The following is a 72,089-nucleotide window of genomic DNA, read 5'->3' on the forward strand; positions in this document are numbered from 1 at the left end:
GTATGTTGTTATATGTGAATTTTTAAAGGTTAAATTCATCTTTAATTACTGAAATTCAAGTTATGACCAACCTAGACAGCATATTGAAAAGCAGAGACATTACTTTGCCAACAGAGGTCTGTCTAGTCAAAGCTATGGTTTTTCCAGTAGTCATATATGGATATGAGAGTTGGACTGCAAAGAAAGCTGAGCACTGAAGAACTGATGCTTTTGAACTGTGGTGTTGGAGAAGACTCTTGAGAATCCCTTGGATGGCAAGGAGATCCAACCAGTCCATCTTTAAGGAAATCAGTCCTGACTATTCATTGGAAGGACTGATGCTGAAGCTGAAACTCCATTACTTTGGCCACCTGATGTGATGAACTGACTCATTTGAAAAGACCCTGACCCTGGGAACGATTGAAGGTGGGAAGAGAAGGGGACGACAGAGGATGAGATGGTTGGATGGCATCACTGACTCGATGGACATGAGTTTGAATAAGCTCCAGGAGTTGGTGATGGACAGGGAGGCCTGGTGTGCTGCAGTCGATGGGGTCGCAAAGAGTTGGACACAACTGAGCAATTGAACTAAACTGAACCAAAATTCAAATGGCTGAATTTTGATTGATCAGGAGGTAAACCCATGAAGTGATAGAAGCATAGAAGACATGTGACTGACTGGTCTAGGAAGGTCAGGGGGAAGGTGACAGAAAAATCTTGGATGAATGGTGGAGGCTAAGCACGAAAAGCAGGAAAGCATTTTAGGCGGAGTAAGACTGGCTCAGGAGAGTGAGCATGTAGTCTTGGTGGCCAGATGCCAGGTTTCTGTGTGAGGCTGTGAAGAATGGGCTGGTGAGGCAGGTCTCAGAGGCCAGGAGTAGTCCTGTTCATGTCTAGATTTACTGGAGGGTTTTTGTTTGTTTGTTTTTCCTCCAAACTTTAAACTTTGTATTTTGTATTGGGGTATAGCCAATTAACAATGTTGTGGTAGTTTCAGATGAACAGTGAAGGACCTCAGCCATACATTTACATGTATCTATTCTCCCCCAAACTCCCCTCCCATCCAGGCTGCCACACAACATTGAGCAGAGTTCCTTGTGCTGTGCAACGGGTCTTTGTTGGTTATCCATTTAAAATACAGCAGTGTGTACATGTCCTTCCCAAACTCCCTAACTATTCCTTCTCCCCAGGGCAACCATAAGTTCGTTTTAGAAGTCTGAATTTCTTTCTGTTTTGTAAGTAAGTTCATTTGTATCATTTCTTTCTAGATTCCACATATAAGGGGTGTCAAAGGATGTTTCTCCTTCTCTGCCTGACTTACTTCACTCAGCATGCCATTCTCTAGGTCCATCCACATCGCTGCAAATGGCATTATTTCATTCTTTCTAATGGCTGAGTAACATTCCACTGTATATAGGTACCACATCTTGCTCATCCATTCCTCTGTCTGTAGACATCTAGGTGGCCTCCATATCTTGGCCACTGCAAACAGGGTTGCAATGGACACCCGGGTGCATGCATCTTTTCGGAACATGTTTTTCTCTGGACATACGCCTAGGTGCAGGACTGCAGGGAAAGCTCCACTTCTAGTCTTTTAAAGAACCTCAATACTGTTCTCCACGGTGGCCGCACCAATCTACATTTTCACCAACAGTACAGGAGGGCCCCCCACTCTCCCTTCACACCTTCTCCAGCATTTGTTGTTTGTGGATTTTTTGATGATACTTGTTCTGACCAGTATGAGGCAACATCTCACCTGTATTTCCCCAATAACCAATGATGCTGAACATCTTCTCATGTGTCTACTGGCCGTCTGTGTGTCCTCGTTGGAGAAATGTCTATTCAAGCCTTCTGCCCATTTTTTGAGTGGGTTGTTTGTTTTGATGCTAGTGAGGACATTTTTGCTAGGAAGCAAAAATAGGAAGTCCCTTAAGAAAAGAAGAAGAAACTAAGGAAAACTTAGAAAACCGAAGCATAGACAGAAAGGAGAAGCGAGTAGAGGGGATGAGTTAGGAGGGAGTTAGAGAGGAAAGATAGTAAAGACATAAGATCTAAAAACATGGGCATGAGCGAGAGTGGAAAAAGGGAAGAAGGAGACAGAGCAGATCCAAGACACTGAGTTATGAAGACCATTTCCCTCTCAGGTGAAGGAAGGGAAAAATAAATGAGAGAAATTAGGAAAAAAAATTTTAATTTTCGTTTATTAAAGTTTTAATTTTATATTGGCATATAGCTGATTAACAATGTTGGGATAGTTTCAGAAGCACAGCAGAGAGACTCAACTATACGTGGACATGTATCCATTCTCCCCCAAACTCCACTACCCAGGAAGCCACATAACCTTGAGTTGAGTTCCCTGTGCTATACAGTAAGTCCTTGTTGGTTGTGCTGTGTACATGTCCATCCTCAACTCCCTCAAACAGAGTTTTAACAGAAAAAAAAGAGAGAAATTGATCAGAAATGTCTGATGGGAATGTGAAAGGTAACAGTTTGTAAGGCAAAAATAAAATGAGGCTTATTTTTAGAAGAACAAACATTTATAGAGAACGAAGGAGGCTCAAATTTCAAAGATCAACAAAACCAAGTAGTGGAAAAACCTTTACAAAAGAAACCAGAATGGCATAAGAGAAAAATCCTAATACTTTAGTCATTTAAATGATAAGGGAAATAATAAGGCGAAAGGAGCAAAAAAAAAAAAAATCATTTGTGTTATGCGGCAGGTGAAGTTATAGACGAAGAAAAAGGGCAAAAACTGTACAATTGTCTAAATTTCAGGACTCTTTGCATCTTACTCTACTAAAAGTAAAAGAATAATGGAGGGAAAAGATGAAAAACACCACAAAGCCATCCATTTTGAGTCACTCCAAGTCATTAAAACAGGGGAAAACCAACCATTGCAGGAAGGAATGGGAACCTGGTAAAAGTTGGGAGGAGGATGGGAAAATAAAAGTAGAGAGATGTCAAAATCATGAGTTTACTTTTCCTTGGGGGTGTGACACTCCCTCAACTGGAAAGTCAAGTTTCACTCAAGCTAAGGGAGCAGCTAGGAACTGACTTCATGAAAGCCTTCCTCTCCTCTGGGGCAATTTGTGCCTTTCATGATTTAACTCAGACTACCACATCATGACCTAGTTGAAAACTGGGTCAGACCATTTTTTCCTTCAACGGAAGCCTAAAAACCACCCTTCTTTAAACAAATTCATATTCTGAACTGTATTCTATGTTCAGTTTCTTTTCATCTTTTTGGAGATGTTAACAAAAGTTGTTTGAGCCAGCTGAAGACCTGGTCTCTAAATGTATAAAGAACTGAAAAGAAATATGGGATTTTACAAGATAGTAGGATACTTACTCACAGCCCCTCCTTGGATAGCCCTGGGTATTAATTTATGTTACACTTAGCTCATCTTTTGGTCCCCAATTTTCTGAGCAATTACAGAGGTCTATTAATTCCATTTTGGCTCAGAGATTTATATGAGGTGCTGAAGGAAGACAGTGTGGAAGAAGTTGAAAAGTGCAAAGTGAGTCATAAATGAAGCTGCAGAAATAAGTTAGGGGCAGGGATTCCTAGGCAACATAAATATGTTTGAGAGGATTATAAAAAGAGAGGTACTATGTACAGATTAGCATTTGGATGCAGATCAGAAAGGAGCTAGAGTGGCTGCAAAGTGATGTGGAAGAAATTTTCCTGAAGGTCGAGCTAGTAATACGCTGTTCATCAGTGAGCAGACTTTCATCCTGGCCTGGGCCATAAATGCCCCTTTGAGAATGCTTGTCTATGCTCTTTTCCCTCTCTGGCTGGTTGGAATGGATATGATCTGATCCGCAAGGAAGTTTTCCAGATAAAATAGGGGATACCCAGTTAATTTTGAATTTCAGATAAGCAACATACTTCTTTAGCATTATCATGTCTTCTGCAAAATTTGAAGCATATTGATACTAAAAGTATTACATGCCATTTATCTGATATTCAAAATTACCTAGAGAATTCCACTGACTGTAAAGTCTATGGGGTTGCAAAGTCAGACACGACTGAGCAACTTTCACTTTCTTTCATAGGCTAAATCTGACAACTGTATCATCAAGGAAGTCTAGGAAGCTGAAAGCAGTAGAAGATATAGTCAAAAGATGAATTTCCATTTGCATGGAATACTTTTTCCATCCCTTGACTTTCAGTCTGTATGTGTCTCTAGGTCTGAAGTAGGTCTTCTGTAGACAGTATATAAATGGGTCTTGGTTTTGTATCCATTCAGAGAGTCTGTGTGTTTGGGATGGAGTATTTAATCCATTTACATTTAAGGTAATTATCAATATATACATATTCCTACTACCATTTTCTTAACTGTTCTGGGTTTGTTTTGGTAGGTCTTTTTCTTCTCATTTGTTTTCCTTCTAGAGAAGTTCCTTGATTAAAATAGTATGTTTTATTTATATTATGTGACTTTTACCATAACAAAAAATGCTTTTAAACATTTAAAAAATAAACATAGAGTTCCGGGGGGGAAAAGCTGGAAAGAGTATGGGTCTCTGAATCAAAGGCTGCATGATGAATACACAGGAGGACAGCCTAGATTTTAGGACTTCCAACCTCCAGAACTATAAGAGAAAAAAACCATGTTTGAAGCCAGGAAGGTCGTGGTAATTTGTTACAATGACCGTAGTGAGAAAACACATGATCTAATACTCTGGAATTACCGAACCTCTTTTCATCTCTTTTATTTCTTTTTCTCTTTCTTTGTGTATTCCAGATACACAAAGAATGCCAGAGCTGAAAAGGACATTGGAGATCATAAAAAAACAATTTGCTTGTTTTCAGAGGAAGAAACTGAGGACAAAATCACCATTTAATTCACTTGCAGAGTAACTCTCAGCAATTTTTCCCCTCCCTGCTACCTATGCAGTCTCTTCTATTTCACTTCCTTTTTCTCCCCCTCATCTAATTATCTCCTCTTCCCAATTTCTTCTAGTCTTTCTATTTTCATCCTCTTTCCTTTTCTCCTTCAGTTATCCAAGCTCCATCCATCTATCCAACATTCTTTTCCCTGCTTTGTTCATTATTTCAGAGAAGCATTTTTTCAAACTCATGAATCCCTGCTTCCTCTCAGTAGTCATTTTGATGTGTTACTAGTTATAGATCCATTTGAGCAAAGAAACTTCCTTTTTAAAAATGCAGTATCTTAAGGAGTGGATGGGATGAATTGTGAGATTGGGGTTGGCATATATACACTATTGATACTGTATATAAAAATAGGTAACTAATGAGAGTCTACTGTAAAGCGCAGGGAACTCTGCTCAATACTCTGTGGTGATCTAAATAGGAAGGAAATCCAAAAAAGAGAGAATATATGTAAACATGTAGCTTATCCCCTTTGCTATACAGCAGAAAGTAATACACTGTAAAGCAATTATACTCAAATAAAAATTTATTAAGAATGTATATCTTTACCCAGTTTGCATATGCAAGAACCATCTGTGGCACTTCTTAAGATGCAATTATTTTGGAGAAACTCATGCATGTATGCATGTATTCATATATTGCTTAATATACGTGTAATATACATTGTCTATTTGCATACTGTTTAAATATAGAGAGTCCATGACTTAACAAAGGCTTGACTTGAGATTTTTTTGACTTTACGATGGTGTGATATACACTTATTAGAGACTGTACTTCAAAGTGAATTTTGTTTTTTTCCTGGGCTAGTGAAGTGTGTGGTACAACCCTCTCTTATGATGTTTGGCAGAAGCAGTGACCTCAGCTCCCCATCAACCACACAGTCATGAGGGGAAACAACCAACAGACTTACAGCCTCTCTGGATCCAGACTGCCGATCTGCTTTTCCCTTTCAGTGTGGGTTCCATAAACTACACGAGACATTCAATATTTTTTTCATAAAACGGGCTTTGTGTTGGACAATTTCACCCAGTTGTAGGCTATTGTCAGTGTTTTGAGCTTGTTTAAGATAGGCAAGTCTAAGCTATGATGTTCAATAGGTTAGATGTGTTAATAAAAGCATTTGGACTTCTGTTATTTTAACTTACCATGGGTTTATCGGGACATAACTCCCTCATAAGTTGAGGACAATTTGTACTTTGAAAGGCATTTTCCATAGGCTGCCTTTTTTCCAGACTCTGGAGTTTCGAGATCAGTTTTTAAAAATTTTTATTGGAGTATAACTGATTTGTTATGTGTTAGTTTCAGATGGACAGCAAAGTGAATCAGTTATATATATATAGATATGCTCGGTTGCTCATTCATGTCCGACTTTTTGCGGCCCCACGGACTGTAGCCTGTCAGGCTCCTCTGTCCATGGGATTTCCCAGGGAAGAATACTGGAGTGGGTTGCCATTTCCTTCTCCAAATAACAACAATGCTGCTGCTGCTGCTGCTAAGTCGCTTCAGTCGTGTCCGACTCTGTGTGACCCCATAGACGGCAGCCCACCATGCTCCCCCTTCCCTGGGATTCTCCAGGCAAGAACACTGGAGTGGGTAGCCATTTCCTTCTCCAATGCATGAAAGTGAAAAGTGAAAGTGAAGTCGCTCAGTCGTATCCTGCTCTTAGAGACCCCATGGACTGCAGCCTACCAGGCTCCTCCATCCATGGGATTTTCCAGGCAAGAGTACTGGAGTGGGGTGCCATTGCCTTCTCCCATACTTATACAAATACTGACTTTTTTTTTTTTTAAGATTCTTTCCCAGAGAGGTCTTTACAGAGTACTGAGATAGTTCCCTGTATTACATAGTAGTTGCTTATTAGCTATCTATTTACATGTAGCCACATATATATGTCAACCCTAATCTTCTGATTTATCCCTTACCTAGATCAGTTTTAAAAAAGAAATGAGGCGTTCACAATGAAGGGAGGTTGATGAACAGAGTTACCAATCCTTTATTTTTCAAGGCAAAGTCATCAAAAACAAACAGATGAACAAATACACTGTAATTTTATTAAAGGAAGGATGTTTCCACACCATAAGTATGGGAAGAACAATTTCAGAATACTGGGAAATCCATCTTAAGAAGCATAGGAAGTAAAGTTATACTGATATCTAAAATTTTTTAAAAAGAATATATTAAATAATTTGTATAGATAAAAATAAATAGCAACACGACAGTTTTTCTTACTTTATTTGAGTGCACTTTGTTTTATTCAAGCTTGTCAATTTGCACATCTATTTTTGGTATGGTGTGACATGAAGTGACAATATCCTACTTCTTCCTGGATTTAATCTTTATCAGTTATTGTTGAAAATCTGTTCTCACATGCATATATTGACAGAAATAGATGCAACTTTCTTAAGGCTATTTTACTCAATCTAAAGTATTCAGGAAAATTATAAAGAAGGGACTTCATGGCTCCAGTCATTTCTCCTGGCTTTCTCATTCTCAGTGACAGAAGCTGCTCTAGTTGGTGATTTTTCTGATTGAGAAGGAAAGAGCCAGAGGTTGCAGAGCTCCTTGCCTTCCTGGTAGCACTTCCCCCAGAGCTGGTTCCCCTTGAGGGGAGCTGAGCTTGAGCACCTGGGACCAGATGAGAGGAGTCTGGACTGGGGAAAACATCATCCCTGACAGATACTGTATCTCAGACTACTTTTGGGGGAACAAACTTTTCATCATCACCTTTGGAACAGTGATGAAAATTTGCTGGCCAGTGGTTTCCCAAAGCACATTGGAATCACCCACATAGCTTTAGAAATGTAGAGGTACTTGGTCTCACTTCAGAACTGTGGGATCAGAGTCCCTTGGACATCAAGGAGATCCAACCAGTACATCCTAAAGGAAGTCATCCCTGAATATTCACTGGAAGGACTGATGCTGAAGCTGAAGTGCCAATACTTTGGCCACCTGATGCCACCTTACTGGAAAAGACCCTGATGGTGGGAAAGATTGAGGGCAGGAAGAGAAGGGGACGACAGAGGATGAGATGGTTGGATGGCATCGCTGACTCAATGGGCATGAATTTGAGCAAACTCCAGGAGATAATGGCAACCCACTTCAGTACTCTTGCCTGGAAAATCCCATGGATGGAGGAGCCTGGTAGGCTGCAGTCCATGGGGTCGCTAAGAGTCAGGCATGATTGAGCGACTTCACTTTCACTTTTCACTTTCATGCATTGGCAAAGGAAACAGCAACCCACTCAGTGTTCTTGCCTGGCGAATCCCAGGGATGCGGGAGCCTGGTGGGCTGCCATCCATGGGGTCGCACAGAGTTGGACACGACTGAAGCGACTTAGCAGCAGCAACCAGGAGATAGTGAAGGACAAGGAGCCTGGTGTGCTGCAATCCATGGATAGCAAAGAATCAGACACTACTTAGTGACTGAACATCAATAACAATATGCATGTATCCACACAAGTGATCTTAAGGCAGAGTTATCAGGAAGAAAGGCCTGGACAGTGGGATTTCAAGGTGGTCTTAAAGGACACTTACAGCCAGCTTTCACTGGGCTCTCTTGTAGAAGATGGATTTGATATGCTGGGTCCAGTCTCAAGGGCTGAACTGGTAGGGGATGTCAGCTGAGAATTTATCCTATTAGAAGAAAGTTCTCCCTAACTGCCCTGAGAAATGCATCTGTCTACAATGCAGGAGACCCAGGTTCGATCCCTGGGTCGGGAAGATCCCCTGGAGAAGGAAATGGCAATCCACTCCAGTACTATTGCCTGGAAAATCCCATAAACAGAGGAGCTTGGTAGGCTACAGTCCATGGGGTTGCAAAGAGTCAGACATGACTGAGAGACTTCACTCACTCACTCAAGATAAGCTGAACAATGGTTGAGGGCTGGGGTGGGGAGCGGTGGTTAGTACCTGTCAATATCTTTGGAATTGACCTGTGATTCTGTGATGATTCCCATCCTCATTCAGTGGTTGAACAGGGCTTATTGTCCTTGTACTAGGCACAAGGAATACAGTGGTAAACACAGACTTGGCAAGCAGAGAGGAAAGAAAAATAAACAGCTTCATTCCTACACTTATGATCACTTGCCCTAAAAACCTGAATTGGAATTCAGATTATTTAGCAGTGTGTTTATATCTTATTTTAGACTCACCGTTTATTATATTTTATCTTTTAGACATTATCTCTCTTGGTTTGTTCATATGCCCTATATTTTCCTCTTCTTTGTCTATTTTTAATGTCTCTTTTCCTGCCCCATAACCATCTGTCTTTTTCTCTCTTTTATTCCTTATTTTCCCCTTTACTTCTTCTTATCCTCATTAATAAATAGGTGGAATTAATACATTTATTAAACAATATCTAAGTACTATACATATAGAGGTATATACCTAAATGTCAGTTCATCATTTTACCATTCCTGGTTATGTTAGGAGCATCAAATGAATATAATCTAGGGGGAAAAAAAAAAGTTGACACGCAACTCTCTTTAGGCTCCTGAAATACTTAAATAAAAGAGAAAATAAATTTCTTCGCTCCTCCAAAGCCATTCTCAAAGGTGAACTTCCGCACCTCACCTTGGGTCTGGAAAGTACTGAACAGTTTAGAACAGAAAATGCATCATATATTGCATATCTTGTTACTGAAGAGTGAATAGCTTTCTTGTTCTGCTCTGGATTATCAGAGACCAGATATTGACAGAACAATAGCCTCAGCAAGACAGGCAGCCCTGAGAGGTAACTTCACTTTGTTGTTTCAAAAGTGGTGGTTTCCACTGTGAAGAAACACAGGCAGAATTTTTATTCTTTTCACCTCTGCAGGTTCAAGCCATGGGTGAATTCTGAGAACAAGCAATTCAAACAGTTCTGCTTTAGCATGAAAGTCAAGAGCATGTAACAACATATTTTAGGAACTTTAACTTGGAAAGTACTAAAATAAAAAAAAAAAAAAACAAACACTCTAGGCAATTGCTAAGTATTAAATGACACTTCCTGTTCCATGAGAGAACTAAGACGTTAGAGGAATCAGGGCACTGGGGTTGGGGGCTGCACAAAAGTACAGTTCGACCGTCTGAAAACTATGTAACTACGAGTGATGTGGTCCAACGTTTTAATGCGATATTGGCCCTACATCCTAATGGGGGCTTTTGTCCAGATAAGCTTCTACTTCTAAAAAGAAATCAGATCCTAGCGGGAGAGATATTTCCCCTGGTGTTATGCCCAGTTGGATAATATCATAATTGCTTTTCCTTCCTGCGATATCGCACATTTTTCACTTCTTGTATCTGGGGGAAAGATATGACCAGTTGCCAAACTGGCAAACAGATCTGTCAATTGTTAGCAGATGAGGAACCAGCCTTTGGTGATGTGTGCCAGGTACTATACTAGGTGGTTTACACACACGATCTCTCTTATTTCTCACGGTAATTTTCCCAGGGAGGGGTTATCATTATACCCATTGGATGTTGAGAAGGTCAGGAGATTGCCGACATTCTCATAGCGTTTTGTAGCAGAGAAGGGATTCAAACTCCCATCTTTCTGACTTTCATCTCTCTGAACTTTCCATTGTAGCTGAGAACATAGCCCAGACCTGGGTTAAAGCACTTCTTCCTATCCCCCCACCCCCCGCCTTTTTTTTTTAAACAGAGGGCTCAAGTGGCAAGGTCACGTGGGAAACCTAAGCTAGAAGGATGTCTGGGAAGTGTAGTCGTGGGTGTCTCAGCCCTCAGCTTGCAACAAAGCCTGATACAATCAACACAAGGGGCTTAGAAAGCCCTTGCTGGAATCAATATCCGGTTCTTGCCAGCAACAACAGCTTTGATTACTGGACACCCAAGAATTTCCTTCTTCACTCAGAAACTCTCAAATCTTAGCAACAGCAACAAAAAAAGCATCCATTATTGCAATGAAACCTTCGCTCATGCCAATAAGAATACAATTTCCCGCCTGAAACAGAGACCCCAAATGTCTTCAGTTGCAGCACTCCCCTCTGGGCATTGACATTTCCCCCTTTAGTTTAATTATAGTCTTGATTGTTATACTATAACATGTGGAGAAAATTAAGCCCCATGTAAAGTAGGAGAGAAACAGGAGAGAAAAAGTAAAAATACAACTTAAAATGGAGAGAAGGAATATGTTAAGCACAACAGTGTTCATTTCTGCACCACTTTTTGGTTGTTTGTTTCTTGTATCTTTGTTACTCCACCACCCATTCTGTGTTGGCTTTGTCTTCAGCCAGCCCATCATCAGGTTCAGTTCAGTTCAGTTCAGTCGCTCAGTCATGTCCGACTCTTTGCAACCCCATGAATCGCAGCACGCCAGGCCTCCCTGTCCATCACCAACTCCTGGAGTTCACTCAGACTCACGTCCATTGAGTCAGTGATGCTATCCAGCCATCTCATCCTCTGTCGTTCCCTTCTCCTCCTGCCCCCAATCCCTCCCAGCATCAAAGTCTTTTCCAATGAGTCAACTCTTCGCATGAGATGGCCAAAGTACCATCATCAGGTTAGGATTCTTTGTTCAGAGTGTAACCCAAACCTTTACTCCTAAAGGGTTTGAATCTTAGGAAGGTCCTTGTTACATTGGTTCTCACAGTCTTCCATTGATTTTTATCACTTGACAGGGCATGAAATGGGGTCCCTGCAGAATTTCTTGGTTTGAGGAATATTTTTCCATTGTTTTCATAATTTAATAGGAATTTCGTTTCCCCTTGATAACCAATCTACTCTCCCCAGTGAATGTGGCCACCCTCTTTTCTTACTAGTTTATCCAGGGACACAGGGGCCTGAAATGGCCGAAGGGCAGCTCTTAGCTCTGGGAATATGGTTGTGTCTAATTTAGTAATTTTGTTCCCAGAACTCAGACTTCTAAGCTAGCAAAACCACACACTTGAAAAGTGTAATAATCTGACTTTTGCAGGTGAATTATTAGGTGGAATATTGAGAGATGCTGCTCTAATTTCCCATCCTTTGTATGCCAGAACAATGGATTCAGTGGGAAAGTCAGCTCCCTTTATGGTTGCTGGTTCAGGACAGACAACCAAATCAGGAACAAATCCCTCAAGCTAACCAAGTATTGCTTTCCCCTGGTCCTGGAACTAAGTCCTCTGTCGGCCAGTTGCTTCCAGGTGGTGAGGCTGGTATAAGAGCAGGGAGTCCTCTGGCTACTTTACTTCTTGAGCAGGTACATGGTGCTGTGCTCAGTAGCAACATTGTTTGGATATCACTAAGATACATAGTTTATTCTGTTCATGCTGCTATAACAAAGTAGCACTGACTGGGCAGCTTATAATCAACAGAAATTTATGTCTTATAGAGCTAGAGCCGGGAAGTCTGAGACTAGGCACCAGCATGGTTGAATGAGGGCCCTCTTCCAGCTTATAGCTATGTCCTCATGCTGGAGAAAGTTTGAAGGCAGGAGAAGGGATAACAGAGGATAAGATGGTTGAATGGCCTCACCAACTCAATAGACATGAGTTTGGGCAAACTTCAAGAGACAGTGAAGGGCAAGGAAGTCTGGCATGCTGCAGTCCATGGGGTCACAAAGAGTTGGACACAACTGAGCATCTGAACAACAACGACGCATGGAAGAAGGGGCTTGGGAGCTCTCTATTTTTTATTTTTATTTAGTTTTTAAATTTTAATTGAAGGATAATTGCTTTACAATGCTGTGTTAGTTTCTGCTGTACAATAATGTGAAACAGCTATACATATATCTCCTCCCTCTTGAGCCTTCCTCCCACCCCCATCCCACCCCTTTCTGACTTCTTCGTAAAGAGGATTAATCTCATTCATAAGGGCTTACTATCATGACCTAATCACCTCCCAAAGTTCCCACTGTCTAATATCACACCTGGCATTAAGATTTCAACACATGCATTTTGAAACCACATAATCAAACTACAGAAATGCATGAGGCAGGTTGTCCAGCAGGAGGGAGCATGGTTGGGCAGCGAGGGAAAATTCTTATCCAGCATCAGCGTTTATTCCACTCAGGGCAACTTTCTGTCCTGTCCATCCTACCAGTAAGGAAAAACAGAACTGAGTGGGCCGAGCTGTCAGCTCTGCCAGAGTGGCCAGGTAAGAGTTTTAGGAACAAAAGTACTTATCAGCTGATTAAGTATGAGAAAAAAAGAGAGCGGAAAGTCTGGGAAGTCTTTGAAGAGGAGCTGGTTTGGGAAAATGATGCTATTACGTAAACTGAGTTGGAAACGATGGCAACGTGGAAGTGAAACACCAGAAAGAGAGAAATAGATCAGAAAGGCAGAGGAAGTCAAAGAAGTTTTGAGAAGGAAGTGCCAGGGAGGTCAGATAAAAGAGAAGGGGGAAAAGATGTGGAAACTCACCTATGCCAGATCAGCTGAGAGTCAGCTACATTTTCCCAGAATTACCCACCTATTAGTGCTGTTCTGAGATGCTGGGGAGGAGATGTAAGGCCTGAGAAAAAAGAACAACAGTGAAACAGAGCAGCACCTTATGTTCCTTGCCCACCATGTCTTCTGTCTGCCTTTCGTCTGTGGAATTTAGCCAAAGAGTAAGTTTAACCAGAGTACTGAGAAAATGCAGGAAGAAAGGAAAACAGTCCAGGGAGACCAAATTATGTGGTCACTAAGCAAAGTCAAGTGCTTCTAGTTCTTCACCAAGGCCTATAGACAATCAATTCAGTTCAGTTCAGTCGCTCAGTCCTGTCCGACTCTTTGTGACCCCGTGGACTGCAGCACACCAGGCTTCCCTGTCCATCACCAACTCCTGGAGCTTGCTCAAACTCACATCTATCTAGTTGGTGCTGCCTTCCAACCATCTCATCCTCTGTCGTCCCCTTCTCTTTCTGCCTTCAATCTTTCCCAGCATCAGAGCCTTTTCCAGTGAGTCAGTTCTTCGCATCAGGTGGCCAAAGTATTGGAGTTTCAGCTTCAGCATCAGCTTCATCCGTCCTTCTAATGAACACCCAGGACTGATCTCCTTTAGGATGGACTGGTTGGATCTCCTTGCAGTCCAAGGGACTCTCAAGAATCTTCTCTAACATCACAGTTCAAAAGCATCAATTCTTTGGTGCCCAGCTTTCTTTATAGTTCAACTCTCACATCCATATATGACTACTGGAAAAACCAAAGCTTTGACTAGACAAACCTTGGTTGGCAAAGTAATGTCTCTGCTTTTTAACATGCTGTCTAGGTTGGTCATAGCTTTTTTTCTGAGGAGCAAGCATCTTTTAATTTCATGGCTGCAGTCACCATCTGCAGTGACTTTGAAGCCCAAGCAAATAGAGTCATCCATTGAGACTGAATTCCATGATCTTAGGTTTTTGAATATTGAGTTTTAAGCCAGCTTTTTCGCTCTCCTCTTTCACTTTCATCAAGAGGCTCTTTAGTTCCTCTTCACTTTCTGCCATAAGAGATATGGCTCAGAATATGGATATAGACAATATTCTGAGCCATATCCTGTGAGCCATTTTATAGATACTGAAACTCCCCACCAGGTGGAAGAAGTTAACTACATGATGACCGGACTGTAACTATGGCATAAGCTGCCACAATTCTGAGAACTGGCCTCAAGAAATGGGAATGAACTAACCCTGGGATTGAAAATTGAAGTGAAGTGAAGTCGCTCAGTTGTGTCCGACTCTTTGTGACCCCATGGACTGTAGCCTACTACGCTCTTCCGTCCATGGGATTTTCCAGGCAAGAGTACTGGAGTGGGTTGCCATTGCCTTCTCCAGAGGATCTTCCAGACCCAGGAATCGAACCCAGGTCTCCCGCACTGTAGGCAGATGCTTTACCATCCGAGCCAAAGATTAACTGTACCTAAAAAAATCAAGATGACTCTGGGCAGAATACTGACAGCCAGTTTTAAGATGATAGTCAGAACTGACTGCGCTGTGTCTGCATGTAGCCTCCTCCCTCAGCCTATAAAAACTCTTGCCCACTGATTGTCAGCCTTCAGACAGACATCTGCCCTCCACCCTGGTTGCTAGCATCCAAAATGAAGCAAACTTTCCTTTCCATCAAACTGGCCTCTTGGGTGGCTTTTGAGCCATGAACAGCCGAACCCCACTTTAGGTTATAATAGAAATGAGAGCAATAATAATAGCACCATAGAGTTCCAAAGTTTTTGTTTTGAAAAGTATTTTTGTATATACTCCGATGGAAAACGAAACAACATAAGAGAAGATGGATTCTCTTCCTGTTTTAAAACATTACTTTTTATCAACTATGCATTCACTTCAGTAGGCACAGGTAAAGTCAGAAATCCTGGCTGAGAGGTAGGCAAGCCCTCATGGTCTTGCAGTTTTTTTAGATATGATACAGTGAGCCCTGCAGGGACCATAGCTCTTGCGTTGGCACAGACTCAGCTCAGGAAAGTAGTATTATGAGCAGGTCTTCATTTGTGGTGAATGTGTTACTACATTCTTAAAAAAAAGAGAGAGAGAGAGACAGGAGAAAATAGAAATTTAGGATTTTTTTAAAATTAAAATTTTAGACTAAAAGGCAAGCAAAAAAAGTTGGTTAAGTAAAAGGACTATTTTAAAAGGCCATAAACAGAGAGAAAGAAGCTCAAACTATCTTACCATCTCAGAACCTCAGTTTCTTATCTGTAAAATGGGGATCGTTTCCATCATGGAGGTTTTGTGAAGATTAAATCAAGTAATAATTTGTGCAATGCACTTAACCCAGTGCGGCACAAAGCAGGCACTCAGTAAATGTTAACTGTTATTGTTCCATTGCTAGCATATTTGCTTATCATTAACACTGCATAGCATTATCTCACATGTTTTGATTTCTTATAGTTATGCATCTATGGGGTTTCCTAGGTGGCACAGTGATAAAGAATTCACCTGCCAATGCAGGATCGATTGCTGGGTTGGGAGTGGGAAGATCCCATGGAGAATGAAATGGCAACCCACCCCAGTATTCTTGCCTGGAATGTTCCATGGTTAGAGGAGCCTGGCATACTACAGTCTACCGGATTGCAAAGAGTCAGACACAGCTGAGCACATACACACGCCACCTATATTTATCATTATTATTTTATTATACATTCAAAAATTGATCTTTTTGTCACTCTCAAATATATTAAGTGACAATTAAGAATACAGCAGTAACTTATTAGGAAAGTTAAGTGCAATAGAAAACAACGAACGTCTATTGCACCAATTTTGAATATTCTTTCAAGACAAGAACACTTTCAGATTATAAAGCCTCAACAAATAAATACAAAATTATAAAAAGATAAGAGAAATAATAATCTGTCTTCTGAACTGTGCTGGTAAATCCAGAGAATGACTTTTAAAGATAGTTTTCGAGAAGGCAGAAGAAACGTGTGTTCTTGGCACACAGCTTACACTTTTTTGTTGAACCCTGGCTCTGGACTTGGAAAGGAAACAAGTGTTACTGCTCATCTATACCATATGTACACTGCTGCCCTCTGCCGCCAATGGCTTGCTTAACAGCTAAGTAACAAGATCACTAAAAAAAAATCCCTCAAAGAGATATTTTATTCTGAACAGATGGTTGAATATATTGTGTATGTATGTATTCCAGACTGAGGTAATTCAGTTATAGAGACAGATAACTGTATCATGGTAAGGTTTAAAGAGAAAAGAATTAGGTGCCTACAACTTGAAAGGGGTACACACTGCAGTGCATATATTTACATCATTTAGGCAGAAGAAGAGGGTGAGAGAGGATGAGATGTTTGTATGGCATCACCGATTCAATGGGCACAAACCTGGGCAAACTCCAGGAGATGGTGAGGGACAGGGAGGCCTGGCGTGCTGCAGTCCACGGGGTCACAGTGTCGGACACAACTTGGCGACTGAAGAGCAACAACAATTTCTACACGAATCCCACGGGTGGGTACTATTAATATTATTATCCCTTCTGTAAGTAGAGGAAACTGAAGTTTGAAAACGTACTCAGATAGTAAGTGGTGGAACTGCCATTCAGCCTTCAATTCCTCTGACTCCTCTTTGAAACTTTTCTGAATCAAATCTCCCTGAAGAGAATATAAGACCAACTATGTTCATCGAAAGTGTGACCCTTGGCAAGTCTAACCAAATGGCATGGTGTGCTATTTCCCCCCACTTTCTTTTGCATTGAAAAGGAGCTTGCAGGCAAATGCACTCAGCAGACTACACACCAAGTAGGGGGGTTTAGAGGAGTCAAGGCTATGAGCCTTGGGCAGGTTGTAAGAATCAGCCATCCTCTCCGCACAGGTGGAGGGTTGCCCTGGCTGATGGGTTCTGCAGGCAGCCTGGGCAGCCTATGAAGACCTGGCAGGGAGGATGAGTTGGGGGTAAATTCGTCCATGCTTCTCTTGGGTCAGCCAGCTGTGGGAGTGTTTCCTTGAAGCCTGGCCCTGGAAGTCCAGGAGGAGTGAAGAGATACCTTGGTAATCCTCTAACCCATAGGTGACATCTATTTTTTTTTAAAAAAATATTTATTTATTTTATTTTTGACCATGGTGAGTCTTCATTGTTGTACATGGGGATTTTCTAGTTGTGGTGAGCAGGGGCTACTCTCTAGTTGCAATGCGAGGGCTTCTCATTCCGGTGGCTTCTCTCGTTGCAGAGTACAGACTCTAGGTTCACAGGCTTCTCTAGTTGCAGTGTGTGGGCTCAGTAATTGTGGTGCCTGGGTTTAGCTGCCCCATGGCATATGGGATATTCCCATACCAGGGATCGAACCCATGTTCCCTGAATTGTCAGGTGGATTCTGAACCACTGGACCATCAGAGAAGCCACGACATATTTTTATAATTTGCCCAAAGGCATGACTTTGGCTGATGGTGGCACTAAAAAACAGCCCTGATGGATGTGTTTACTTGCTTGCTCATTATTCACAAGACAAAGAGGGACCTTTTTCTCAGGCAGGCAGAGAGCATTGGCAAAGTGATCTTAAACCAATCCCATCCCCAGGCCCAGCACCACAATCAAAAGCCTATTTATGAAACAATCCTTTCATCTGGGTAAAGAAAGAAGGATGGAGAGTTTATTATGGTGAGTGGTGGGAGGGTAGGGGAGAGCATCTTTGGAGTTTGGGGATCCAAGCAGAATGAAGAAAGATACCGGCTTCCTGAGATGATATTGGAATTCAACAAACCTCCCAAAGGAGCTTTCATGAATCAATGGAATGGATGGAAATTGGGTAGAAATGGCCTCTCAGTGTAAACTGCAGAAAGCCCCCTAGATTTTCCTGGTCAATCTGGTGAGTCCAGCATTTGCTGGACTCCCTAGTAAGGCATGGAAATTAACAAAGAGCTAAGGGCTTCCTAGGTGGCACTATGGTAAAGAACCTGCCTGCCAATGCAGGAGACATAAGAGATATGGGTTTGATCCCTGGGTTGGGAAGATTCCCTGGAGGAGGGCATGGCAGCCCACTCCAGTGTTCTTGCCTGGAGAATCCCAGGGAGAGGGGAGCTTGGTGGGCTACAGTCCATAGCGTCTCAAAGGGTCAGATACTATTGAAGAGACTTAGCACGTGCGCGCGTGCGCGCGCACACACACACACACACACACACACACACACACACAGGGCCTCCTAGGTCTCTCTCCTGCTGCTGCTACTGCTGCTAAGTCGCTTCAGTTGTGTCTGACTCTGTGTGACTCCATAGACGGAAGCCCACCAGGCTCCCCTGTCTCTGGGATTCTCCAGGCAAGAAAACTGGAGTTGGTTGCCATTTCCTTCTCCAAGGCATGAAAGTGAAAAGTGAAAGGGAAGTCGCTTAGTCGTGCCCGACTCTTAACGACCCCATGGACTACAGCCTACCAGGGAAAATCCATGGGATTTTCCAGGCAAGAGTACTGGAGTGAGGTGTCATTGCCTTCTCCTGGTCTCTCTCCTAGAGGAAGCAATTAAGAGGTGATGTTTAGTGGAGTCCAGCTGGGACCGAAAGCAGGACATAGTTACATCTCAGTAACTGACTGCAACAAGGTGGGAGGGAGTACTCTGACAAGCAAGGGGAGGGTTATACATGTGAGTAGGAGCTGGAAGCCAAGGATAATCAAGACTGAGAATTTTAGACCTTTTCTCCATCAATTTGTAAGAAGTGGCTATGTTGTAAGACTCCTTAGGAATTTAGAATACACTCCACTGGAGACTTTTCTGGAGGTCCAATGGCTAAGACTTTGCCTTCTAATCCAGGGGGTACAGGTTAGAATTCCTGTTCAGGGAGCTAGGATCCCACAGGTCTCAGGGCCAAAAACCCCAAACATGAAAACCAGAAACAATATTGCAACAAATTCAATAGAAAGGCTTTAAAAATGGCCCACATTTATATATATATATATTTAAAAAAAAACTCTGTTGGAGGAAGGAAAAAACAACAATTCTGAGGGTAATGTGGTTTTAAACATGAAATGACTGAGGAATCAGTGGTTTCTCATGAGTTTACTTGAGAGTGGCAGATGCACCTTTCCAAATGGGGGCTTGAGGCAGGAATTGCCTGGAGGTAGTAATTCAGAAACTGTGATGTGAAACCCATGCCTACCACTTACTGTTGAAATGAAATAAGTCTGTGCAGAAGGTGATATAGCCTGGTAAGACTTTAGAACATGTGAAGTGGGAGGCTTATCAGGTGGAAGGAATGACAAGAATAAAGTCCCAGAGCATGAATAAGTAAGTCGTGGCATGCTGAAGTTGCATGGAATGAAAGAGAGTGATTTACAGATGAGTAACCAAGGGTTGGAATGTGACAAATGACTTTCTTAAAGGTCGCTAATGAGAAGGCCAAGGTTGGAACTTCTGTCTTCCAACTAGTGACCCACCGTGGTTCACCTTTCCACATGCATTCTCTTATAAAAACACATGAGCAGCACAAAATCATGGAATCATGGCATCAAAGGGGAAACTAGACCTCTCTTTCCTAGCCCTGTTCTCAGCCAATTTAGCACTGCATTCTGCAGTAATCTTGGCATCTGGGCAAACTGCCTCAGCTAGAACACTTCCTGTGATGGGAAATTCTCAGGACTTTTTCAGGCATTACTGGACACACTGGCACAAAATTCTTTACTTTGAGCTGAACTCTGCCTCCAGGTATCTGGCTTTCTTTACCCTGCCCTGTCTCTGCACATAATCAGCTCCTTCGTCTTGCCAATGCATCCTCCACACTCTTGAGCATCAAGAATCAATGGAAGACCTACTATGTACCAGACATGGAAGGTAGCATCAGGCCCACCCCAGATATCCTTGTTCATGTTCCAAACATTTTCAGGTCCTCTTATAATACCTTCTTGTTCTTTCCTGGACTATCACTGGACTTAATCAGGGATAGAACACTCTCCATACTTCTAAATTCTCACCAGCCATTTCTTTAAAAAGAAAAATCTATTTGGATCTACAGAGAAAGTAGTTATTTCTTAAGAAATGTAAGCTAGTTTTAATATTTACACTAATTGCTCAGCCACTCAGTTGTGTCCGACTGTTTGCAGTCCTATGGACTGTAACCTGCCAGGCTCCTCTGTCCATGGGATTTTCCAGGCAAGAATTCTGCAGCAGGTTGCCATTTCCTTCTTCTGGGGATCTTCCAGACCCAGGGATTGAACTCCCGTCTCCCGTGTCTCCTGCATTGGCAGGTGGATACTTTACCACTGAGCCACCTGTTATAATAATGCAAAATATCATAAATAGTAAAGCATATCTATTGTTAAATATCATACAAAACACTCCAAATTGAATGTAAGTGATTGCCAGAGTAATTTTTGATCTAGATGATCAGTTTCAACAGGAACAATATGGACACATTCTTTCCCCAATTTGAAACACACAATCATAGGATAATAAATGCTTATTGTTATCATTACCATCCTTGATAGTTACAGAATGTTTCTGATTGAGCCAGACTCAGCGAGAACAACTCTGTTATTCAGAACCTATGATCATTCCTGTCATTCCAATGAGGAAACTGAAGCCATAGGGATTATGGGCCATGTCCAAGAGCACAGAGCTGGTAGATGGCAGAACGAGGCTTCCAGTCAAGCAGTCCATGCTAAGGAATTACAACTAGCTGCAAAACGTTGTTAATCGGCCCTGCTGGTATGCCTGCACTTCTCAGTAGTAGCCCATCTGTGAATGTTAGTGTGGTCTCACCTAGAGATGTGCCCCTCTCCATAAATGCAATAATTTCAAACCCATTTGAGGTCTGAGTCTTTCTATGAAGGAGTCCCCGGAAGTATTTTTTTCAGAATTAGATCCCTTTGTAATTGGAACATGCCTGGAACTCACAGGTCCTCAAGACACACTGATTGAATGATAAACTTAGCAGACCTCGGCCCCAGCAGTTTTCTGGTCTTAGGAAAGATCAGGTGCTTTGATAGTCCTTCAGTGGGGTGGAGGCTGGATGGGAAAAAAGTAAAAAGGGATGTGTTATCAGTGTGTCTGTACCCTAATGCAGTTCCTTGCTTGGGGGTCTGCTGGGGCAGACCGCTGTTAACAGGCTGCAGAGCTGACCTATACTGTCAGGCTCTGATCTTCTGAAGGGATTGTCTTTCTCTCCAGAAGGGAACTGCACTTCTCTTTTTAACCTACCACTCTCAATGAGGACTAGTGATGTAGTTTTTCACTGATGCCATGACTCTCCAAGATAAATGCAGTCAAATGGAAACCACCAAGCACCATTGTAGCGGGAACACTTCCTGCCCCATCTGTCCCTCATCAGTGCTGAATCTGGATCCCCTAGACCGTCTTCTGACTCCCTCCCTTCATCCTTCTCCCCCTCTCCCATCTGTAGGGATTGCCCTGCTCCCCACCTTCCTTCCCAGGGGACTTCTTCTCCAGCCCTCTGTATGATGTCCATCGGTCCCTCTCAGGGTCTTGGAGCATCTGAAACCCAAGTATGCAAAGCATTCCCTCTCTTCCCATGTTGTTTCTGGGTCTTATTCACATCTTCGGAGCAACCAGTTTACTGTCCCTGACAACCAGGGAAGATGGTTTAGAATACAAAACAGGCCAGATGGCAGGGGGAGGATGTCCAATTTCACTCAGACCTGCCCGAGCCAATGTCACCTGCTACACTAGTGCAGTGGCTTTCAGACTTCATCATTCATCAGCATCACCAGGAAAGCTGATCTAAACACAAACTGCTGGGCCTCACCACTGGGACTTCTGACTCTGTAGGTGGTGTCAGGTAGGGCAGAAATGTGCATTTCTAACAGGTTCCCAGGTAATGCTGATGCTGCCACTAGTCCAGGAACATACTGTGAGAACTGAATTTCAGGGTGGCTTCAATGTGTTGGACTGAAGTGGTTTGTGGAAATAAAATTATTATCATTAACTTTTCAGTTTCTGATAGTTCAAGGCAGCTGTCAGTGGGAAGAAACCCAGAGTTGAATATTACATTTATATGTACAAATCCATATGTGTGGCGATTACTGATCTAGAGGGTCAGTGGTCAGATCAGCACAGAATGCCATGAATTGATGAAAAGTGTTCTACAACTTTTCATGGTTATTTTTCAGTTGCCAAGTCCTTTGCAACCCCAGGGACAACAACCCTCTAGGTTCTTTTGTCCATGGGGTTCTCCAGGCAAGAATACTGGAGTGGGTTGCCATTTCTGTCTCCAAGGGCTCTTCCTGGATCAGGGATCAAACCTGCATCTCCTGCATTGGCAGGCAGATTCTTTACCATCAAGCATCAGAGAAGCCCACAACTTTTAGGGAGGCCTCTAAAGCATTCGAGAAGGAAATGCCAACCCACTCCAGCGCTCTTGCTTGGAAACTCCCAGGGACGGTGGAGCCTGGTGGGCTGCCCTATATGGGGTCGGACAGAGTGAGACACGACTGAACGACTTAGCAGCAGCAGCAGCTAAAGCCCTGTTAGAGCCTTATGAGGTTCTCTGCATAGTGAGATGAGCACTCATCACCATCACCAGGACAATGTAGGGGTTTTATTAATGTAAATTTCTGTACATCACTCACAACCAATAAGTCTGATCTAGAGGTGACCTTTAGGATTGACTGGTTTGATGTCCTTGAAGTCCAAGGGACTCTCAAGAGTCTTCTCCAGCACCACAGTTCAAAAGCATCAATTCTTCCGTGCTCAACTTTCTCTATGGTCCAGCTCTCACATCCATACATGACTACTGGAAAAACCATAGCTTTGGCTACACGGATGTCTGTCGGCAAAGTGATGTGTCTGCTTTTTAATACCTTCTCTAGGACTCAGACTTTATTTTGGGGGGCTCCAAAATCACTGCAGATGGTGATTGCAGCCATGAAATTAAAAGACGCTTATTCATTGGAAGGAAAGTTATGACCAACCTAGATAGCGTATTCAAAAGCAGAGACATTACTTTGCCAACAAAGGTCCGTCTAGTCAAGGATATGCTTTTTCCAGTAGTCATGTACGGATGTGAGAGTTGGACTGTGAAGAAAGGTGAGCGCCAAAGAATTGATGCTTTTGAACTGTGGTGTTGGAGAAGACTCTTGAGAGTCCCTTGGACTGCAAGGAGATCCAACAAGTCCAACCTGAAGGAGATCAGCCCTGGGATTTCTTTGGAAGGAATGATGCTAAAGCTGAAACTCCAGTACTTTGGCCACCTCATGCGAAGAGTTGACTCATTAGAAAAGACTCTGATGCTGGGAGGGATTGGGGCAGGAAGAAAAGGGGACGACCCAGGATGAGATGGCTGGATGGCATCACCGACTCCATGGACGTGAGTCTGAGTGCACTCCAGGAGTTGGTGATGGATAGGGAGGCCTGGCGTGCTGCAATTCATGGGGCCGCAAAGAGTCGGACAAAACTGAGCGACTGAACTGAACTGAGGACTGTGAGTTAGCACAGTTTGTGGCACAGCGACCCGATATGTAGACGATCACGCTGAGGCCATCTTTCTTTTGTGGGGGCAGGGACATGAGGGGCCAGGAATGGTAACCGCGAGCGGGAGTTTACTCCCATCCTCCGGATTAGAAAGCCAGTGGGTTAAAGTGCGTGTGGCCCAGGCTGCAACTGAGGCCCGTGGTCCCCGGCCGCGCCTCGCTCCTTGTGAGATCACCCTGACTGAAGACACCAGGGGAGCTCGTCCACCCACCCTGTACACCTGCACCGAAAGGTGCAGATTCAGGCGAAGGCGGCGCGGGCGGGAGCGTTCTTCCTACGCGGCACCCTGAACCTCCTGTCCCGCCCCGGGAACCCCCAGGCAGATGCGGGCGGCGGAGGGGGCTGGGTGCGCTCTGCACCCGCGCATGTCCGGGACCTCCCAGCCCAACCCCGGACGCCTGAGCGGCAGGATGACCCCCCAACAGCTAGAGCTCCAAGCCCCAATTCCCAGGAGCTTGCAGTGGCCCCCGCGCATGCGCCCGGGAGCTGTCCACTGTTTGGACGTTTCCATGGTGACCAAGTCGGTTGGCTGGTGGTCCCCTAGCGAGAAAATGAAGCTCAAGAGCCTCCTGCTCCGGTATTACCCGCCAGGTACGGGCCGGGCCCCCTCTGCTTTCACGTGGAAGTCTGCACCGGGAGGGTCTGGGGCAGAGGAAAAGCGCTGGGGCCCGAACGGTGGTGTCCAGAGCGGGTGATCCCTAGGGAAGCCTGGTGCTTCCTAACTTGCGCTCCTCACTGTTTCAGATGCTGTACTCGGGTTCGCAACACTTAAAAAGTCCTTAAACTTTTAAATGGCTGACTTGTAACGCTTTCTGGTTACTTAGGAACGAAGTGGAAGGGGAGGGAGAGGGGGCGATTAGTGATGTTGTGGAATATTGTTTCTGAAAGGGAAGACACTGACAAGGGTCACATTGTTTTTTATTTTAAAGGTACCAGAATGATCAAGTAAAGGTTTGTTGAGTATGGGAAGAAAAATGCATACTTAAAAAGCATATTAGTGACCAAATTCCAGACTGTACATAGCAATCCATCGACATGTTTACTGAAGCCCTGCCTGTTGGCTCAGATAGTAAAGAATCTGCGTGCAATGTAGGAGACCTGGGTTTGATCCCTGGGTGGGGAATATTCCCTGGAGAAGGGAATGGCAACCTACTCCAGGATTCTTGCCTGGGGAATTCCATGGCAGGCTCTTGTAGGTGGGGTGGCAAGGGGTCGGACAGGACTGAATGACTAAGGCTTTCCCTTTACTGTGTATGATTTGTGCTCTTGCAACACGGGGCTTTAAAAAGTTACAGTGAGCTCAGGAACTATGGAATAAACCCAGAGAATGCTAGAATGCTCTAGTTTTAGAGTAGGGCATTGCTTCTTGGTCTTTTGGCTAAAATCAAGTGTAGAGTAGGACACTCTCGCCTAGTCCTCTTGACCTTTAGAGGACAGGTGAAGTCCACTCATCATACAAATTGACAAGGATAGAAATAGGAACAGAATTCTTGGCTTCTAATTAGGAACTCACATTGAAACTAAAAATATAAAGTAAAAAGTCCTCAAAACTTGCCACAAGGCAGTAGAAGACAAAATACACATACTTAATGAAAAGTCTGAACAAAAACTATCTTTAAAATGTCAAATGGCCGGTGATATCACTTTGGACTGGTTTGATTTAGTATAACTTTGGGAGGGGCGGGACTTGAAGAATTTCGCACTGAATATCTCACTGTTCACAGTAATGCATCCAACTGCTTACTCACAGTCTCCATGAAAATGTCTGATAGGCACAGACCTCATGGGTCATTTTCTCCAGTCCCCTCCTAGTCGTGTGGCTCTTTCAGGCTGGGCCCAGTCCATGGATGGCATCACCACCCCGTCCACTTTTTCTGGCAGAACCTCAGCCATCCTTTATTTCTCTCTTGTGATTCACTGACCCTCTCTGCACTCCCTTGTCCAGTTCATTAACAAATGCTGTCACTCTACTTTCAAAGTGTTTTGTGAGTTCGTCACATTCTTCTCGTCCCCTTGGCACAAGTTCCTTGACCCCACACACCTCCCTGCTTTCACCTCTATCCCTATCTCCATCTCACCCACCACCGCTTCTACTTCCGCCATCCCTGGGCTTGTCAACTGGATTCCTGGCTTAACTCCATCCTCTACAGTCTGTATGTCACTAACAGCCAGTGGAATCTGGACTCAGCCTCTCCAGTAGTTTTTCATCATGTTCAGAGTAAGATCCATACTCTGTAGGATTTAGCTTACACTCACTACACTTCAGATTTCTTTAAATGCTCTTCCAAGACGTCATGGAGGGCATTTCACTCATCTGTCTCTCTTTCTGGACTCAGACGTCCCCAGACTTTGGCCACTTTTCTTCATTTCGTCTTGGTCAGCATCACCTCCTCAGAGACCTTCCATTATCACTATTCAAAGAAGCACTTCCCCTCATTGATCTTACTCTCAACCATTTTGTTTTATCATCTTTTATTATATTTATCAAAGTATATTTATTGTCTGTGCTTTGAATGACTCCCTCTTTCCCATAAAATGTAAGCTCCATGAGAACTGAGATCTCATCTCTTCTTCAGCTGTAAAAGAGACTCTGGCATACAGGAGGCCTTCAGTGTTTACTGAGTGAGTTTATTAGTAAATGAATGTGTGTGATAAATGAGGTTGATCCAGACATAGAACCTGTAATTTTAAAATAAATGTTTAAGAACTCAGGAGATCCTCCTTCTGCCTCCCTGCATGAGTGCAACTTCGACATGAAGCTAGTAGCAAGTTTGTAGTAAGGACACTCAGTTTTTTTTCCCTCTTGAGTTTCTGATCAAAATTAGTTAAAAGAATAACTGGATATCAGCATGTGAAAATGTGGAGCTTAAGGATTTCTTTGGTTTTGATTTGTTAAGGCATCATCAGGTGGTGGTAATAACACTTATCCCATATGTCTACTGACTCCCTTTAGCTGGTCTCTCAAATCTCTCTTGGGACCAAGTGAACCTCCTTGAAAAGAATGTTGTCCCCAGTTTCTCTTCTCCCTTTAGTCTTGAACTCACTCCTGTCATGGTTTCACCCTCACTGATCCACTGAAACTGTTCAAGATCTTCAATGACTGCCTCCAATAACACTGAATCCACTGGCCACATCTCATCTCAGCCTTTGTCTATTTTGACCGGGCAGCAGCGCTTGATCCACTGACTCACTCTGCCCTCCTGTGACTTTCAGGACACACATTCCGTGTTTTCTTCTGCCTTGTTGTCACTCTTTGGTCCATCTTGTTAACTTGTCCTCTTCTTTCTGGTCTTAATGTTGGAGTGCCCCTGAGTTCTGTCTTTGGACTTCTCTCCATCCGTCCACAGTCATGCTCAGTCATGTCAGACTCTTTGTGACTGTTCGGACTGTAGCCCACCAGGCTCTCCTGTGCATGGAATTTCCCAGGCAGGAATACTGGAGTGGGCGGCATTTCCTCCTCCAGGGAAACCTTCTCAGCCTAGAGACTGAACCCACATCTCCTGTGTCTCCCGCACTTCAGGTAGATTCTTTATCTGCTGAGCCATCGGGGACTTCTCTAACTCTGCTCATTTGCTGGATGGTCTCATCTATTCTCAAGGCTTAAAAATCATCCTGAGTAGTCCTAAGCACCTGCCTGCCTGCCTGGTTCTTCATTCAGATGAAGAACATACATCTCACAACATACATCTCACAACATCAACATGTGAGACATGGGGCCTCTGATGGTCTACCTCCTGTCAGTCAATGGAAGCTCCATTCCTCCACTTAACTTCTGCGAAAACCTTAGACTTGTCTTTTTCTCCTTTCTTGCTCACTCCATGTTTGGTCCAGGGACAAACACTGCCAATTCACCTTCAAAATATACACAGAGTTCAACAACTTCTCTCCAGAATCATGGCCACCATTCTCTCTATTGCTAGAGGCTCTAAGCTTGCCCCATTTCTGTGGAGGTGACTCTGTTAAAGCATAAATCTGATTATGTCACCATTCTTCTCCAGCCCTTCAGTGGCTTTCATTTCTTTTAAAGTGAAAGGGCCATGATGCCCAAGACCATATAAGATCCACCACCTTTGGCCTCTCTGACTTCACTGCTTTGTGTTCCTCAGGTGGGCGAGGCATGCCCCCAGTCAGGGTCTCTGCAGTTGCTGATTTTTTGCTTGGAATAATCTTCCCCTGGATATTGTTACTTTTAGCTTCTTTAGTTTTTTTTTTTTTAATAAAACATAAGTAAAGTGAATAAAGTGAAGCCCCCTCCTTCCTAGAATTTCTTCCTCATGATATTTCAGAACCCTCTTCCTTGCTTTGTCTTTTCTTAGCATTATCTCAATTCAACCAAAATAAATTTTACTAATTTATCTTGTTTAGTCTCCCCGACTAGAATATCAGCTTCATGAGGGCAAGGACTTTGCTAATTCCACTTACAATGGTATTTGTAGCTCCTAGAGTAGAACCTCTAAATGAGCCTCTAGGGCTCATTATGGGTGCATAAATGAGGGATCACATATTTGTTAAATAAATGAATGGTTTAAATGAGATGATGTGGGTTAAGCAGAATGTGTAGAATCCACCTTGAAATGTGAGTGGGTCAGATCTGAATCCAGAATTCTAAAAGCAAGTAAACTCAAGAAAAGCTTTAGACTCATGGCTGTGACTATTGCCTTAATGGTTATCTTATAATAAATAAGATCATCTCACTTAGCATGTTAGATACTTAAATTCTGATCTTTGGCAAGCTACATGATATTGCAAGTTTCCAAGGTACTCCTTGGAAGAAAAGTTATGACCAACCTAGATAGTATATTCAAAAGCAGAGACATTACTTTGCTGACTAAGGTCCATCTAGTCAAGGCTACGGTTTTTCCTGTGGTCATGTATGGATGTGAGAGTTGGACTGTGAAGAAGGCTGAGCGCCGAAGAATTGATGCGTTTGAGCTGTGGTGTTGGAGAAGACTCTTGAGGTTCCCTTGGACTGCAAGGAGATCCAACCAGTCCATTCTGAAGGAGATCAACCCTGGGATTTCTTTGGAAGGAATGATGCTAAAGCTGAAACTCCAATACTCTGGCCACCTCATGCAAAGAGTTGACTCATTGGAAAAGACTCTGATGCTGAGAGGGATTGGGGGCAGGAGGAGAAGGGGACGACCCAGGATGAGATGGCTGGATGGCATCATGGACTCGATGGACGTGAGTCTGAGTGAACTCCGGGAGATGGTGATAGACAGGGAGGCCTGGCATGCTGCGATTCATGGGGTCGCAAAGAGTTGGACACGACTGAGCGACTGAACTGAACTGAACTGAATAGCAGGTGGGTGTTAAATAACATCAAATAGGAAAAGTATGGCTCACCACTGAATCATTTTCATGTTACCTTTATCCCTTCTGTGTATAAAGCAATTATGTTTCACCTCCTTATCTTTTAATTTCAGTCCTCCCACCCTCTTTTGAATAGCATATAGGTCAGGAGCATTCTTTTGTTGGCATCTACTGAATAATTCCTCTCCCTAACCTAGATTCCCGAAGACCAAAGGAATGTAGCAGTAATATGGGTAATCAAACTTGGGGCTTTCCCTTTTTACCTTTTATCCTTCAGAATCCCTTTGCTTTGTGAAGATAGGTGTTGAATACATGCTTTTCAGCTGACTCAGTTATGACAGTCTTTGTTGTTTATTTATTGCATGTGGGCCCCTTGTTCTTTGACCAGAAGCAGGATCTAAATGAGCATTAATTGAACTGGTTGGCATTTTGTGCACTTTAAAGGTTTCTGTTAATTGAATATGAGCTGGGTAAGCAATACTATTTTACCTTTTGAAGCTTTGCCTTTTGGTGCATTGCAGAATTTGGGGAGGAGTGAGTGTCTTCTTACCCAAATGTTTTGGTAATCACACATTACCTGTAGTTCAAACCTAGGAGAAGATCAAGAATATTAAGATACTGTGAGAAACAATCTCTGATGAACAACCTGATTCCTGAAAGCATCTTTATCTATTTTCTGCTTATACTTTTCATTGCGCATGTCAGAGCCTCTTGCTTGTATTTGAGTTCAGTGAGCATACTGCCTTAATGTCTTGTCACAGTGAAGCAGTCATATAAATTTACATGTTTCAGATTTTACACTTTATTTTCTAGATTCATTTTTGCATAAACCCAACTAATTTTTAGTAGTTGGCATACAAATGTTGAACATTTTTCATTTTATTAAAAATAAGATAGTTGTGAATAAGGAAAACAATTTTGCCAATTTGCTTGCTAGATTTTGAAAATGCATCTATTTAGGAAAATGGATTATGCTGTGTGGGCTCTGAAGTGTTAGTTCTTTCCAACCTTTCTCTGACTTATGAGTGATTATATTACTCAATGTTACATTATTTATTTACTCAATTATTTATTGAATATTACATATGTTTTATGTTGAGAATTTTCAAAAATGGGAAAAAAAAGAAAAAATTGTATCTAAGTAGGTTAACTTTTGGCCTAGGCTGTCATCATAAGTGTTTTATATTTGTTTATTTTTAGGAATTATGCTGGAATATGAAAAAAGTGGACAATTAAAGACCAAATCCATAGACTTGCTTGATCTTGATCCCAGGTAAGGGAGCTATATAATGCAGCATGTATTTCATATCCAAAATCATTATTGGAAAACCCTGACATAGGATGGTGCATAGATAAGCTCATAAAACTACAGACAATACATTACTAAAAAAATTGTTCTGGGTGTATTATTTTCTGTTCGTTTCAGTGAATTTTATTTTAGTGTCTTGCTAAGTGGGCTTCTGGGGTGGCTCAGTGGTAAATGCAATGTAAATGCAAATGCTTGCAATGTAGGAGACTCAGGAGACGTGTGTTCGATCCCTGGGTTGGGAAGATCCGCTGGAGGAGGGAATAGCAATCCACCCCAGCATTCTTGTCTGAGAAATCCCATGGGCAGAGGAGCCTGGCAGACTATAGTCCATGGGATCCCCAAAAGTTGAACATGACTGAAGTGACCAAACACGGCTCTTGCTGAATGAGGAGGGTGTGGGGAAAGTGTTATCAGTCTGTCCTTTTCTTCTTTCCAAACCAACCTTATTTTAAAAAATAAACCTTTTGGTTTGAAAATCTGTTTTGATTCATAACATTTGTTGAAAATCTTTCCATAACATTTGTTGAAAATCTTTCCATTATTATCTTTTGAATTCTTATGCAGGTCTAACTCTGTTGACCCCTGAGTCTTTCAAAGTCATTGTTAGGAACCACCTCTGATTCATTTCCATTCCAAATATTCATTCTTATTCTGAAAGACTGTATTGCTTGAGAGCTGGCACCATATCTTGGACATTCCCTGGGCCTAACTTATGGCAAGTAATCAATGTTAGTTGAATGAAGGGTCTCCTAGTTCAGCGCCTTGCACAAACCTGGAGCTCAGGACATGTTTATTTATGAAAAGAAGGATGCCTATTAAACAATGCAGTTTTAATGCATTTGCTGAGACAGAAGTAAGTGAGTACAAGGTTGTTGGGAGGTGACCCCGGGACAGATCAGAGAATGAGGGAGGGTTGGGCAGAAGGGGAAATGGCCAGGCTCACAGGGCAGAAGTGGCCAGGCTCTTGTGTGGCCCTCTTGCTTAGCCAGGGGCTGAGGGCTGCAAAGAAGAGCAAGCCCTGGGCTCAGACTCTGATGTGAATCCTGAAGGAGCTGCAGCTGGAGATGTGTTTTGCAAAATGACCCTATTCTTGATGTTTTGTGGTATACAGACATTAATATTTGTCTTGAATTAATATTCTGAACTAGCAAAATTTACTAGAATTGCTGCAGATTATTTGAATGCTGGGGAAACTTGCATCTGTATTTTTCACACTGATTCACTTTCAGGGAGATAATGTTATAGCATTGAGAAATTAATAATCATGATAGTTCTTTGAATGTCTGTTTTAGTGAGGTACTTACTCTTTCCCCCAAAATACAGCAAACTGAAACTTTCTGAACCTCAGAGTCTTCATCCCCAAAATAGTTATGAAAAGCATTATATTTTAGACAGTTGTTATAGGATTAAATGGGAGATCATAGGTAACATGGAAAGTAAAGTAAGATTGGTCAACTTTAATATATATTTATTTTTTAAAAAAAGAAAAACAGGAAAAAAAATAAAAGAGCTCTTGTTCAGAAGCAGCACTTGACCTTCTTAGATGAGCAAATCAGAATCTTTGCGCACCTTCCTCAAGCGAAGTCTCAGGTAATGGAAAGGCATTGAAGCGAACCCAGGCAGCTTTCATCCGTGCCAAGATGCTCTTTATTGATTTCTATGATTTTTTTTCCCCTGGAAATCTCTTGGTGAACATGATGATGCTGTTGACAATTTATAAATCTTGAACTTCATAAAGCAGTGCAATCCTTCATGTAGTGAATGTATATGCAATTTCTGACATAGAAAAAAGTAACGTGTTTTTTTTTGTGTGTGTGTGAATTTCAGTACAGATGTCAGTGCATTAGTAGAAGAGATACAGAAAGCAGAACCTCTCATCACAGCTTCACGATCAGACCAGGTTAAACTTTTAATACAGAGATTACAAAATAAACTTGGACAACACAGCAACCACAAATTCTATCTTTTTAAGGTAATGCATGTTTAAAGATAGTAAGTAGAAGAACTTCAATGAATTACTTAAATCTATTAATCTAAAATAAAATATAAATCATGTTTTCTTTCAGGTCTTCCACATTTTTGCTAAGACTAAATCTTAAATGTTTGTTGAATGAATGAATAAAATTCAAAAATTGGTTTCTTGACAGGTTCAATAAAGATTTGCATTAGTAACTTTAATTTTTCTTTATAATGATAACTCTAAAGAATAATCATTAAAGTAGCTCTAAGTTATTGAATAATTAAATTTTTTTTCCAGTTGGAGTAATATTAAGATGTATTTCATGGTGTATCAACATTTCAAATTTTCTGCTTCCATATGAACTAAACTGTATTTCAGTAAATTATTTATTGATATGGATTGTATAAAAACTTTAATTCCATAAAGATATGCTTATTTTCATCTATAATCTTGGCAACTAAATTAAAATAAATGTCATTTATTGCTTCAATAACAGCTTTCATTTTTCTTTATGATTTAACATTTAATGCTTTATTATAGAAATGATTTATATTACAATGATTTCATTTTTTATGACTTATATTACTTGTTATTTATATACTCAGCATGTTTTGTCTGATGTGAAGTATTTCAACAATTTTCTGTATTCCTTCTTTCAACTTACTGAAAAATGGTCATTCTTGTAATAATTCTTTTTCCAGCAGGTGACACTATTTTACTTCAAATATGAGCTCTATAACTTATATGATCTTGTAATTTACCTTCCAAAGGGAATATTTTGATAGTGAAGGAGGACACTATTAATAGTAACACTCTGGTAGTAGACATAATTAGGACTGTTCCAGTCTGGCCAGTCATCCTAACTAAAAACAGACGGTCCAATTTAAGTATATTCATTCAACAAATATAAAGCATCCACTATGTGCTAGACAACATACGGATGGAAATATAAATTCCATGACATATCCTGACTCTAAAGAAGCTTTAAGATTCAAAAAGTAATAATTCATTGTTAATCTGTATTTGAAACATCTTTGGTTTATTTCCTATATATACTGTTTATGCATATATACAAACCATGTACAATATGTAAAAGAGAATATAAATTAGTGAAAAGACCCTGGTGATGGGAAAGACTGAGGGCAGGAGGAGAAGAGGGCAACAAAGGATGAGATGATTGGATGGCAACATTGACTCGATGGACATCAGTTCAAGCAAACTCTGGGAGCTAGTGACGCACAGGGAAACCCGGCGTGCTATAGTCCATGGGGTCGCAAAGAGTCAGACACAACTGAGCAACTGAACAATGACAGCTATTTGTATCTCATAGCTATAATCTATCTAAAAGCAAATTGATAGAAAACATAGATTTGATCATGCTTCTGTAATTATTTGTAACCTCCAGATGTATTATTGGTCTTAATAACAGAAGGTCCTATGTGTTTTCCTCCTTTGTTCAAATATTGGATACTATCCATTTATTATATATAATTAAGATGCATTTGAATGTCTTCATTGGTTGGAAGTTAAAATGAATGAGCTGAGTAATTTTGTTCGAGTTTGAAATGAATGGTGTTTTCTTTTATTGAAGGTTCTCAGAGCACATATACTGCCACTGACTAATGTTGCACTTAATAAATCAGGCTCATGGTAAGGTTCTTTGTTTATTAAAAAAATTATTGGACTTTATTTTCTTAGAGCAGCATTAGGTTCACAGCAAAATTGAGCAGAAGGTGCAGAGATTTTCTCTCTGTGATAACTTCTGCCTTGCATCCCCACCCCGCAGCAGCTTCTGTCCCTATCGCCATCTCCCACAGAGACCTACATCTGTTGCAACTGTTGAACTATATTGACACACCAGTATCACTGAAAGTTCATGGTACACATTAGGGTTCACTCTTGGTTTTGTACATTCCATGGGCTGGCAAATGTATAACAACATCTATACAGTGCTATGTTATCACACAGAGCAGTCTCACTCTCTGAAAATCTGTGCACTGCTTATTTATTTCTATGTGTATGTCTATTTTTTTTTAACTTCTAATTTTCAACAACCAAGGAATACAAATCTTTTTTAAAATAAAAATTGCCTGCCCATAATGTAAGGAGGGCATGGCAACCCACTCCAGTTTTCTTGCCTGGAGAATCCCCATGGACAGAGGATCCTGGCAGGCTACAGTCCATGGGGTCGCCAACAGTGGACGTGACTAAGTCACTTTCACTTTCACTTAACTCTTTGTTCTGCATACACAATTTTCACTGTAAAAAGCAAGATAAACGAGGCTATAGTTTTGCAGGCAAAAACATGCGGTCTTTATTAACAGGCTGCTGGTCTCACCTTGTGCTGTATTTCCACTGCTTGTGTTAGCTTTATCACAGGAAGCTATGATCGGACGTGCAAGCTCTGGGACACTGCCTCTGGAGAGGAGCTTCACACCCTGGAGGGTCACAGGAATGTGGTGTATGCCATAGCGTTCAACAACCCTTATGGGTAAGAAGACACCCACTTATCCAGTAATTCCTTATTAACCCACTGGTTCTTTTATTCATCTCTCCCTCCATCTATTGGGGAAGGAAAAGCGGAAGATGAACCCAAAGTTGTTGAGTGTCTGATGTACGCTATAGTGTGTGCATGCTAAGTCACTTCAGTCATGTTCCACTCTATGCGACCCCACAGACTGCAGCCAGCCAGGCTCCTCCTTCCATGGGATTCTCCAGCCAGGAATACTGGAGTGGGTTGCCATGCCCTCCTCCAGGGGATCTTGCCAACTCAGGGATCCAACCCATGTCTCTTATGTCTCTCGCACTGGCAAGCACGTTCTTTACCACTAGCACCACCTGGGAAGCCCAACTCAGCCATAGAAAGAAATGAAATTGGGTCATTTGTAGTGATGTGGATGAATCCAGGTCTTCCCAAGTGGCGCTAGTGGTAAAGAATCCGCCTGTCAATGCAGCAGATGGAAAAGACGCAGGTTCGATCCCTGGGTCAGGAAAATCCCTGAGAATGAGCATGGCAACCCACTCCAGTGTTCTTAACTGAAGAATCTCATGGACAGAGGAGCCTGGTGGGCCATGGTCCATAGGTTTGCAAAGAGTCAGACACGACGAAGTGAGTTAGGATGTTTGCAGGTTTGGATGAACCTAGAGTCTGTCCTACAGAGTGAGGTAAATCAGAAAGAGAAAAACAAATATTGTATATTAAGGCACATATATGAAATCTAGAAAAATGGTATAAACTAACCTATTTGCAAGGCAGGAATAGAGAATGCAGACATGTATGGACACTGTGGCAAGGAGAGGATGGGATGAATTGGGAGAGTAGCAATGACACACATATATGTATGTGTGTGTATAAAATAGATAGCTAGTGTATAAAATAGGGGCTTCCCTGGTGGCTCAGAGGTTAAAGCGTCTGCCTCCAATGCAGGAGATGCGTGTTCAATCCCTGGGTTGGGAAGATCCCCTGGAGAAGGAAATGGCAACCCACTCCAGTACTCTTGCCTGGAGAATCCCATGGACTGAGGAGCCTGGTGGGCTGCAGTCCACGGGGTCACAAAGAGAAGGACTGAGTGACTTTACTTACTTACTTAGTGTATAAAATAGATGACTCGTGTGCTGGATAGCACAAGGAGCTCAGCTCGGTGGCCTGCGGTGACCTAGAGGGGTGGGATGGGGCAGTGGGAGGGAGGCTCAAGAGGGAGGTGATATGTGTATACATATAGCTGAATCACTTCATTGTGCAGCAGAAACTAATTCAACTTTGTAAAGCAATTATACTCCAACAATAAAATAAAAAAATAAATTTAAATATCTTCCTCAGTGTTCAAAGTAGCTTTGGGAGAGGTATTACTGGCCTCACATAACATAGATAAAATTCAGGCGCCCCTCCCAGGATCACACAGTAGTAGAGTGGTGAACTAGAATTCCGGTTGATGCAGGGCTGACTCTCTGCCTTTGGGACTTCTCTGACCGGAAGTTCCTGCTGATGTTTCTAGCACTGGACCGCGAGAGAATAGCTGTACGTGCATGACACGGTTTGTTTCGTGTAGAAGTTAACGTATAGTCTTATCAGGTGGAAAACCGTGTATAGTGACATGCTAAATAATAGTACGAAATGCGGCAGAACCATTTTTAAGCTAACTTCTGGTTAACCCATTCAGTAGATCTTCCCAAGGTCCTCTATCCTTCTGAATGACATACTGCTTATACCTATAGCTGTCTGAATGCCTGCAGCAACTACTCTATCCACCAGTACCCTTAACTTCTCTTTCCACTGGGGACGTTTTCAGCTTACCAAGAGTTAGTCGTATTTGTCCACAAACTTGCTTGTGGGGGGTTGTGCTTTCAATTTGTAATAATCTAATTTAGTTAGATATTGCTTAAGCTAGTGAAATACGATGTGTGAAATTAAAGCTATTGTCTCCTATGAAAACACAGATAAGGTAAATATTTGAAAAAATTGTTACTAAATGAAGTTGTAGATGAGACCATTATAAAAATTAGAGAAGACATTGCAGAAAGGACCATCTTTTCATTTAGTATTAGAGACCACAGGAGACCATGTGGGGGCACTGAGAACCGAGGAGAGAGTCAAGGCATGAGAATCTGGATAATTATAAAATCTGCAGCTGTGCTGAGCACTTACAATTTTCTTTGGGATATATATTTTGGGCCATAGGACCCCTCACATTTTTGTTTTACAAAGGAAAAGACTGATGGACTTCAGTACATACAACTCAACATATGCATGTTTAAAAAATTAATACATAAAAGAAAAGTCAAGTGATCACTGTGAGAAAATTTGTAACATATGCAACAAAGAGTTATTATGGAGAATATGTAAAGAACTCCTTTACAAATCAATAGAAACAACACTTTGGAGAAATAGTCAAAAAATATGAATAAACATACTTAACAACTAGGCAAATATGAATTTTAAAATCATTTTTATGTTTTGGCCATATGAATGGCAAAAATTAAGAGGTTGATAAATTACATGTCATGTTGTTGAAGAGGAACTCAAGAGCCTCTTTGATGAGGGTGAAGGAGAAGAGTGAAAGAGCCAGCTTAAAACTAAATATTAAAAAAACTAAGATCATTCCATCTGACCTCATTACTTCACGGCAAATAGAAGGGGACAAGGTGGAAGTGGTAACATATTTCCTCTTCTTGGACTCTAAAATCACTGGAGACAGTGATTGCAGCCATGAAATCAGACGATGTTTGCTTCTTGGCAGGAAAGCAATTACAAACCTAGACAGTGTATTGAAAAGCAGAGACATTACTCTGCTGACAAAGGTCCATATAGTCAAGGCTATGGTCTTCCAAGCGGTCGTGTATGGCTGTGAGAGCTGGACTGTAAAGGACGCAGAATGCCAAAGAATTGATGCATTCAAACTGTGGTGCTGGAGAAGACTCCTGAAAGTCCCTTGGACAGCAAGGAGATCAAACCAGTCAATCATAAGGGAAATCAACCCAGAAAACTCATTGGAAGGACTGATGCTGAAGCTGAAGCTCCAATATTTTAATCATCTGATGTAAACAGCTGACTCCCTGAAAAAGCCCCTGAGGCTGGGAAAAATTGAGAGTAGAAGAAGAAGAGAGAATCAGAGGATGACATGGCTGGATGGCATCACCGATGAAATAGACATGAACTTGGGCACACCTTGGGAGATGGTGTGAGACAGGGAGACCAGGCGTGCTGCCATCCATGGGGGTCACGAAGAGCTGGACACGACTGGGAAACTCAACAATAGCATTGTTGAAGATGGGGTAAAATGAACACTTTCCTACCCTTTTGAACAGTGAGCTTGCACTGCAAGTGATGCCCAACTGTGTGAACTTTTGATGACTTGTTATTAGTACAAAAGACAGACAGGGTTCAGGGTGAAGGAAAAGATGTTTGTTAGTTCCCTGGTTGAGGGTTGAACAGGCTAATTTACTCTTACTTGTTGAGTGTTGATCAGTAGCCCTGATCCACAGTAGATGTGTGAAGCTTCTTGCTTGAAAGGAACTGAAGTCTTTATCATATTTCCTCTCCAAATCCTCTTTCTTCTTTAAAGACCTTACAATTGGAATAATACAGATTTTACTTTCTCAAGGAGACACTTACTGTCTAACTTCTCAAAACCTTATCTAGCCACATGTTTAATTGGATCTATATCTTTCCATTTTCCTTCTTTTAAATTTGATATTACTGTCTTCAGTATATCTAACAGAATTTTTCCATATTCCTGTAACCATATTATACATTATTAATTTCCACTTGTTAGTAATTTTCTAAACTAAATGCCTTACCATATTCATTAATGGAAAAATTATTGCAATCTTAAACACAATTTATATTTAAAATGTAAAATATTTAAAATTGAACACATAAAGAAATATTATTCAAAAGTTAGAATATTATTTTGTTTTCCACTGCAACAGATACAGGATTGCTTATTATTTTAGCTTTTAAAAAATTTTTATTTTACATTGGAGTATAGTTGATTTACTGATTGCTTATTATTTTAAAAGTGAAATAAAATTTTTTGTGGGGGTGGGGTGGAGAGGGGCACTTCCCATCCTCAGGACTCCTAAGCGAAAATAAATTACTGAGTAATAAATTACTTATTTATTTTTTAAAATTAATTTTTATTGAAGTATAGAAAGTGAAGTAGATTTCTAAATAGAGATCCACGTATTAATATCTTGTCTTAATTCAGTGTATCAAATACTGTGATTGACTTTGTTTTCAAATTCCATATATATATTTTTTAAATCTTAGTGACAAAATTGCCACTGGGTCCTTTGATAAGACTTGTAAACTATGGAGTGTAGAAACTGGAAAATGTTACCATACCTTTAGGGGTCATACAGCAGAAATAGTGAGTATATTTATTTTATTATATTTTTAGTATATTTTTATGTTGTCTTTCCTTTTGTTTTTGCTTTGTTTTACTCTTTTATTTTTATCTTTTTCAGTAGATTTTATTTTTTAGAGAAGTTTGAGGTTGACAGAAAAATTGAGTGAAAAGTGCAAAAATGTCCCATATATTACTCCACCTCTCCTCCAAAGCATGCCCCATTGTCAGCATTCCCTCCAGGGTAGAACATATATTACAAGTGATGAGCTTACACTGGCTTTTCACATGGTTGTTATTTCTTTTTAGGATTCCATTGCAAAAGTAGTTGTTATACCTTTATAACTAATTTAAAAATCTGTTATTTTAAATTTCTCTATATTATATATGATGGTATTTATATCATTTCATAAACTACTCTAGCTTTAATATCTTGCAGATACTGTCAAAGACTCATATCCTGCATTGACTAAAAATAATGGGAAAAGTATGAGTACAATAGCCAATCTGATGTCTTTTTCATTGACTTGCCTTTAGCGAATTGACTTGATTGAGGGTTGGTGAACTTCTTAAAATAGCTTTTAAACTAACTTTTTTATACCATGTAAAATATCTAAGCTGATTGTTTCCTATATAAAATTATAACTCAGATTTGCATAAGTGGTTTGATACTCTAAATTGCTTTCACTATTGGGAAGCCCTCATCCTTAACTAATTCTGTATTAAATGTCTTACAACAATTAGTGAGATCATTTGCACCCTGTGGAACAACTGATAGCTTTTAAAGAGTTTGCTTATTTTAGGAGTAAAATTTATTCATAGTCATTCTTCATATTTGTTATATTTTCATCCAACAAGAGCTATGTTCAAGGTACTTTGCTGGGGATGCTGCAGTGAAAAATTATAGTTTTTTTTTTTTACATGTATTAGCTTAGCTGTTCCTCATAACAACCCTAAGGGGTAGCTATTTTTCCATTTTTCAGTTGAGGATGCTGAGGTAACTCGCACATGGTCATAAGAAAGACACAATCCTCATTTCTTGTTTCCACACTCCCTTGGAATTTTGAAGGTTTTCTTTTTTTATAGTTCCTAGGAAGACATTCATATTTTGGAATCAACGACATCAACCCAATGAATATTTGCTAAGTATTGACTGTGTGAAGCCCTAGTCTATGTGTGGGGGCCAAATTGTACTTCTTGGCCCCCAAAGATTGTAGTTTTCTAGAGGGAGTAGAGGTGTCCATGGTTAAGTTCAAAGATGTATTGTAGGTGGGCTAGAAGTTGGTGTGAAGTTCAGTGAGAGCACAGAGGGAATAGCCAAGACTCCTTGGCCAGGAGAGGTATTCAGGGAAGACTCTGCAGAGAAGTGGCAGGTACATTCTGGGCAGAGTGAGCTGCATCAACAATGCTCAGAGGAAGTCTATAGCCATGGTATGTGCTTGAGAACTTAAGTGGCTGAGTGTCCAGAGCACCACTCTCCCAGCTTCACTGCACAGAAAGTGCTTATATGGAGACACACACACTTATAAGCACTGCTTGCCCACAGTCAGAGGTGATGGGCAGGGATCCCAGGTGTTGCCCAGTTGTCTGGGCTAAAGGTGTCAATGACTTGGCTTATGTGTTGACCCACAAAGCTAGATCCCAGTCTTTGCGTGATGGAGGTAGAGGAGGCAGGAGAGGCTACATTGCAGATTTATAGAGGGTCTTAAATGCCATGCTAAGGAATTGAGACTTTATCCTGGAGATATTGCCATACTGTTGAGAGTTTTCACCTGAGAAAGGCATGGTCAGGTTTTGTATTTGGGGAAGATGGTTCTTTTGCCATTGTGAAGGCATGAGGGGAGGATAATATGGGAAGTATGAGCCAGTGGGGATCTGGTAATTATGCAAAGAAAGATATCAAAGCCCTGTCGTGAGGAGAATGTGAGAGAAGTTAAGGGGTGGGAGGGGTAGGACTGGGTTACCAGGGAGATATGAGGCATGAAGGAAGAAAGTATTTAGGATGATTTCCTGATTTCAGACTTGGGCAACTGACAGTGCCATTCACCAAGTCTGTGCATAAGAGAGAAACAGGTTTCTTCATTTGATTTGCATGTCTTAGAGAAGGCAATGGCACCCCACTCCAGTACTCTTGCCTGGAAAATCCCATGGACGGAGGAGCCTGGTGGGCTGCAGTCCATGGGGTCGCTAAGAGTCAGACATGACTGAGCGACTTCACTTTCACTTTTCACTTTCATGCATTGGAGAAGGAAATGGCAACCCACTCCAGTGTTCTTGCCTGGAGAATCCCAGGGACGGGGGAGCCTGGTGGGCTGCCGTCTATGGGGTCGTACAGAGTCGGACACGACTGAAGTGACTTAGCAGTAGCAGTAGCAGACAGGGTGATAAAATCTCCCTGTGTGATGTCCAAAAAGAGGCATCCATTTGGCAGTTGGCTCTTTGGGGCTGAGCTGAGCAGTGAGGTCTGGGTGAAAGACATGGATGTGTGAGTCACTGGCATCTGGGTGGCAGTAGAAACCACCAAACAACTGAAAAGTTCCCAGTGGGAAAGGTAGACTCTGAGGAGGAAACTGGCGGGATCCCGGGAAGATGGAGAAGAGAAACTTTGAAAAGATACAACAATAGAGATAAGAAGTAAGAGGGGAAAAGCAGAGCATTATCAAAAGAGTCAAGAAGGAAGAAAATATCAGGAACCTCAGGCAGGTTAAGTGAGATGACCAAGCCTCTCAGCTGGACATTTATCCAGAGTGGTCCCAGCAGACAGGATGGGAAGCGAGTGCTGGGAGACCATGTTTCCAAGGAATTTGGTTGTAAAGGGAAATAAAGTTAGTTTTAAAAGGGACAGACAGAGTCAAGGGAGAATTTGTTTTCATGTGGGAAGAACTCAAGCATGTTTATAGGCTATTGGGAAGGATCTAGTTTAGAGTGAAAGGAAAGTTGGTGAGATCATCTCGCTGTGGAGCGCAGGGAATGCAGTGTCTTAAAATGGCACCGATCTCTCTGAATCTGAGGCTGGGGGAGAGGAAAGTGAGGGTCAGGGGAGGAAGTTCCCACCAGACAGGTAAGGCTTTTTCAGGGAAGTGTTAGGAGGCAAAGTTATCTGATGAGCAGGAATAAAGATGGGAGTGGAGTCAAGAGTAGGGAATGGTAGAAAGTACTGAGTCAGAGGCATGTTGGGCAAAGTAGGCAATGGTACTGAGGTCACATCTGAGGATGGAAGGCACGAATGAGCAACGCTCGTTGTCTGCCATGCTGTTTTCTTAAACTACCTTGGTTGAGTGATGAGGTAGGGCTGGCAAATGAGTGGATAAAATCCCAGGCTAATACAAGTTGTTAGGAGATTTGTGAAGGGTGCAGGTGGAAGGTGGGGGTAGGAGTTTTGGGCATGCTGGCAAGAGTGATTCTCCAGGTATCAGCTGACTGGGGCATGATGGACCAGGAGAAAAGAGAGGGGTTTACATGAGATGGAAGTCATCCTGCAGCGGGCAAGGGGTTTGGGCTTGGTGAAGAAGACAAAAAGCAGAAGTACTGGGAAACTGTAACTAGAGATTGGGGTATCAGGAGTGAATTTCCTAGAGGAGGTGACGCCAAGGTCAGGGTGTTGTAGCCATGGGGGTGATTATGAAAAGGAGTCTGGGACCGTGGGTCCAAGGGTGTTGGATGAATGGTCCACAGGAAGGGTACTGGGGACTTGGAACTGAGACTGTAAGCCAATAACCAAAGTCCTAAGCAAGTGAGGGAATGTGATTGAGAGGAAGATGGGAGCCAGAGGGACTTCTCTGATGGTCCGCTGCTCTTCCACTGGAGCTGGTGTGGGTTCAGGCCCTGGTTGGGGAGCTAAGATCCCACATGCCCCGAGGCATGGCCAAAAAGTTAAAACAAATAAACAAAAATGGAAGGGAGCCAGACAGCTTGAATCTCGAAGGAATGGGCTTTGCTTTTGTTCTTGATCTTCTGTGGTCTAGAAGTGGCTAAGGGGAACCAGTGCCCCTCCAAGCCTGAGCTGGGTAATGTGGAGAATAGCAGCCTCTGCTCAAGCAGAGACTGCTTATGGGTCAACCTGCAGATTGATAGCTACTCATATCTGGTATTTTGCCTACTTATTTGTGCAAAGAATTAGGCTGAATCTGCTAAGGGAGCTGCAGCTTCAAGCTTCTGTATAATAGGATTAACAATCTGAAACTCTATCTTTCTAAAATCTCTCCCATTTCGTGTAATTCAGGTATGTTTATCATTTAATCCTCAAAGCACATTGGTGGCGACTGGAAGCATGGACACGACAGCCAAGCTCTGGGACATTCAGAGTGGAGAGGAAGTTTTCACCTTAACAGTATGTTGCTAATGTTAATAACTTTAAAAGCTTTACATCTTCATTGGCTGTTCCTTTGGATAAGCTTTTTACCGGAGTTTTTTTTTTTTTTTAATTTGTACTTTTATTACAAACTGAAGTCTAAGTTAAAAGATGTTTTTGAACAATTGGTTTTCAGACTGCAGTAAAAAAGTGTTTTGGTTGGTTTGCGGGCTATTCCCAAAGACTTAAATGGACACACTGGGCTTTTGGACTTTTTAAAAGCCCATAAACAAGCCTGATGGGCTTTTTATTTCAACTAGCTTCAGTCTAAAAAAGGTAGTGGCTATTGCTTAAAACCTATGGTTATCTACCTTGTTAGAAGCAAAGGATGTGGAGGCTGGCACCTTTTGGAAGAGGCAAAACTGGAGGAACCTACCAGAAAATGTCTTAAAAGAATGACTCTTAACTCTCTTCTTCTCTAACCTCCAGTCCCAGAAGCTTCCTGTATCACAAAGTCTGAAGTATAAGGGGCAAGCGGCAGGAGGTGACAAGGTCAAAGGGCACTGCCCAAAGACTGGATGCTGATGTTGTATCTCAGTGGGGGTCCTATCTGTCTCCACCACACGTCCATTCAGCACTGTCCTCCACTGCTTCCCGCCCCAGCCAAACAAAAAAGGGTGATTCCCAGTGGCAATAGGTGGGAACAGTTGAATGGGAAATCATGTTATCCTATTTTTCTGATTTATAAATGGATTTTAAAAATAGAACCCATTTTATAGGTGAGCTTTTTCTAAGAAAGTTTAAAAAGAAAAAGAGAGGAAAAACAGTGCTTTTAACTGACAGCAAGAGTTTTTCTTTATTAAATGGGTGTCTTGTTCTATTACATAGGCATTCTTTTTCACATCTTCACCTTCATCAGTTCTGTGCATTGGGCTTCTTCATCACCTCTTCTTTCAGACAAATGCCTAAGAGCATTGGAAGGCATATGTCCTGCTCTGCACACTGTCTGACACCAGGGAATATATCTGTGTTCTCAGAATTTTAATGTTCAGCTCCATTTAATCTTTGTCATTTGGAATCAACCAGAAATTTAATTTGTAGATGAACTTTTTTATTATGAAAAAAGTAACTAAGTGAATTTACTGAAATTGTTAGGCAAAACGAGAGCTACATCCAAGCAGGATCTACAGCAGAGGGGGGCCCATTCTTCCCACTGTCTCATACAGTTTGATTCATCCACCCCAGAGGACATCCAGATGAAAGTCAGGCCAAAGGCTAGATATTTATTAATCTATTTCATGTTAATTCACTATAAGAATTTTAGTTTTTTAAAACATTAGCTTTATTTCACAAGCTTTTTGCCTTTTGCCCGTTACCTATTAGCTCATAAAGCATACCGGGCACTTTCCTGGTGGCTCAGATGGTAAAGAGTCTGCCTGCAGTGCAAGAGACCTGGGTTCAGTCTCTGGGTTGGGAAGATCCCCTGGAGAAGGGAAGTGCAACCCACTCCAGTATCCTTGCCTGGAAAATTCCATGGGCAGAGGAGCCTTGAGGACTACAGTCCATGGGGTTGCAAACAGCTGGAGATGACTGAGTAAGACTTAAAAAAAAAAAAAAAATTAGGCCATAAAGCATACAGACCTTTTTAGCATTTCCACAACAGTATGAATGAAGTCCTTTGATTTCCCAACACCTATCCTTTTCTTTTTCGATTTTTTTTTTTTTAAACAGCTTCAGTTTAGTTCAGTTCAGCTGTTCAGTCATGTCCGACTCCTTGTGACCCCATGGACTGCAGCACACCAAGCCTCCCTGTCTATCACCAACTCCAGGAATTTACTCAAACCCACGTCTATCGAGTTGGTGTTGCTATCCAATCATCTCATCCCCTGTTGTCTCCTTCTCCTCCCGCCTGCAACCTTCCCAGCATCAGGGTCTTTTCAAATGAGTCAGCTCTTCGCATCAGGTGGCCAAAGTATTGGAGTTTCAGCTTCAGCTTCAGTCCTTCCAAAGAATATTCAGGACTGATTTCCTTTAGGATGGACTGGTTGAATCTCCTCAATTTTTAGTAAATTTACAGAATTGCACAACCATCACCAAGATACTAGCATTTGACCATTTCCATTACTCCTCTCCCCCCACCCCTAAAAAAACCCTTGTGCCCTTGGTTTACAGTCTTTCTCTATTCCCACCCGCCAACTGCTAATCTCTCTTCTCCCTGTAGAGCTTTGCCTTTGTGTAGTGCTTTCTTTCAGACTGTTATGTGATCCATGGGTAGAAATTGTTTCATCTATAGGTATGTATGTGGATATCTGCTCTTTTCCTAGGGACACTCAGCTGAAATCATCTCCTTGTCCTTTAACACGTCAGGAAACAGGATCATCACGGGCTCTTTCGATCACACAGTTACAGTGTGGGAGGCTGATACTGGAAGGTATCTTGGATTTTTAAGAGTTTTTTTTAAACCTGCATCAGAAGATTAAGAAAATACTTGCTACTGATCAGCTTAATATTAAACCTATTAACTGTGCCTTGGATTTCATAGGAATAGGACACGTTGGAAGCAAATCAGTTCATTCTTTAATGATATTTCTTTTTTATTTTAATTTATTTTTAATTGGAGGATAATTGTTTTACAATATTGTGTTGGCCTCTACCTTACAGCAACATGAATCGGCCGTAGGGCTTCCCTGGTGTCTCAGATGGTAAAGAATCTATTGGCAGTACAGGAGACCTGGTTTCTATCCCCGGGTTGGCAAGATACCCTGGAGAAGGGAATGGCAACCCACTCCAGTATTCTTGCCTGGAGAATTCCATGGACAGAGGAGCCTGACGGGCTAAAATCCGTGGGATCTGACGGAGCAACTAACACTTTCACTTTCATGCATGTATCTCCTTCCCCTTGAGACTCCCTCCCAACCCCCAGCCCATCCCACTCCTCTAGGTCATCACTGAGGACTGAATTGAGCCCTGTGTGTTAATACAGCAACTTCCCACTGGCTATCTATTTTGCATATGGTGATGTATATGTTTCAATGCTACTCTCTTAATTCGGCCCACTCTCTCCTCCTGCTGTGTCCAAAATCTCTTCATTATGTCTGCATCTCTATTCTTGCCCTTCAAATAGATTCACTGATAGCATTTTTTAGATTCCACATATATGTGTTAATATATAAAATTTGTTTTTCTTTTTCTGACTTACTTGGTATATATGCTTCCTCAGAATTCTGAGCAAATAATGGCAAAAAGCAACATAAAGGAGAATGTTAGCAATAGCCTGGTTATATAACTATTATTTATTCTATGTACTGTGTAATCAGATTTCAGTGGCTTGTCTTTAGGGTCAGCGTGGATATCATGAATAAATAAAATCACGGCTAATGATGCAAATTTAATTTAGTCCAATAACTTTAATTTTCTCCCTAATTATTGTTGCTAAGAAGTTAACTAAATTAGCTTATTTGTGTTGTAAAACTCCACTCAGATTTCAGGGACCCCAATTAAGATGGATGCATTGAGAAGGAAGGGTTCTTAGACAACTGATGGGTAGTTTCTGAACTACAGAGGGGTCCACCCATCTGGTGTAAAATTAGTTCCAGGATTCAGATTATCCATGCCTTTCTGAAGCATCATCTTAAGTAATGTTGTTATTTTGGGTTGTTTAAATTTTAATTATGTGCTTACGTGAGGCGCTCAGTCGTGTCCAAGTCTTTGCAACTCCATGGACTGTGGTCCACCAGGCTCCTCTGTCCATGGGGATTCTCCAGACAAGAACACTGGAGTGGATTGCCATGCCCTTCTCCAGGGGATCTTCCCAACCCAGGGTTCGAACCCAGGTCTCTTGCATTGTGGGCAGATTCTTTACCGTTTGAGTTAGCCAGGAAGCCTACTTGAGTTTCCGAGGAAGCCTGCTTAAGCCTAAAATTTTAAGTATATTTTTGTTAAGATGAAATTAAGAGGCTAATTGACTCTTTTTGAGTTACAGTTAAGCCATCACAGATATTTTGTAAAAACTGAAATTCACCTTGTGCACTGATGGCTTGACATCTTTCTTTGTCCACATATCCTGAATGAATGCATCTTTCACCAGTCTGAACCATTTCCGTTTTGTAGGAAGGTGTATACCTTAATTGGACATTGTGCTGAGATCAGCAGCGCCTTGTTCAACTGGGATTGCTCTCTGATATTAACTGGCTCTATGGACAAAACCTGCAAGGTAAGCTCGAGAAATACCTTTGCTTTATACTCTTGTGTCTGGGCTTTGTACTGTGTCAAGTATTCCTTGCAGCATTAACACATTTTAAAGGTGCTAGAAAATTAAGATCCAAAAATTGGTAATTTTTAAGTTTCAAGTTGATGATCCTCCAAGTTTGAAGGATTTATGATGTAAAGTAGCTTTGATAACTCAAATGTATTGAAAGATCTTTTTTTTCGGAGAACATTTGCTTCATAGTGTGTTCGTTTCTGTTATACAGCCAAGTGAATCACCCAGACATACACACATATCCCCTCTTTTTTGGGTATCCTTCCCATTTAGGTCACCACAGGGCACTGAGTAGCGTTCCCTGTGCTAAAATATCTTATTTTATGAAGGCACATTATCTTTGTTTAATGTCTCTCTATTCCTTTATTAAACTTCCATTAGCATAAACTTCAAGAAGTCTCAACATGACGTCTCCCTGCCTTTGTGTTTCTGTTGCTAAGAGCTTATGCTCTAGAACTATTATTAGATATATAGATTGTATGTTAAATGTATTATAATATGAGTGTAGTTTTTATTTCCCAGCATTGTAGTTTTAGATCAAGCTCTTTATTACTTGATGACCTTCATATGAAAAGAGGTTGCTTCTACTCCATCAGTGAAGCACGCACTTTGAGATTTATTTTTCCTAAAATAGTGACAGATTTGTATTCTGAAGTCTGCCTTTGATCTTCTCTGTGTCAAAAGCGTGCCTTGTTATATGGTTGGCTGCAGTCTCTAGTTGTGAATCAAAGAAAATGAACAAAAGTGAAAATTTTACACATGATTTTGGTACAGTTTATTTAATCAGCTGTAAACATGTCATAAAGACTACTGGCCATCTTTGTCTGTTAGAGAGGAAGTCATAGTCTTCATCATTTTTTTAAATTGTAGCTTTGGGATGCTGTAAATGGAAAATGCGTGGCAACATTAACAGGCCATGATGATGAAATACTAGACAGCTGTTTTGATTATGCCGGAAAGCTTATTGCAACTGCTTCAGCCGATGGTAGGTAATCTGCCTGTTCATTTAATTTATGGAGGGATTTATGTTTTGTTTAAGAAACATAGGTGAGTCTGCATTATAAGTCATCTCCTTGATGACCAGCTATGATAGAAACGACATGTGCCTCATCTCTCTGACGCCCATGCATGTCACTACACTGTGTTTGTATCATATTCTTGATATCGCATGCGATGCTGTAGAAGGTTTGTATCGCCTCCTTGACAACCACATATGATTTAGACTATATCTCTATCATCTTCTTGATAACGATATACTATGCATGTACTATGTATATTAGTACACCTCAGGTCATCTCCCTGATGACCATGCGTTATGCTGCCCTATGTTCTCATCAGCTTGACCGTTATCAATGGTGATATAATAAATCTGCATTTTCTCCTTTATGATCACATGTGCTGCTCTCCCATTTCTTGCAAATCTTCATGATGAACTTATATAATGCTGTGCTACCCCTCATCTTCTTGAGTACCACCTATGAGTCTACGCTATGCCTATGCCATCTTACTGATAACCACAGTCAGATGCTACCCTGTCTAATCATCTTGACAGCATGTATAGTTTTATTCTTTGTATCATTTTATTGACAATAACAAATGAAGTTATGCTATATATAGTGAAGTCGCTCAGTCATGTCCGACTCTTTGCAACCCCATGGACTGTGGCCCACTAGGCTCCTCCGTCCATGGGATTCTCCAGGCAAGAATACTGGAGTGGGTTGCCATTTCCTTCTCTAAGGGATCTCCCCTACCTAGGGATCGAACCCAGGTCTTCCGCATTGCAGGCAGACGCTTTAACCTCTGAGCCACCAGGGAATCCCATATATGCTATATATACATCCTTTTAAAATAATTATGTATGTTGTTATTGTTGGGCCTTCCCTGGTGTCTCAGTGGTAAAGAACCCACCTGCCAATGCAGGAGATGATGGTTTGATCCCTGGACCAGGAAGATCCTCTAGAGAAGGAAATGGCAACCTACTCCAGTATCTTGCCTGGGAAAACCCATGGACAGAGGAGCCAGGTGGGCTACAGTCCAAGGGGTCGCAAAAGTGTTGGACAATGAAGTTATGCCATAGCTACGTCCTTTAAAAATAATTGCGTATGCCACTATGCTGCTGGCTGTCTTGCTGATGACACTAGATTGTGCCGTAAGATGTTTTTGTTGTCACCTTGACAACTATATATGATGCAGTGCTATGTGTGCAAAGTCTGTTTAGCAAGCACTTGTGATGCTATATTATCTCTTTGATAACTATGCATGATCTTTAAAGTGAGGCTTTTCTCTTTGATAATTCCACATGGTGAATGTCTGTGTGCATGTACTCTCCTCAAAAGCTCAGTGTAATGCTTTACCTTGTTTTATCATTTCCTTTGCAATCATGTGGAGTGCTGCCCTATTTTGCATCATCTCCTAGACAACTGTGTGTGATGACTCAGTTTGCTTCATATCCAGGAAGGCCATGTATGGTGCTGCAACATATCTGTGTCATCTACTGATAACCACACATGTTGCTATGCTGTATATGTGTTATCTCCGTACAGTGCACAGATGACTATACCCTGTGTCTCCATTATCCGCTTGATGGCTTGTATGATGCTCCCCTATGTCTTCTCATCATCTTGAGAAGCACACATCACGCTATGCTAAAGCTGTGTTATCTCTATGGTAACTACACACTCAATGCACACCGTGTCTGCATCAACATTCCGACTGCCGTGTATGACCCTACATCACACTTGAATCGTCTTATTGATGGTCGTGGATCATGCTACGCTATGTCTGTCTCATCTCCTCAATTCTAAACTGTATCCTTGTGATCTTATCAGTAATCCACGACACTATGCTGGGTCTAGGCCATCTCCCTGATGAACATGTGTGATGCTGCACTCTATCTGCGTCATCCTTCTGATCACATTTGATCCTAAACTATGTCTGTGCCATGTCCCTCATGATACCATCATGCCTGATGCCATCCTATGTCTACATCCTCTCTGTGATAACCACAGGTGACTCTGAACCTGTCACCCGCTGTGAGTGCTTGTCCTGCTACTCTATGACTGTGTCATAGTCGTGTATGATGCTACACATATGTTTAATTCCCTTACTGAACATATGTGATTACATCATGCTTATGTAAATTCCTTAATAGCTTTTTAAGAAATTCTGGCAAAAATCAAATGCTGTTTCTAGGCTGTTTCTGTTCATTTCTTTGCCTATATAGAAAGAGAAAGCTGCTGCTTTCTCTGCTCCTTGTAACTAGCATACGTTTAAGTAGCTACTTTGTGTTATAATCAGTTGTAGAATTTTGCCTGTGATTCATTTTAATTACAGTCTTTATTACTGTCTCACTCTTCAAAATTATATTTGCAAGCTGTTCTCTTACTCATTAGGACTTTTCAAAGGTGATCCTTTGATCATACACACATGTCTTTTTTTGCATCCTGGAATACAAACACCCTGAATCTAGAGAATTTTATTTTTTAAACTAATATACTTATTTTCTCATCTTCTCACAGATCTTGGCTTTTAAAAATCACCCCTTGAAAATAATGAATCTGCCCTTTTCATTTTAAATATCATTCTCATTTATACAAAAGAATCTGTTTATTAAATATACATGGAGTGCCTACTTTGTGCCAGGAATTCTTTAGGAACACAGGATATATCGATGGAAAAAAGAGATGGGCGTCTCTTCCCTCCTAGAGCTCTGTTTCGAAGGGGGAGACCACAGACAGTAGTATACATGTATCTTATATAGAATATTAGATTATATAGAATGTCAGGAGTTGTCAGTGATATAGGGGAAGAAACAAGCAGGCCCAAGTGATCAGGATGCTAAGAGATGGAGGTGAATAAAATACAGGCTCAGTTCTTTTAGTCTTGTCCTTTCTATCAGCTGCTGCTTTCTCTGGCAGTGATTCTGCTCTTTCCTCTCTTCAATAGCATATTACTTCCAAAAAACATCTTTCTCTTTTGGTTTGTGTCGTAAACCTGTTTTCATTCTGTTTCTCCTAAGAAGTCTTGATGTTTAGAGCCATTTTTTATTTACCTTTGGTCTTTGCTCCTCATTCCCCTCTTAAAATTTGATCTCATTCAACAGTTAGTTGTCTGTGCAGCTATAAGCTGTTTCTTTATATTTATTGCCTCTTTCACCTTCACTGGAGTTACTCTCAAGGCTGAATTTTTTGACATCTTATTCATATTTCTATCTTATAAAAATTGCAATTTCAGGCTATATTATTTTTGTGTTTTCTGAAACTTAAAAATACTTTTGCAAAATTTGATGTATTAGTCTATACTGCATATTTTTGTCTTATTCGCAAACTCTTAAAACAAGTGGATCACTTTCCTTTAAAGCTTTTGAAATATACAATGAAGTAGCAATATTACATTGTAATCATATTAATTCTACAATAGCAATTTTTGTCTACTTCCTCCTGAAGTTGTCAGAGAGGAAAGTTAAAAATTAAGATATTTTGCTTATCTCTAAATGGAAATTAAGTAAGCAAAATTCCCTATCTTTGCGAGTTTTACCTTGATTTTATACTCTGTGTTGAGACAGCATCCTTCACCTGGCCAGATAAATTTTAATTTTTTTATGGCAGCAATTTCATTACTTCTGTTTTTTCTCCTTCTATGCTTAGGTAATGACTCTAGTCCTTAATTCTAAGGAAATGTTATATCTATTCATTCTTCCATCCATTCATCCATTTGTCTATCCTTCATCCACCTACCCATCCATCCATCTATCCATCCATCCTTCCTTCCATCCATCCATCTACACATCCATCCATCCATCCATCCATCAGTCCATCCATCCTACATCTGTTTATTGAGTGTTTAATACGAGTTTGGCATTTCTAGGCACTGGATATACAGCAGGGAACAAATCATTCTATTTGCCTTTTCTGCTGAAAAGGTTTTCCTAGCACCTATTCTTCATTCTTTGTAAGTAGTGGCTGCTGACCCCTCTCAGAAGGCCTCTTGTGTCTTCTGTAACCTTAGACTCATATTTGGTGTATGATATTAGTCTTGCTATTTATTTCTGTAGGTAATCAGAATCATCAAAACTTGTTGTGATTCTCTATTTTTTCTCTTTAAAATTTGATTCTTTTTGATTTCCTGTCCTTGCACCTCCATCTATCTTGGAACCTAGTGTCTCTTCTAATAAGCTGGGGCTAGAGAGATGCTTCTTTCCCCCATTCTTCTCCTGTAGTGGGATCAGCTTGCATTTATAGTAAAAAGTGTCTGGCTCTCACCACAGGCAAGAAGACAAACTTAGCACAGAGCTTATGTGTCAGAGGGATAGATATTTAGATAATTCAAGTCATGTGGTTCAAAGTCCTGCATTTCTGATGAATTTATATATATCTCCACTCCTTTCAAAAAGGAACAGCAAGAATTTTCAGTGCGGCCACAAGAAACTGTGTTACCAAATTGGAAGGCCATGAAGGAGAAATTTCAAAGGTGAGTTTCTTTTCTCGTTTGGAGCAATTTATTTATTTTCAAAAATAAGCATCAGGCTTAATACAAATCGGTCTATTGTCACCGATAGTACTGAGGTTTTGCCCAGTTATCTTATTCTTTGTAGAAATCAGTTACCTGAAGAGTAACTTTTCAAATGTGTCCTCAAACTCAGTGTAATAAAATGATTTCTAAAACTTTTTATAAAGTATAAAACAGCATTCTCCTCAGCCATGAAAAAAGTTTCAATTAGCAAAGCATACTTATTAAAGCTATTAAGAAGCTAGTGAAGTGCTTTTCCTGGTTCTAGTAAACACACCTCTTTTATATTATGCAAAAGAACAGGCTGCACAGCAAATGTCAAGTGTCCTGTAGATCCCATGCCATTGAGGAAGTATTGCCTAGAAATATTCACTGCTTAAAAAAGTTAAAAATGACCTATCTTGAAACCTGAAAGCTGTAGTTTAGGATTTTGTATGAACTCTTCCCAAAAGCTTATCCATGCAGTACGGCCATCTAGTCAGTGATCTGAGGTTTAGAGATGTCCTCAGAAAATTGTAGAGAAGGCTTGGACCAGTGACTCTCACCCCCAGCTCAGCCCCGTTCCTTGGTCTCGTGCCTAAGATGAGATTTTTCATTCTTTTTAGTGTATCAGCTCGATGGATTCCTGTCTCTGCAGGCTCCCCTGCTATTGGTGGCCCTTGCCCTCCTGCCATCAGGGTTGGTCTCTTAGACATTGCAGAGCACATCCTCTGCGTTAGGCTGGGAGGCCCGGGAGATTGGTAGTACGAGGGATGAGGGATGTGGCCATGGGATACAGGCCACAGAGAGAGACTGAGCTGTGTTTCTGAGTGTCTGGTGTGGCACACTCAACAAACACACTTGTTTGTGTGTGTGTATGAGTAGAAAGAGTTCTCAGACTCTACAGTATTGCATTTTATGCTTGTTAACTGATATATTCCCTATTGAATTGCCATCCAGTAATGGCATTTCTATGGGGTGCCAAGCTAAAGTATTCTTTCATTCATTTTGAGAGCTCCCACTATGCTAGGTATCATGCTGGGCCCTGGTGACACTGTGATGAAAAAGCCATAATCTTGGGGCTTGCCCTCATCAAACCTATAGTCACAGAGGAAGTGACCCACATCACCATCTTCTGATGATTTAGAAAAGGTTATAAACACGACCTCTAGAGAAACTGAGGACTGACACTTTTCTTTGCTGCTCACATACCATGTGACAATGCCTGGCCTGTTGGGGCTCTCAAGCCCACATGAATGGAAACTGCTGCACGCTAAGTAGCAACACAGACAGTCCTCTCCTGTGGACCCTGACATTCTGTGCCATAGACTGAAGGACCATCCCTACGCTCGTGATGACAGAAAGTTGGTCTGTAGAGGTGACACCGAGGTTTGGGCGTGAAGATGCCTGACTTGTGTTCTCATCCACACCAGGGCTCTGCCTCTTGGTTTGCGTGGAGAGATTGGTGTCAACAGCCCTTGCTCCTGAAATGACAAGAAGCTGGGTGGGGAACACTCAAAGTATAAGGGAGCTTTATCCTTAGATTTGTATGTGAGCAGTAGGCAATTAGACATCATTGTCTAGATTTTAATTTTCATGTATTAGTCTCTGCAGTCTTTTTCCCACCCTGATGGAACTGTTCTAGGTAAGAATAAGTACCAGGCTGGGAAGGTGAACACGTAACTTTGTGATGTCCGCTTTTTACTGATGAAAAATATACTGGGAATCAAATTATACCAACCTGTGATCACTTTCCCGCCGACCCCTTGCTTGCTTATAGATTTCTTTCAACCCGCAAGGCAACCGCCTTCTCACTGGGAGCTCTGACAAAACAGCTAGAATCTGGGATGCTCAGACTGGTCAGTGCCTCCAGGTTCTTGAGGGACACATGGATGAGATCTTCTCCTGCGCTTTCAACTATAAAGGCGACATAATCATTACAGGTAAGGGGAGAAATAAACCCCACCAACTCAGCTTTCCTTTCAAATTGGTTATTAGAGTTTCTGAGCTGAATACCAAAAGGAACCCACTCCTATCCCCACCCTTCTTCGAGGGTTCCTAGCTCACCTGGGGCCATTATTTAGGTTTAGCTGCTTTGCAGGACCACAGGAATAGGCACTGCCACGACTATAAGGCTTTGTGAATCCTGAATTTCAATTGCCCCAGACAGGGTAAGAGTTTAGTAGCCTGCCTTACTGTTGACTACATACCCCCAGGCATCATCCATCCAGTGGTTAATATTCAGTTGATGGCAGTAAGTCTTAGTAACTAAAACAAGTCAGGACCTGAATTCTCCAGAGTGAGATTTACAGCCCATTAGAGATTTATTCTTTGAGCAAAACTGTTCTCTCCTTGGATGTCCCCTTGTAACCCGTTAATATATGGGGAAAAGAGCACACATTGAACATTTTTTTCAACCATTAACAATTTATTGTGAGTGAATTATATCAGCAATGTTTCATAAGAACTGGATTAAGAGCAGGTTAGCTGAGGTTGTAGAAAAGGGAGAAAATGCCAAGAATATGGCATAATGTGAGTAGGTACCTTTAGAGGAAACCCTGGCAAGGAGCAGGGTGCTAAATGATAGTGTGGGGTGGGGATACCCACAGGGGAATGAATCTGCTTAACTCTCAATGATTCTCATTGTACTGAGAAAAATTTTAAATTGCTTACTGGTCTAAGGAGTTTAATGTCGCATATGCAAACTTGGCTTCATATGTTGGCTGATTTTCATTTTAATCAGACAACTTCAAAGGTACTGAGAATAATCTCTGCCTTTGCCCTGAAATTCCAGTCCTTTCTACTTAATTATGGATGATTTCTAAAATCACAGATTACTTTCTTTGGGCCTATGGTTTGTAAGTGTGACTGTAATGTAGGTATTCCTAAGACAATACCATAGTAAATAGCATCAAATCCTTTCTCTTGATGATGAAGGATGTGAGTGGTTATGACAGAGAACACTGGAGTTGGGGCTGCTTTGTCAGAGGACCAACCTTTGCTAGTCCACCCTGTTTGTGTTAAGCCGGGCCAGCCCTGCAACACCTCTTTCCTCATCCACAGAAGGCCCTGGAGTATTTAGGGAAGGAATATTAGCTGTTTGTGCCTTGTTTTAATGCTGGCCTTCAAAAGCCTGAGCTCTTTTAAGATATTATTAGTTTATTTCATATTTCCCAAGACAAACTCCCTGAGATAGTGAAGGACAAAGAAGCCTGGCATGCTATAATCAATGGGGTTGCAAAGAGTTAGACACGACTTAGTGACTGAATAATACCAAAAATAAATAAGTAAATAAAAGCACCAATACGCTAAATATTGGTCCACTCAATGACAGCGTTTATGAGAATGGGAAGTGACATGTCTTCCTTGCCATCAGCAGAGCACTTTGAATATGAATCTGCCCTGTTTTCCTGGTGGACCCTGGTGTGGTTAACTGCATGCATTTGCAGTGGACTGCCTGAGGGTTTAGAATCACAAAATGGAAGCAGACTGTCCGGAGTGGTCAGGACACTTTCAAAAAGATGAGATACCTTTGGGGACAATGTGCAGTTTGCACAGGCTTTTGCAGCCCCACACTGCTTGTACTGATGATACATGCCTGGCACCTGAGGTGGAAAAAACCAGCAGAGCCCAGCAGTGCCTCATACTGGGGCTGCCATTCCCAGGGCCTGAATGTGGATGGGGTCCCTCAGGGAGGAATGTCTCAAGGCTGCTTTGGAAGAGTGTCTATCGCTGTCCTGGGGAGCGCAGGAGTTTCACATTTTGACTGATAAGGAGAAAAATCCACTGTAATTTTGAAACAGTCCAAAGTGGAATGTGCTGCTTCCTCATAAACTGATCACTCAAACCTGGAGATGTTCAAAGCCATTATATTTGCCACTTGGTGGCGATGCATGAAGCGGGACGAGGATAAGCAGAGGGGTGGGTGATGTGGCTGCATTCTCAGGTCCTCTTGAATCCTAAAATGCCATGAATCTTACCTAGGGGAGTAGAATGTGAACTTGCCCAATTTATGACCAATGGGCAAGACAAACAAACAGATCCCCTCTCCCCAAACACCGGAACTGCTAACAGGCTCTGAGCTAGACACCCAGGGGCTAGCATATTGAGCACATTGATCATCCACAACGACCCAGAAAATGTCAACCTGCAAATACAGTTAAATGAGTAAACCAAAGAAAAATAACTTTGTGAAATTTGTTTTATTAGGCAGCAAGGATAATACCTGTAGGATATGGCGGTGATTGAAGAGAATCAGTCAACAAAGAAACCTGCCAGCCATGGTGATCAAAAGCTGGAGCGTCACAGCCAGCCAGCAAGCTGTTTTGATATTTCAAATGTTTTCTCTTTGTCCACAAGTCAACCATTTGTATACTGTCCTTAGTTTCACAGATAGGACCATTAAAGTTGATGAAGATATAATTCCTTGATGTCTGATAGAGATGATAGGAGTGAGCATACTGCCTGGCAATTGGTTGTTTCAATTTTCTTTTATTTCTTGATAGCATCTCCATACTGACAAATGAAACCAGAATGATTTAACAATGTGTCGCCTACATTCTACTTTGCAGGCTATTATAATTTCTGTTGAATAAAGTTTCTGGAGAAAATTTCTGTGAATTTGCATGTCTGTATGATGTATGCTTTCTTTCTTAGGATGAGAACTTTAATGACGTACTCTTTCAGCAGCTTTCAAATATGCAGTACAGATTTATTAACTATAGGAACCATGATGTGCACGACACCCCCACGACTTACTTATTTTATAACTGGAATTTTGTGCCTTTTGATCCCCTTCACCCATTTTTGCCTCAGTTCCCTGTATAAGTTCAGTGTTTTTTTGTTTGTTTTAAATTCCACATATAAGTAAGATCACATGACATTTATCTGTCAGACTTATTTCATTTTAGTCTTAGGCCCTCAAGGTTCATCTGTGTTGTGGCAAATGAAAAGATTTTTCTTTTTTATGGCTGTATAGTGCTCCACTGTGTGTGTGTGTGTGTGTGTGTGTGTGTGTGCATGTACACACACGCACGCATTTTCTTTATCCATTTTTCCATCTTGGCTATTGTAAATAATGTTGCAGTGAACATAGGGGTGGATATATCTTTTTCAGTTAGGGTTTTTGTTTTTTTTTCAAATATATAATCAGAAGTGGAATTGCTGGATTATATGATATTTTTAATTTTTGTGAGAACCTTCCATGCTACTTTCTGTATTGGCTATACCAATTTACATTCCAGCATTTTTTAAGAGGATATGTAAGTTTGGGATTTGATTAGAAGTTTTAATATTTATTTAGCTATTTTACTTTTTTCAACTCAGAAAGAAAGAGGCACATAGGAATAGAAGTTTTATCTTCCTTCCCTCATATTCAAGAATACACCTACTCTTCCTTCCTCCAGAGAAAAGGTTGAGAAAGGACACTGAATAAATTATAGGGAAATATAGAAAAACATATAGGGAAAATAAAATGGATCTCACTTAGTAGCAAATGTATTCAGATTTCATAGCAGACTGGACTGTAAAAAATGCAGACATATTTTTCTCTGAGGAGAAGTTAAATAGAATATAAATTCAGACTATTGAACTTAACAATCTGGTTGTTAAACAATTGAGGTACCAGAGGAATCATCAAACACTAACCTGACTGATGCTGAAATACTAGACAATGTTTTTAAAAAGACTTTTCTATGTAAAAGTGCCACAATGCATTTAAAAAATTAATGCTCAAAGATAAAGCACAAGATTTATCTTCACAACTGTTATCTGTTACAATGCAGATAGCAGTCCTGATTTTACACTGAGAAAGGTATATCACAGTGAAGTTAAGTGATTTACTAAAGACATCAAATACTGTGTAGTGAAGTGGGATTTAGAGCCCAGGGATTACACTCCATTATATTATGCTCTCTGACACTCCCTGGTGGTCAGGAAAGCCTTCCCTGATGGTTCGGATGGTAAAGAATCTGCCTGCAATGCAGGAGATGCAGGTGTGATCCCTGGGTCAGGAAGATCCCATGAAGGGGATCGCAGCGCACTCCAGTATTCTTACCTGGAGAATTACATGGACAGAGGAGCCTGGAAGGCTACAGACGATGGGGTCACAAAGAATCAGGCAGGACTGAGTGACTAACACTTTCACTTTCATATATTACGTTCTTAAGTGAAAAAGTCTTAATTATGGCCAGATGGTATCAGATGTACCAGTAGGAAGGTTTGGGGTGAGAATTACCTCTCAGATCATCTGTGGATGCCTCAAGAAGAAAAAAATAAAACTTTGGCTTCCCTGGTGGCTCAGAGGTTAAAGCATCTGCCTCCAATGCCAGAGACCTGGGTTCGATCACTGGGTTGGGAAGATCCCCTGGAGAAGGAAATGGCAACCCACTCCAGTATTCTTGCCTGGAGAATCCCATGGATGGAGGAACCTGGTAGGCTACAGTCCACGGGGTAGCAAAGAGTCAGACACGGCTGAGCAACTTCACCTCTTAGTGCTGGAAAAGAGTAAATAAGTTTAGAGATGGAGCAGCCAAGGAGAGCTTGAAATAGAGAAAACCAGGCCAAAATTTGGGCTTCCCTTGTGGCTCAGCTGGTAAAGAATCCACCTGCAATGCGGGAGACCTGGGTTTGATCCCTGGGTTGGGAAGATCTCCTGGAGTGGGAAAGGCTACCCACTCCAGTATTCCAGCCTGGAGAATTCCATGGACTGTATAGTCTACGGGGTTGCAAAGAGTTGGACATAACTCAGTGACTTTCGCTTTCAGGCCAAAATTTAGCTGCTGCTTTGAAAATTCTAAAGAATCAGTGGACCTTGATTTTTCCTTCTAACCCTTTGATAGCTATGGGAAGGGTGGTGATAAACAATATTTTATGCCATATCAGTAAACAAAGGATATCATAGTCATCAGCAATTGCAGCCATAGCCAATTGTAAGCTGGGGGGCCTAAGGGCACTCAGCAAGGAGAAGAATAGCTGCTATTTAGTAGTCATCAGACTGTAGCCACTCTCCAAGGTGAGCCCTGAAGAAACTCTGGATGTGAGAACACAGGATACTGGCCCCAGATACCTGAGGTGCATATCTAAAGAATGATTTCAATGAGTCCAGACTCTTGCATCTCCCCATGAGTAGAAAAGTGATAAATTCCTTGAGGCTTTTCAGTTCAGTTCAGTTCAGTTCAGCCGCTCAGTCGTGTCCGACTCTTTGTGACCCCATGAATCGCAGCACGCCAGGCCTCCCTGTCCATCACCAACTCCCGGAGTTCACTCAGACTCACGTCCATCGAGTCCGTGATGCCATCCAGCCATCTCATCCTCTGTCGTCCCCTTCTCCTCCTACCTTCAATCCCTCCCAGCATCAAAGTCTTTTCCAATGAGTCAACTCGTCGCATGAGGTGGCCAAAGTATTGGAGCTTCAGCCTTAGCATCATTCCTTCCAAAGAAATCCCAGGGCTGATCTCCTTCAGAATGGACTGGTTGGATCTCCTTGCAGTCCAAGGGACTCTCAAGAGTCTTCTCCAACACCACAGTTCAAAAGCATCAATTCTTCGGCGGTACTCAGCCTTCTTCACAGTCCAACTCTCACATCCATACATGACCACAGGAAAAACCTGAGGCTTTTAGTTTTCTTTAATTAGCAGTAATCTTTTGTTACTACTACCTGCTTTTTGTTGGAAAACTGTTATATATCCTAGCTTTCAGCTTGCCTCCTTGCAGCAGTTCTCAGAGTTACTTGAGATGCTGCCTCCTGGGCTTGAAGTCCTAAAAATTCCCACCAAATAAGACATAATGCTCAACTTGTAGACTGTGAATACATACTTTCAGTCCACAGTGATAATACTATTTTGCTAAATCATTTAAAAGACTCAGGCAATGTGCTAACTTAGGTTCATGTGCCTGACGCACTGTGAGGCCAAACAAACTGAAGTGTCAGAGTTTGGAGCAGAGAAAGTTTTATTGCAGGGACATGCAAGGAGATGGGATTCATGCCCTAAAAAGCCCCAAGCTACTTGAAGGGTTTTGGCAAAACATTTTAAAAAGCCAGGTGAAGAAGGGGAGGCACAGGGTACCTGATCATCTCTTGCACAATTCTCTGATTAGCTGATGATGTTGGAAAAGGGTGGTGTCACAGACGTTAACTTTATCAGTCCTTAGGCTCCAGGAGGCTATGCTCACAGTCTTCAAGCAGTTATATCTTCCTCTTGAGGGGCGTTTTCACATCTGCAAAACAACTCAGGAAATGTACCTCAGATACTATTACCTATTCAATAGGTACTTTAGAGAGGAGCTAAAGCAGAGGATGAAATTAAAAGACATTTGCCCCTTGGAAGAAAAGCTCTGACAAACCTAGACAGCATATTGAAAAGCAGAGTTATCACTTTGCCAACAAAGTTTAATTTAGTCAAAGCAATTGTTTTTCCAGTAGTCATGTATGAATGTGAGAGTTGGACCGTAAAGAAGGTTGAGCATCCAAGAAATGATGCTTTCAAACTGTGGTGCTGGAAAAGACTCTTGAGAGTTCCTTGCACAGCAAGGAGGTTGAACCACTCAACGCTAAAGGAAATCAATCCTGGAAATTCACTGGAAGGACTGATGCTGAAGCTGAATCCCTAGTACTTTGACCACCTTGATGTAAAGAGCCAATTCATTGGATAAGACCCTGATGCTGGGGAAAATTGAGGGCAGGAGGAAAGGTGGTGACAGAGGGAGAGATGGTTGGATGGCATCACCAACTCAATGGACATGAGTTTGAGCAAACTCTGGGAGATAGTGAAGGACAGGGAAGCCTGACATGCTGCAGTCCATGGGATCGCAAAGAGTTGGACACAACTGAGCAACTGAATAAGAACAAAGTAGAGGACATGGGAGAAGACCTGTCCTAGGAAGGTTCCATACGGTCCTGCTGCTGTACGAATGTACAGATTATCCTATGTCCTACAGACCAAAGTGAAACTCTTGGCTGTAAAATGACTTAACCTCTTAAGTTTTGTGTTTTGAGGAATTGTTTCTTTATAGAATGCTTGTGATGGCTTTCAGATATCCCAATCTACTTTAAAAAGTGCTTACTTAAGATCATAGGGAAAGCAATAAGATACGGCTGGGTGTTGGTCTCCGCCCACTGATCATGATGCTGTTGGCTAGCAATGCCTGAAATGCTCACCTGAGCTCCTACTCCTTGTGGTGGGTCCTCATAGACAATCATCCACCTGAAAACAGTGTGGCTGGATTGGCCCTCTTGGTTCTTTATATGGTTCTAATAGGGAAGAACAAATCTAGATCCATATTAGATGTTTCTTTTAGTTTAACCTTTGCTCTCTGTTGCTTTTTTTTGTTTGTTTTTTACAAGTTAATCACTAAAAGGACAATGCCTACAGTTAGAAGCAAATATAATGGCCCATATTAAGGAACCTCCCCCTTCTTCCTGAATGCTAAACTGATATACCTTTGTTCAGCTCACAGAGAAACATCCTGACCCTGTTCACCTGTGAATGGCTGCAGGAAAGAAGAAGGGGAACACATCCCCTCCAAGAGTCTGGTCAAATCAGGAAATATTTGCAAAATTTTGGGGCCTTTCTCTTTACCTCCTGCCTTCCCCACTCTCTCTTTCCTATAAAAGAAACTAGCAACCAGACCCTGGTAAGACAGTTCTCTAGGACTGTAGTCTTCTGAGACTCCCGACCTTCCAAATAAAATCTTTCTTCCTTGCCCCAACACCTCATCTCCCAATTTATTGGCCTGTCATGTGGCAAGCAGAATGAGCTTGGACTTGGTAACATGACTGCAAGAGGCACTTCAGCAACAACCATTAGGGAACTTTGAAAAAGACAAGGTTTTATTACATACAATTCCGGGAGGGTACAAGTCACACCCAAGGTCACAAAGGAGGCCAGGTGAAATAAGAGGTTTCACAGGTTCACACTTCAGTGGTGAATTTAAAACATAAGAGTGGGAATTAGGGCTTGGGAAGAAAAGAATCAGGGTCACTCAAGTGGAGTTATCTGGGTCACCCAGGGCTTTCTAAAAGAGGAACGTCATAGGTGAGGTGGCCTGGCTCCTTATCTGATTGTTTAGCTAGTGTGTGTGTCATCATAGAGCTGTAAATACGCTCATTTGAGATGTATATCTTTGAAATGGATGCCTCAGTAGTCAAAAGCTTATTGTCGGGCACTTTCACTACATATACACACTTTATTTTCATCTGGAGTATTGTCAGGTACAGTGAAGTGTGTGGGGGCCCTGGAGTCAGATTCTCTACATATATATTCTGATTCAGACTCTTATTCTTGGACAAGTTATAATACCTTACCACTCTCTCTGAGGTTTCTCATCTGGAAACTGGTGGCAATAAAAGTTTCTGTTTTGAGGATTAGGAGTACATGGTACATAACAAGCATGAAGGTAATGTTTTCTGTTATTATTTATGATCAATAACTTAGGAGACCTCTTCAAAACAAATTGTACTTCTTATATGAACACATTTTCCAGGGAAGAATACAGTGTTTTCTCTGAAATAATAGTTGTAATATAACTCATTTAATTTGTTAAGAGCATCTTAAAGAGGATTGTAAATCAAATTTTTGTCAATTTAAAATTTAAGTCTTTTATAACTTCCTTTCAAAGGTTTTCTTTCAGAGGAGCTGAGATGTGAGGAGATCATTAATATAGACGATTATGGTCTAATCTATTCTTATGCATTTAGATTTCATATAGAATTTTATGAGAGTGAACTGTCCTCATAAAAATGAAGTATCTTTTCTAACAACTAATCTCTAAAACTGCAGTAGCTCACGATTTAGCATAATGTCTGATTTAAAGACAAAATAAATGCTATTTGAACTAAACCGTGCTTTCTGTACACAGAAGTCTTCTATTGCCATTAAAAAAAAAAACATCAGTAATCTTTTAAATTACAAAGGAATTTATTATGTTTTCCCATTGCTTCTGGTTCTCTTAAAACAATTTTGGGTTTTGAAATTTGAAGTTAAAAAATTGTGAATATAATGAAAGGCATACTCTTTTTCAAAAAAAGATTCATAAGCTAACCCAAAATACCTGCTGTCGTTTTAGTTATCTTACCAAGATTATCTCAGGTTTTGTTTAATTTAGCTTCTCTGTTATCTCGGTTTGGGCTATAAGTAACGAAATACTTAATTGCCTTAACCAAGGTTAGCTAGTCCCATAGCGGGCTATTCAGTGGCATGGGGACAGACGGATACTGCAGTTGGGGGCTCCCCCCTCTACCATCCTTGTTGGCTTCTGTCCTGTGTATCTTTCCTAGCTGCTAGATGGGTTGACACTATTTTCTTAGTTTACGTATCTTGCTATCTCTTTTAATTTCATCAAATCCAGAAGAGAGTTTCTTACATCTCTCTTTATTTCCGCTTGCTGTTCTTAGCAGTTCTATTCATGCTGACAATGAAATCCTCTCCCACTTCTCCCCTTTATTTCATCTACCCACTGAATCACAGGCACTTTCCTCCAAAAACAAACCCTAGGTCTCCAGTCTTGTTACCATTTTAGTCTGTATCTATCATCTCATTACCCCTGCACCAGAAACTGAAAACCAGCATCTACTTAATTACTTTGGCTTCCTTTAGTTCCATCAGATTATTCCTTTCTAAAATAAACAGAAGAAATCTCCAAATGTTTACAGATTTTACAAGACTTTGCATACATCAATTCATTTAGTGAAGAGGAACAAAGTGGGAATGAGTAGACACTGAATTTGGAGCTGATGACACATACGTAGGAGAGGGAAGCGGTGGTTTACTCCAAAATCAGCTGGCCAATAGTTGGTTAGACATGGACTCAAATCTTGAAAGGCTGGGTCTTAGAAATAGCCAAAAGAAGTTATGAAATAGTGATGTGAGGCTTATGTTTTTTTAAGAGTGCATTTCATGTGTTGGTGATACACATATCTTTTTCTCTTTTGGTCTGGATTTTGTTGGAATTCCCTGTGTAACTTTTACAAAACTAACTTTATAAAACATGGTGCTGTTTTGCCAAGTAATAAGTTTCAGTTTGGACCTTTATTATACATACGATTATTTAGTAACAGAGTCTCAATTCCTTGTGATCTGGTAGTTCTGAATTCACACTTCCCCTGGCAATTATATTGTAACAGACTAGAAATGCTTTTTTTCCAGACATTACAGAAACTAAATGCAAATATTCATAACAGCTTTTGGAAATGTAAAGAGCAAAGGCTGAGATTCTGATTGTTCACACTTAGAGGCTGAAAGGTAGATATGGCAGTGATGTAAGAGGTCCATTTAGCAATAGACAGCTTGTGTGAAGTGGTGAAATCAAGTAATTCATTCTCAATTAGAAGTTTCTGTACTCTGTAAACAGTAACTACCATAAAGGTAGTCCCCACTTAGTATTCCTGTGGAACATGAAAGTGAAAGTGTTATTTGTTCGGTCCTGTTTGACGTTTTGCTACCCCATGGACTGACTATAGCCTGCCAGGCTCCTCTGTCTATGGATTCTCCAGGCAAGAATGCTGGAGTGGATAGCCATTCCCTCCTCCAGGGGATCTTCCTGACCCAGGGATCTAACCTTGGTCTCCTGCATTGCAGGTGGATTCTGAGCCACCCAGGGAAGCCTCTATTACTGTGGAGTTCATTTTAAAAATGCAGGGTGTCAAAAATCACTCCTTCTAAGACAATGGAAAATAAGACAAAACCATGAGTGTGTAAAGCTCAGTTCAGTTCAGTTGTTCAGTCGTGTCCAACTCTTTGCGACCCCATGGACTGCAGCACGCCAGGCTTCCCTGTCCATCACCAACTCCCTGAGTTTACTTAAACTCATGTCCATTGAGTTGGTGATGCCATCGAACTATCTCATCCCCTGTCACCCTCTTCTCCTCTCGCCCTCAATCTTTCCCAACATCAGGGTCTTTTCAAATGAGTCAGCTCTTCACATCAGGTGGACAAATATTGGAGTTTCAGCTTCAACATCAGTCCTTCCGATGAACACCCAGAACTGATTTCATTTAGGATGGATTGATTGGATCTCTTTGCAGTCCAAGGGACTCTCAAGAGTCTTTTCCAACACCACAGTTCAAAAGCATCAATTCTTCAGCACTCAGCCTTCTTTATAGTCCAACTCTCATATCCATACATGACTACTGGAAAAACCATAGCTTTGACTAGACAGACCTTTGTTGACAAAGTAATGTTTCTGCTTTTAATATGCTCTCTAGGTTGGTCATAAATTTGCCTTTTGTGTTGACTGATTTGGTCTCCTCACTGTCCAAGGGACTCTCAAAATTCTTCTCCAGCACCACAGTTCTAATGGTTGTTACCTATTACAATAAATGTAATTTGTTATATCCAAGGTAGTAATTTTTGACTTATGAGTACAGTAAGCTTAGTGGCAGATTATGATCACTTTTTTCCTTTCCTCATATTAGAACACATTTCTCACTCTTATTATGGGTCTGGTCTATTCATATCGTAAAAAAGAATGTAGATTCTGAAAAGTTTCCCCTCATCCTGAGAACAGCTGTACTCACCCTGGAGATTCCTGGGTCCCAGTGAGAGTATAGTATGGTTTATCCTCACTTGATTCGTGGTATCATGACCTACTCTCTACTACTTGGCAAGCTTCAACTTTTGCATTGTTATTATTCTCAACTTAAAAATCAGTATTGACATTCCTGAAAAAGGTAAACATCAAGTTACCATATGGCCCATATACCATTTTCACTTCGAAATAAATACCCCCCAAATTGAAAACTGGTACTTAAGGACATGCACGTGCATTTTCATTAAGGCACTATTTACAGTAGCTTAAACGTCCATCAGTGCTGCAGAGATACATTGTGATATATCTATACAGTGGAGTATTTACTTATCCACAAAAATGAGTGAAATATTGATAAGGTGAATCTTGAAAATATTATGCTCAGTGGAAGTAAGCCCAAAAGCTCACCTCTTATGTGATTTCCTTTATATGAAATACCCAAAATAGGTAGATCCAAAGAGATAGAATGTCGATTGTTGCTTGCCAACGATTGGGAGTAGGGTGGGGCACAGCTGTTTCATGGGTGTGCTGTTAACTTTAGGGGTGATGAATGTTTCAGAATTAGAGATGCTTATTGCACAAAACTCTGAATATACCAAGTAGTAATGAATTGCTCAGTTTTAAATGGTTCATGTTACATTTGTATATTTTGGAGATTAAGCCCTGTCTATTGCATCATTTGCAAATATTTTCTTCTATTCTGTATACTGGCTTTTTTTTTTATGGTTCCTTTGCTGTGCAAAAGCTTCTAAGTTTGTTTAGGTCTCTTTTGTTTATTTTTGTTTTGATTTCTTTTGCCTTGGGACACTGACCTCAGAAAACATTTATGTCAGAGAATTTTGTACATAAATGTGTACAATTTATGTCAGAGAATGTTTTGCCTATGCTCTCTTCTAGGAGTTTTATGCTATTTCTCTTTATTCCTCTTGAGTTTCGAGCTTGAGGTTCAATTGCCTAGAACTGAAAAATGAGTTTATGACTCTCTGTGGTCATGCAAGAGATGAGAATCCCAGAAAAGTTATCTAGAAGCTGTAAATACAGTGAGCACAAAGACTTCTTTATTCTATTTTGTGGGAAATGCTGGATGAAACTTTTTGATCAAAAGTAGCCTTTGCTACTACTTTCTTGGGACTGTGAGGTCTAATCAAGTGATCACAAGTTAGATGTCCTTGTACTTTACTGAGGAATAACAAGCCTGCTTTTCACTGATCTCACTAATGAAAAGTAGAAACTATTGTTTTAAAAGTAGGTAAGCTTACTCAATTTTATTCTCTTATCTCAGCAGGTGGCAGTGTTTATCTTTTGGCAAATAAATTCTTTACTTACAGCTGCAAATGAAGAGTCTAAAGAGTAAACTTTGTATTCTGGGTTCTTTAAAGCTCAAGGTACATGGAGCTATATAACAATGCTCAGATTGTGGTATGGCTTAAAGCATAGGACCATTTTGGCATATCTGGGGCAAATGACATATCTCATTAAACCCGATGCAGTGTAGAGATGTTTTCCATGTATTTATGAGAACACCACCCACTAAGGTGGATAAGAGGTAGTTTTATTTGTTCTCTATAGATCCCTCTATTGGAAACCATGTTCTAATTATTTATTTTATAATGACTTAATCTATCAAGTAAACAAACATTCAATTAGAATCAAGTAATACTTGATCAGTTTTTATGTTTTAATAAAATTGATTGTAATTTCAGTGGGTCAAGAGCCCAAGAACTGTGGATACTTTGAATGTAATTATTTTAACATAATTGTAAATCGAAAGGGTCAATCTGGTTTGTGTTTGATTTGCAAAGACAGCAAAATTCTGAGATGAAATGAACAGAGCCTATTTATTAATAAAGGAAGACCATCTGCTGTCACTTTCATTTCAGCAGGAGTTCCAAGTTTCAAAGGAGAGTCAGTTTCATAGAGCAGAAAGATGAAATACAGAGATAATCTCTGATTGACAGGTGCTTTATTAAGGTGGCAGCTTCAGGGTGACTTTCTAACTGGTTTTCAGGTATATCAGGCAGACTTTCACTGGCTACAATGGACAAGAAAGCAGTTTGAGGACATTTTTAAAGAAGGAAGGATTACTCAGTGTCATGGGTGGAGGATTTTCTGTAGAGGCCTTGGGTGCTTTGTGGCCATTAAACTGTCATGAAGGTTCTTATTTGATGGTAGTGGTGGGGCAGCTGCCATGAGAGCCAGTTTCTCAAGAGTGACAGTATTTTGGTGATTAAAAATGTAGACTCTACAATCAAATAATATTAGAAGGTATAGGGTACCCCCTCCAGTATTCTTGGGTTTCCCTTGTGGCTCAGCTGGTAAAGAATTTGCCTGCAATGCAGGAGACCTGTGTTTCCCTGGGTTGGGAAGACCCCCTGAAGAAGGGAAAGACTACACACTCCAGTATTCTGGCCCAGGGAATGCCATGGACTATATAGTCCATGGGGTCACAAAAATTTGGACATGACTGTGCGGTTTTCACATTCACTGCAATCAAAATATCTGTTTTAATATCTTGCTCAAATACATCTTGGATGTGGGACCTTGAGATTTCAAACACTCCTTGACTCTGTTTTCTCATCTATAAAATGGGACTGATAATAGTGTGTGGGGAGTTTGTGAGGATTAAATAAGTTAACAGATACATGAAGAACTTGGAAGGAAAGCTATGACTAGCCTAGATAGCATATTAAAAAACAGAGACATCTCTGCCAACAAAGGTCCATACAGTCAAGGCTATGGTTTTTTCCAGTTGTCATGTATGAATGTGAAACTTGGACTGTAAAGAAGGCTCAGTGTTGAAGAATTGATGCTTTCTAATTGTGGTGCTGGAGAAGACTTGAGAGTCCCTTGGACAAGGAGATAAAACCAGTCAACCCTAAAGGAAATCAACCCTGAATATTCACTGGAAGGACTGATGCTGAGGCTAAAACTCCAATACTTTGGCCACCTGATGTGAAGAGCTACTCATTGGAAAAGACCCTGATACTGGAAAACATTGAAGGCAAAAGGAGAACCAGGTGGCAGAGGATAAGATGGTTGGATAGCATCATTGACTTAGTGGACATGAATCTGAGCAAACTCCAGAAGATACTGAAGGACAGCAAAGCCTGGCATGCTGCAGTCCATGAGGCTGCAGAGTCAGACATGATTTAGCAACTGAACAACAATAGCAACAGAATTTGATATGTCATAAATATTCAATTAATAAATATCTAATATTATTTGCATACAAGGCTTCAGTGGCTTGGATTTAAAGGACTTAAGACAACAGAAAGAATTCACATATTCAAGGCAGATTTTTCTCATGAATTTATTATGATTTGGAATATCTCTGCAATAGATATTCAAAACCTCCCAATCTATGTTCTCCTAGGAAACTGATAGGGAGTAAAGATAAATGCAGCAAGTATTAGTGTCCATCTCTCATAAATTCCTATGGACTGAGGCATGAGAATAAAGTTTTGGTTCAGATTAATCCACATGTAGTGATTATGGCTCTTAATTAGCTCAGTGTTTCAGTATTTTCCTCCTTTTGCAAAGCTGTGACCTTCTAAGTAGAGCCTCATCCAGCCCTCATGGCCACAGGAATCACTACTGAAGAGGAAGAAAATGCTAGTAAGTGAAATTTCAAAATTCTTCTTGAAGTTATCCTCTTGGTTTTTGAGAAAAGATGTTTTCATTAGAAATTTTTGAGGGAATTTATCAAATACCTCTTAAAAATATCTTAAAGGTGGCAATATTCCCCAGGGTGTTCTGATGTGCCTATTAAAATTTCAGTGATTTCTACATATTGGAGAAATTGACAAATGCCCCTAAATTTGAGTTTTAATTACTCACGGTGTCAATCAAAAACTGATGCTGAAACTCCAATGCTTTGGCCACCTGATGCGAAGAGCGGACTCATTGGAAAAGACCCTGATGCTGGGAAAGATTGAGGGCAGGAGGAGAAGGGGACGACAGAGGGTGAGATGGTTGGATAGCATCACCAATGCCATCACTCAAGGGACATGAGTTTGAGCAAGCTTTGGGAGATGGTGAAGGACAGGGAAGCCTGGCTGGCTGCAGTCCATAGGGTCACAAAGAGTCAGACATGACTTAGCAACTGAACATCAACAGTCAGTCAAAGAAGCTAGCACTTCTTCAGTCAGGGTGATCACGGACACACTTTCCTTTGGCACCTCCAGCGCGTTGACCTGTAATATTTTGGGTGCAGGCTTATACCTCATGTGTAATGATCCCCTTGGAATCTCTTGTAGTGTGGCTCCTGCTTTAGTATTTTTCTTCATCTTAAACACCTTATTATTTGCAAGTATTTCTAGGACACACTCTCATCCTTAATTATGGAAAGAGCAATCCAAGGGGGAATGCCTGAATTTCTGCTCCGTGTGCATGTGGTTTTCCCCTGTCTTCCCAGAGGAGTGTATATTTCCTGGAGTGGAGGATGACATTGGGTTTTTTCCCCCCAGGCAAGAGGAGACTTGTTTTCTAGGTGTGCCTGAGGCTAAAGAACAGGAACAATTCTCTTCTATGGTAGAAAATCTCCATTGTTAAGTAGAGTAGCAGCTACAGCTATTACCTCTTGGGTTATTACCAGGAATAAACAATTAGGTTGCATCATATAAAATTTTGACAGATTTCGATTCACAAAAATTTTCATGTGGTTCAACCTAATACATTGCTGTATATGAGCATGTGCAGGTTGAGAGACTGTTTTGCTTCAGGTTTGTCCTCAAACAGATCCTTGATAGTGCCCCACAACCATTACTGCATCCTGGTGTCCTCCCCCTGCAGAGAGCTGATGATGGGATTCAAACAAAGGCTGATGATTCTTTGACCTACATAATCGTGGTAGAGAAAACCCACTTAAGATGGCATATGGCAAACACAGTGGACTTTGGAATAAGACCGTGTTCAACTCATTATTCTATTCTTATGAGCAAGTAATTTTACCTTTCTGAGTCTGTTTGCTTATCTATAAAATGGAAAGACAATAATAGAATGAAATGAGACAATACACAACAGAGAAAAACCAGCCCAAGGCTTGTGGTGTATTTGGTATTTAATCTGTGTCCTTGACCTTCAATTTCTCCTTTGAGAATGGAGTCAGTGCTGACTCCTGTGTTGAAAAAGGGATCTTGCACGAACTGTCCTTGGAGAGAGCAAGGACAGCTCCTCTGCCTTTCTGAAGGTCTTTGCCCACATTGCCACGGAGAGATGTCCCGTGTAAACGTGCTTCTCTCAGCCACTCGGGTTTTGCAGACTCCCTTGGGAAAAACAGGTGGCCTATATTTAGAATAGCTTCAGCTGTTAAGCATTTGAGTGAATGCCTTCAAGTGTTAATCAGAAAGTGTTTCAAGCATTGTTTCTATGTAAAGATATTGTTTCAGACAATATTCTAAATATCTGGAGGATCTTTTTAGAT

General features: G+C 41.1%; 1 protein-coding gene across 3 annotated transcripts; it reads left to right on the forward strand.

The window, feature by feature from the left end:
- Positions 1-24,200: 24,200 nt before the first annotated feature.
- Positions 24,201-57,763, forward strand: DAW1 (dynein assembly factor with WD repeats 1). Of its 3 annotated transcripts, none has more exons than XM_027965269.3 (13): positions 24,201-28,982; positions 30,191-30,263; positions 32,127-32,271; positions 33,851-33,909; positions 34,628-34,750; positions 39,029-39,128; positions 43,327-43,434; positions 45,720-45,826; positions 47,506-47,608; positions 48,527-48,641; positions 53,049-53,125; positions 54,924-55,086; positions 57,353-57,763. In XM_027965269.3, exons 2-13 carry the CDS (start codon positions 30,196-30,198, stop codon positions 57,385-57,387), a joined length of 1,203 nt encoding a protein of 400 aa, XP_027821070.1. In that variant the 5' UTR covers positions 24,201-28,982; positions 30,191-30,195; the 3' UTR covers positions 57,388-57,763. The 3 variants fall into 3 exon arrangements, with proteins under 3 accessions (XP_027821070.1, XP_004005035.4, XP_027821071.2); XM_004004986.5 differs by having other exon boundaries at positions 24,201-24,268; XM_027965270.2 differs by lacking the exon at positions 39,029-39,128 and having other exon boundaries at positions 24,201-24,268; positions 43,353-43,434.
- Positions 57,764-72,089: the final 14,326 nt, after the last annotated feature.

This window comes from Ovis aries, chromosome 2 (assembly GCF_016772045.2).
Source record: "Ovis aries strain OAR_USU_Benz2616 breed Rambouillet chromosome 2, ARS-UI_Ramb_v3.0, whole genome shotgun sequence".
In the NCBI taxonomy this organism is placed as follows: Eukaryota; Metazoa; Chordata; class Mammalia; order Artiodactyla; family Bovidae; genus Ovis; species Ovis aries.

Coding starts and splice junctions, on each gene's coding strand:
- DAW1 (XM_004004986.5), top strand. CDS start 24,229: ATGAAGCTCAAGAGCCTCCTGCTCCGGTATTACCCGCCAG. Junction 45,827..47,505: donor TGGGAGGCTGATACTGGAAG/GTATCTTGGATT, acceptor TCCGTTTTGTAG/GAAGGTGTATACCTTAATTG. Junction 55,087..57,352: donor AGGCGACATAATCATTACAG/GTAAGGGGAGAA, acceptor TTGTTTTATTAG/GCAGCAAGGATAATACCTGT.